The sequence below is a fragment of the Mesoplodon densirostris genome, chromosome 14 (assembly GCF_025265405.1).
Source record: "Mesoplodon densirostris isolate mMesDen1 chromosome 14, mMesDen1 primary haplotype, whole genome shotgun sequence".
NCBI lineage: Eukaryota > Metazoa > Chordata > Mammalia > Artiodactyla > Ziphiidae > Mesoplodon > Mesoplodon densirostris.
In genome coordinates, this window is record NC_082674.1 from 15,474,102 (window position 1) to 15,544,504 (window position 70,403).

The window sequence follows — 70,403 nt, forward strand, 5'->3', positions numbered from 1 at the left end:
AAACAGAGTCCAGAGGCCTAGGCTCTAAAAAGCTGACACCTAGTCACAGGCTATAGAACACTTTCCCATCCCCACACCTCACTACCACATCACTAAACACCTATTTACAGCAATACTTTTTGCCCAGTACATCATGCCTGGCTAGCAAGAAAAATTATAAAACATACTAAAGGGCAAAAATAACCACAATTGGATGAGCCAGAGCAAGAGCGTCAGAGCCAGACACTGATGGGATGTTGGAATTTTCAGAGCAGGCATTTAAAACAGCTATGATTAAAATGCTAAGGCTCTAATGGATAAAGTAGACAACATTCAAGAACAGATGGGCAATGTAAGCCGAGGAATGGAAATTCTAAGAAAGAACCCAAAGAAATATGCTAGAGATCAAAAACACTAACAGAAATGAAGAATGCCTTTGATGGGCTTATGAATAGACTGCACACGGCTGAGGGAAGATTGTCCGAGCTCGGGTTTATCTCTGGAAATTTGTGGGGTTGCAGAACAGTGTCCAAAAATATAAGGCTGGGCAAAGCAATTCTGACCTCAGCCTGCTTCCAGTACAGCCACCACACCCAGGGCAGCCAGCACCAGGAGCAGGTTCCTGTCCCTACAGCTGTCTGGCAGACTGGAGGCCTCTCCCAGCACCCAGCCTTGGGGTCTGGGGAAGGCCTTGCTTGTGGTCGTGTCCTGAGGCTTGCTGTGCAAGTACTGCTGTAGTGCTGTGTCAGCCGAGACCTCCTTCCCATATACACCTCATGGAGGAAAACCAGAAGTCCCTTCCTGCTCCTATGTGTGTGTGTTAGGGGAACCACTGACTGAAACTGCCCGCCCTGGCCAGGCATGATAGTCACTGCCTGCCTGAGTTATCTTACAGCAGGAGGTCCTGGTAAGGAACACAGAACTGACAAGATACCACCAACTGGAAGAATTCGAGAAAGGTCAAAAGGAGAGAGGAGGGTCTTCCCTGGTGATGCAGTGGTTAAGAATCCGCCTGCCAATGCAGGGGACACGGGTTCGAGCCCTGGTCCTGGAAGATCCTACATGCCGCGGAGCAACTAAGCCCGTGTGCCACAACTACTGAGCCTGCGCTCCAGAGGCCACAAGCCACAACTACTGAGCCCTTGAGCCACAACTACTGAAGCCCGCGTGCCTAGAGCCCGTGCTCCGCAACAAGAGAGGCCACCGCAATGAGAAACCCGCGCAACGCAACAAAGAGTAGGCCCCGCTCGCCGCAACTAGAGAAAGCCCGCGCGCAGCAACGAAGACCCAACGCAGCCAAAAATAAATAAAACTATTAAAAAAAGAAAAAAAGGAGGGAGGAGATGCCAGTCCCTATGTCCTACCAACCTCCTAGAATCCTTCTTGCTAGAATCAATCTTGACTGAGCAATGCACGTGCCACCAGGAAGGACCCTGAGCCAGAATGATTAGTCAGAGACAGCCCGGAAACTAACTCTATTACCATCAAACCCAAGACTGCGAGCCACGTGGCAGAGCCGTCCTCCTGGGGTCCCTTACCCTCTGCCCTCCACCCGGGCGCCCCCTCCCAATAAAGCCTCTTGCTTTGTCAGCACGTGTGTCTCCTCAGAGAATTCATTTCCGAGCGTTAGACAAGAGCCCACCCTCGAGCCCCGAATGAGTCGCCATTCCTGCAACAGGCAGACTCCAGCGGCCTGGAAGGAGGGAACCAGGACCCAGACTCCCCTCGTGGCAGCCCCAAGGCAGCCACGCAACAGAACAAGGGGCTTCCTAGGGGAGGTTCAAGTTCTGCATTTGACACGATGAGGGGTAGCACAGTGGGTCCCCACACTCCTTTCCTTCTGTTTACACCTGAGGGAGGAACAGGTGCAGGAGGGAGGGGGGTTGAAAAGTCCTTTGGGTGATGGGTGTAAATGACGCCCACCCATCCTTGGGGTAGAGAGAGCATGTGAGAGGAAGACACAGAGGCTTTATACGTGGAAAAGTGGGGTACACCCCCTGGCATTGACCGATGACTTTCAACAAGCCCCCCTCTGGCAGTGTTCCTCTGATCTGTACTTAGAGTTGGAGTGACATGGGACCCACATGTGCAGCATGGGGAAGGGAAGGGCCCACCTAAGCAGACGTGCTGGTCAGATTGACAAGGAGTTTCCCGGGTATCCTTTTAGGCAACTAGATTTACCCATGGGTTTTCTTTTGCCCTTTCATTTATTTTGGGGAGGGGGTGGTGATGAAAAAGAAAGGAAACCGCAGGTGCAAGAGACATTTGTCTAAAGAACGGGGGGAGCATATGTGACTGAGCAGGACGTATGGGGCCTTCTGGGGACAAAGCCCTCCCCCGTATCCTCTGCTGTAGCTCCTCTCTGAAGTACTCAGATAATAGTATCTCATGCATATTTTCTGAGTTTTTCAGATGCTAAAAACCACCACCAAATGGAAGAAATTAACTACCTGCTGATCGTGAGCCGTATCCCCCAGACCTACTGGTGTCTAAAGATTGATAACGTTACCACCCTGTTACCTCACCATTAACCAATCAGAAAGAATTGTGCACGAGCTGATCACACACCATGGGACGCCCCTCTCTCACCTGGCCTTTCAAAATCCCTCGCTGAACCCCTTCGAGGAGTTCGGGGTTCTTTGAGCATGAGCTACCCGTTCTCCTTGCCTGGCCCTGCAATAAGCCTTTCCCTGCTCTGAACGCTGACGTTTCAGTTAGTTTGGCCTCACTGGGTCGTGCACACAAACTTGTGTTCGATAACGCATAGGGCCATGGAGGGATGTGACCACATCCGGTCCCCTGCCACCCCTTGGGCTAGTTTTTGAGGCTATATGGAGAGAGGGGTTATAGACAAATACTGAAAATAATTTTGTTTCCTTTCATTTTCTTGAAATAAAGAGCTTTCTGAGAGCCTGGACATCAGCAGCTTACTACCTTAAGGCCCAGGTGACAAAACGTGACACAGTTTGGAAGGAGAGCAGACCTGGAGGTGTGGCCCATCCCAAGGGGGCCTGAAGGGACCGCTGCCCTGGGTTGGTGGCTCAAGCATTTGATGCTTTGGAACAAGGAGCAGCAAAAATGGAAGGAGCGGGCAACAAAGGTTTCAGCGACAAAAGGTTTTCATTTACCTGGGCATTCAGGTAAATGCCCCCAGGCCTGCTGGGAGAGAAAGCTGCAGCGCCCAGCAGGTGTGGCTCGTTCTTGAACAGACCTGAGCCGTAGTGCAGTGGGGTGACTCCGCACTGCCCTGCAGCCCTACAGTGGAAAGGGGAGCCATGCTCACGTGGCCTCCTTTGGGCCCACAGGATGGTGGGAGCTGAGAGGTTTCATCTCACTGGGGTCTTTGACAGAAGTTTAATAGAGGGATATACAGGGAGCAAGTGAAGTTGGGAAGATTGAGGTAGTAAAACGTCACATTCAGTTGGGAAAGTAACATTGAACTTGGCCTTGAAAGACATTGAACTTGGCCTTGAAGGACCAGAAGGGCTGAGACACACAGCGATAGAAGTCAGGTCATTCCAGGAGAAGGAAACACCTGATTTGGGGAAATGAAAATGCACCATTCTGAGTGTGGTCATGGTAAAGTTCCTACAGGAAGGGTACAGATCTCTGAAAGGAGGTTTTGTAGGGCTTCCCTGGGGTTGCTGTGGTGTCACTGTCAGGTTGAGGTGCTGGATTACTGTTGACCTTCTTCTGAGCACAGGAAATGCACCTAAACATTTCCTGGCTGACACGGACATCCTCCAAAGTGTGACTTTATTCTTGGTGTCAGAAATGGGGAAGCTTGTCCCTGGATCCAACGTAGCCCAGAGAGGTTCAAGCGGGCAGAAAGCGAGTCAACCTCAGCCTGGGCTGAGGGGCTATCAAAGGCCCATGGAAGAGAGGCCGGGGCTTGGGAGGGCATGCAGCCCTCTGAGGGAGAGAGTGGGTCCATGTCAGACCGGGTATGGCCTGGGCCATATTTCCTTAGTTTCTTATGCTATTCACAATGTCATAACTACAGACACGACACACATTTTACCTGCATTATTAACATTTTCTCCAGGGCTTTCTTACATCTAGAAAGCTCACCTGTGCATACCTGTGCACCTGTCCTCAACGTACTGTGTCCCTGGGGTTCTCCCTTGGGGCTCGGAGAGGGCCTGGGAGCCTCAGCCTGACACTGCTACTAAGAAGAGCCCGAGAGAAGCCTACCTCGACTTCCTCATGACACTAAAGGATTGGTGGAGCGCCAAGGCACTGCTGCCAGACAATCCCACATCTGCACCAGAACCGTAGCTCTGCCCGCCCTCTGCTTTCCAGATCTGTTGTGAGTGCATCTATATGGGGGAACCAGTTCACCCCCAGAACCCTAGCTGCAAGGGAATGTATAAATGTAGTTTGATCTTTCTCACCTCTAGTGAACGGGAAGGCACATTAGGAAGGGAAAATGGATGCCGACAGTCCATCAAGCTGTTGGCATATTTGACATGTTAAATTTCCATTTTACAGATGGTGACACTGGGGCTTAGAGAGGAGAAGCATTTTAATTAGTCACCCTGCTAGCAACTGGCAAAACCAGGACTTAAAGGACTTAAGCCAGTAGAGGGCTGGCAAAGTTTTGAAAACCAGTTCTCCACGTGTCATTCCAACAGGAATGTTGGTTGATATTTTTCTTTCTGGTAATGAATAAAACAGAAGTGAAACAACAAAGACGTATATTGAAGCTTCACTCTTTCATCACTGACACAAGTGCCTTCTTTGCTACATTGGATATTTCCTTAGTTTCTTATGCTATTCACAATGTAATAACTACAGACACGACACACATTTTACCGGCATTATTAACATTTTCTCCAGGGCTTTCTTACATCTAGACAACCAACTAAACAATAAATCAAGCCATGATTTATAGTTTTTGCCACTTTCCACACTGTAAATATTCTCACTGTGGCTGATTTCAAGCTACCAAAGTGACGTTATGGGAAAAGAGTTGGTAGGACATGTAAAGCGGGACGCTGGCTGTTATGTAGGATTTCCATCTGCAGACACAGTAGTTGTAAATGACCTCAGAGTGTAGACAATAGTAAAATAATTGGGGAGTGGTGAGTTTTGAGTGTTTGTTATCTTTGTTTTTCATATGATTTATTCAAGTTTAAGTTAATTAATAACAATGGCCACGTTTATTAACAGGCTTGCAAAATCTCCAAAAATTTCACAGTCATTCTCATGAAGTGTCCAAGCCGGGTACAGCACACACTGACTTAAACCCAGGACCTCTGACACAGAAGCCCAGGCTCTGAATCCTACTTGACACAGCTAAACATACCAGAGGTCCACAGGTAGTAAATAGTGGAGTTGAGATTTGAAACCAGTCTGGCTCCAAAGCCACGTTCTTAACCGCTACCACTGGGGTAATTGTCTCCAATATTTTTCTTTGGCTCTGGAAAGCTGTCCCATTAGCCACTGGTGGGCCAGATGGGGAAGAGAAGGAGAAACAAGGAAGGATGTCTAGCTGAACTGTACCTCTCTGGACCCCAGGCCACGGGAGAGCCATGGAACTCAGGCACCGTCAAGCCCTGTTCTGCCATGGTGGAGAAGCAGAGAAGCCCAGGGCACCACAAAGTCTTCAGTGAGTTAGGACCAGAACCCAGGTCTCCTCCATCATCCCCAGGCCGAGGCACGTCCACAGCCCCTGCGACCTGGGCCCAGTGGGGACTGGGCAACAGGAACCACCACTGCAGACAGGCGTGAACTGGGAAGAAGCTGCATGAGACACATGGAGGAGAGTCAGCCTGAGGCCTGCAGTGTGCCCAGGCCTGTGCCAGGCCCTCTGTGTAGACAGCACGTGGGAGGAAAGCGGTCATGGGCCAAAGGAGGGCCTGCTCACGGTGGCACCATCCAGTTCCACTGCCACTAGCCACGTTTCACAAGTTATATTTAAGTTAATTAAAATTAAGTAAAACTTAAAATTCAGTTCCTTAGGTCCAAGAGCCACATTTGGTCAGAGGTTATTGGATTGGATACTCAGGTATAGGACATATCCACTGTCACAGAAAATTCGGGGCTTCCCTGGTGGCACAGTGGTTAAGAATCCGCCTGCCAATGCAGGGGACATGGGTTCGATCCCTGGCCCAAGAAGATCCCACATGCTGCGGAGCAACTAAGCCCATGTGCCACAACCACTGAGTCTGTGCTCTAGAGCCTGTGAGCCACAACTACTGAAGCCCACGCGCCTAGAGCCCGTGCTCCGCAACAAGAGAAGCCACCGCAATGAGAAGCCCACGCACAGCGACGAAGAGTAGCCCCCGCTCGCCACAACTAGAGAAAGCCCGCGCGCAGCAACGAAGACCCAACGCAGCCAAAAATAAATAAATAAATAAATAAATAAATAAAAGACATTTATTTAAAAAAAAGAAAGAAAAGAAAATTCTACTGACAACACTAGCCCCAGGTGAAATAAAAGAACGCTGGAATTGAGCCAGATGCGGAGGTGTGTTTCTTGGAGGGAGAAGACCTTGAAGGACCAGCTAGCTGGGGAAGGGCCCCACCCAGGGCCCAGGCCTGAACCCCTTTCTTGGGCTGCCTAACCTGACCAGATGCCTGTCTGCTGCTGCCCACACCCACCCAGGGGCAAGGAATGCGGCTTGTGGGAACCTGCAGGCAGCTGACCAGGAGGCAGCTGTCATGGGAGCTGTTGAGCCTCCTGCGGCCTGCGAGGGCCGCCGCCCACCTGCCTGCATCCCAAGCTCTGGCGTCTGGAAACCCAGCACTGGGAAGAGAGCTGATTCTGTGTGCCTTTTGGAAGCCGCTCGCCTTGGTCCTAACGAGGGGCCTCAGGAGGGGGAGGGCACTGAGTGTTTGTTTTGCGGCGTCTTTGATGCTCCTCAGAGCGTTTGATGTCGGAGGATGTCCCTAGCCAAGCCAGCCATGTGCTGTTTGCTCTGGGGTTTTCCTCTTATTCGTTTATAAACTCATCTTGATTGGTTCTGTAAAGGGCAAAAGAAGGAACCCAGCGGAAAAGAAATGCTATATAATTTATAGGGGAAGGGGAGGTGGGAGGCCATTTGTGGTGGGCCGGGTGCAGCCGAAAGCAGGCTGTTCATCCAGCTCACACTTCAGGGCTTCAACGCTCGACACAGTGAAATCTCGTAGAATCTTTACCGAATCTGTGTAGACTTCTTGTGGATGAACCTAAAATCCTTATGAGATCTTAATGGAGTCCACGTAGAAGATTCATCGAATACTTTTAGAAGCCACATAAAATTCACATAGAATTCATCAGACTGTTTCTAGTAGCCTAAATCCCCACTGTCCACCCCCCACACACACACACACACTCCTGTCCTCGCCAAGGGAAAGAGCAAGTCACCTTGAACTGCGCTGTCTTTTCTCAGAGAGAGGCCACTTGACGGATCTATCTCTTATGTAAAGGTAGGGGCTGGAGTCCCCCAGTGTCCAGGGTAAGGGGGTAATGCGACCTTTTGTGGCCTGACCAGGGTAGGCCTCTCTTCAGGACCTTTGACCGGCAAACCTGGTCCCTCGGGAAGAGGGGAATCATTTGCATAAGAATCCCAGGGCTTCTAAAAAAAGAAGGGACCCCAACCCCTGTATGAACACTCATCATGGTGACCTGGTTGCAAATGGCCCCTGGAATAAGAGCCCCACAATGCAGGTTTGGTTTGTATTGCTTCAATGTGTTCCAGCACCTAGTCCTGTGCCTGGCACCTGGTAGGTCCTCAGTATTTGTTTCATGAATAAATGAATGAAGCTGTGCTGGCAGGAAAGGACTCTAAGGGCCCAGAAGGGTACCCACCAGGAAGACAGGGCAAACATGAGGCCAACTCAAGGCCTGGGCCAGGCACTGGGTACTAGAGTGGACTGGCTAGAGATCTGGACAAATGAGGCCTCCCTACTGGGCAGGTAGAGGGAGACCTGTCTAGGGCAGGGAAAGCCAAGGAACGGGGTTCTGCAAGCACCAGGGCAAGGCCTGTCTTGATGGCATCCTGGTGGTAGGAGGCCAGGACCTGAACAGGCCAGTCTCCAGCCTGTCCTGGGCATGTGGGGTGAGACAGATCTGAGGAGTATGGCCTTGTGGGATCTGGGACAATTTTCTGGTTATTTTTAAGTTTCAGCTCAGGCAGTATGGCTTGCTTTCATTCTTCAGAGTGTGGCTCAGCGAGAAGCCCCCCAGATCAGGAGGTTTGTAGAGACGTGCAGAGATAGAAGCTCCCCCAGCAAGCCTGGCTGTGTGGAGCTGGGATTGCCAGAGAGGAAAGAGATTCTGCCTTTTCCAGGCAGAGAGGGCAAGACTCCTTTCCTGGGAGCCCTGGGCTCTGAGGAGACCCTCCTGGGAAGCAGCAGTACTGACTCTGGACAAACTGAAGTCTGTGTATGTCTGTCTGTCCATCTGTGCGGGGGGGATGGCACCTCCACTGCTGGTAGCTCTGGCTACACGCCTCGGCCGAGCCCCAGCTCCGCACCCTTCCCCAGGCACGGCTGAGGACGGACGGGAGCCTGCGTTGGGGAGTAAGTTTTTCCAGTCCTGCAAAAGCAAAGTAGCTCCTGGATATGTGTTTGGAAAAAAAAAGAAAGGAGGGAAGAAAACAAAATTTTTTAATAAATAAGATAAAATTAAAAAATAAAATAAAATGGGAATTCCCTGGCAGTCCAGTGGTTAGGACTTGGTGCTTTCAGTGCCCAGGCCCAGGTTCCATCCCTGGTTGGGGAGCTAAGATCCTGCAAGCTGAGCAGCGTGGCCAAAAAATTAAAAAGAAAAGAGAGAAAGAAAGAAAGAAAAGAAAGAAAGAAAGGAGGAAAGAAAGAAAGAGAGAAAGAGAGAAAGAAAGAAAGAGAGAAAGAGAGAGAGAGAGAGAAAGAAAGAGAGAGAGAGAAAGAAAGAAAGAAAGAAAGAGAGAAAGAAAGAAAGAGAGGAGGGAGGAAAGGGACAAAACAACCTTCAGACCAGGCTGAGCCCTCACTAGCCCAGAGCATGTCTTTTACAGCAAACCCCAAACATCCTACTTCCGCCAGCAGTCAAATTCTTGTGCCTGGAAGGGAGAGCTAGAACTTAAGTGAATGAAGAAACCACGTCCAGGGTGCGCCCAGTGCCTCGCTGCGCACCCCCTGCCCCATGTGCCAGCATGGTCTTTGGGCAGCAGGAAGCAGGCGGATGGCCTCCTTGGGAGATTTGGTCACCAGATGTAACCTCAGCAGCGGCAGGAGAGGGACCATCAGAGGATAAGGCAGAAGCAAGTGGAACCACATCATGGGGCCTTGAGGGTCAGCTTGAGTCGGGATTTTGTGTTTTGGCACCGGGGAGGCTTTGGAGGTTTTTGAGCTGGGGAATGACCCTGAGGACATATGCATTAGGAGGTTTCTGTTTAGGGAAACCAAATGTGCCAGTGTGCCTGGCTCAGTCCTGGTTCTCCTGGACAGTCTTGACTTATGCCCGCCATCCCCGTCCACTCCCCGTGACACTCTCAAAAGTATCCTGGTTTTACTTACTGGATATTTTATGATATTAAGGAATTAGTTTTAATTTTTAAAGATAGGATAAGAGCCTTGTGGTTATGTTTAAAAAAAGAGTTCTTGTCTTTTAGAGATATATACCTCAATATTTATAGATGAATGTTGTCTGAGATTTGTTTCCAAAAAATCTGAGGGGGGCTTCCCTGGTGGCACAGAGGTTGCGCGTCCGCCTGCCGATGCAGGGGACACAGGTTCGTGTCCCGGTCCAGGAGGATCCCACATGCCGCGGAGCGGCTGGGCCCGTGAGCCATGGTCACTGAGCCTGCGCGTCCGGAGCCTGTGCTCCGCAACGGGAGAGGCCACAACAGTGAGACGCCCGCGTACCGCAAAAAAAAAAAAAAAAAAATCTGAGGGGCGGGCTGGTGGGAGGGACTGGGTAGGAGCGGAAACAAAACTGGCTGAGTTAAGCATTGCTGGGGTTTGGTGTGGACACATGGGTGTTCGTTAACTCGTCTCTATTTTTATATTTGTTTGAAATTTTCTGATATAAAAAGTTTTTTAAAAGTGTCCCAGATTGAACAGAAATATGGTCACTCTAGTTCACTCATCAGAAGGGATTTTGCCCCCAGGGGACAGTTGGCAGCGCCTGGAGACGTTTTGGGTCATTCTGTCGCAGCTGGGGTGGGGTGTGATTGTCATCTCGTGGTACAGGCCAGGGATGCTGCTAGGTGCTCAGGCAGCCCCACAGCAAAGCATTACTCGGCCCAAAGTATCAGTCACTCTGAGGCTGAGGAACCTAGGCATGTGGAATTGCCTGCAATTGACCTTAAAGCACTGCTGTATGAACAGGAGGAATGTGTATCCATGTGTGAGTTCACGGTAACTTATGCTCTAGGGATGATTAGTTAACACGGAAAGGAATTCACACTCTACAAGTGGCTAGCCAGGGCTTCCAATAGAGTCATCTAAATCTGCTCCCCAGAATTCATTAGTTAGCATAAGAGGTGTTCTAGGGAATTCCCTGGTGGTCCAGTGGTTAGGATTCTGCGCTTCCACTGCTGGGGCCCTGGTCGGGGAAATAAGATCCCGCAAGCCACACAGCACGGCCAAAACATAAACAAAAACAAAAATAGAAGGTGTTCTAGATAATTTGTTATTGAAGAAATAAGTGATGTTCAAGAAACATGTTTGGGGACTTCCCTGGCGGTCCAGTGGTTAAAACTCCGTGCTTCCAAGGCAGGGGGCATGGGTTCAATCCCTGGTCGAGGAACTAGGATCCCACATGCCACATGGCGCGGGCAGAAAGGAAAAAAAAAAGAAAAGAAATATGTTTGGCTGGAATGATTGTGCAAGCAACTTTGTCTTTGCGTAAAAGAGACAGAAGGGTCCAGCAAACCCGTTGCCTCACGCCCATGGACCAGTGCTCCGGGTCTATTCCCATGCGGTTCTGGGCTCTCCTCTGGGCCCAGCCATTCCCAGTTCTGACAGAGGTCTCTGTCTCCTGGTCCAGCTAGAAGGTGGGTTGGTCCTGATGACAGAATAGGCTTATTTTGGGGGCACTGAACTTTTCATGCAAGCGCTTGACAAAGAGAGGGGACGCCCCCAAGCTTAGTGAGGGGGTCAAATGACTGTTTCGGTGCTTACTTGCTATTAAAAATATGTCACTGTGGCAGAATCTGGTCTGATATGTGCTTTTATGTAACATATGCTCCTTTAAGGCATCGCCTAAAGACTCAGAGTCCCAGCCTAATCCTTGGGGACACCAGTGTTCACCTAAGCCCCTGATAGCCATTGAACAGCCAGATTGGCTGAGATCAGGAGGATAATGCTGGTGGTGTGTGGAGGGGATAGATTAGAGGGGAGATTAGACCCCTGTCACTTCCTTTCTTTCACGTACCTCCTTGGCACCAGCACCACGTATCACACCTCTTCCCACCCCGCCAGGGTCTCACCCATGCTCCCAACGCCTGCATCTGTGGCTTCAACCACGGCTGAGAAAGGTCTCTTTGTGCTCAAGGCCTCCGAGGCACGACAGTAAACGTGCAGAAGAGCTCTGTGGCCAGAATCTGGCCTCTGGGCCTGGGATTCGTTGTGGTGGCCAAGACTGGTTTTCGGCTTCCTTTCATCTGCTTCCAGCTGTAGCCAGGCAGGAGCAGCCTGCCTCACTGTCCTATGAAACCAGGGGCCTGGCTGCTCAGAGCCGCACTCCCTGGGCTCCCTGGTCACAGGTAGTAGCCATGCATTTAGAGGCAGGGCGACAGTCGTGGATGGCGGGAGGGACTGGGAGGGGCCCCTGAGGAAGGCTTATTCTCAGCCATCACCAGCTCAGGGGAAGAGAGTTTACCAGAGCATATTCTGAGGGCCTGCTTGGCTGGAGAGAGGGGCAGTGGGTTGAGGGCACTGAGTGTTTGAAGGTGGTGGGAGAGGGAGGAAAGGGGTGGGCATCCATGCCAACACGTGGACACAGGGAGGGTGGCAGGAGGATCCAGAGGGAGCTTTCTAGAGCTGCCATGAAATGAACTGCAGCATTCTGAGGAGGGGCACTGACGTCCTAGCCAGCTCTCAACACAGGCACGCACGCACACAAACACACACACACACACACACACACACCCCTACCTGAGGTCTCCGGGCTGCATTAGTTGCCCTCATGGCCCTTTCTTTCCCAAGGTCTCAGATCACATGTCGGACAGGGATTTTCCCAGCTGCTAATCCCACGGTGCGCTGGCTCCCATGGGGCCCTCAAATGCTCCCCCTGGCCCAGGGCCTGGCTACCCGAGTCCCAGGACTCTCCCTCGAGGTATGCCTCTGAAATAGCAGAGGAGCCCCTGCAGGGGGCAGAGTCCCTCCCTGGAGGCGTGTGCTCCTCTGCGGGGGTCATTCAGCTGGAATCTCTGGCACAATCCCGCTGCGACGACTGTCTTTGCCTCCTGCTGCACCGTGGGGAGGCTTGGGGTGGGCTGGAGAAGGGGTTCTAGGCCTCTCCCGGCGCCCCTTCCCCAAGCCGTGCCACGTCCACACAGGCTGCCGAGACGCCCCAGCGTGCCTCAGGGCCCTTGTCCCTCCCGCTACGGCCCAAGCCCTGCCTGCCTTGGGGTCCTGGGGCCCCCAGATCCCAGCCCACAGTGGCGCTGGCGTTCTGCAGGCCTGTGCACGGCTCTTCCTGTCTCCTCGTCTGTCTGGGGTTCTCTGAGCATACGAACTGGGCTGGGCCTTTTTCATCTCTGACTTTCTCACGGCAGAACCCAGCCCGGAACCCCTTGCCCCATTCCCACCCCCGCCCCCATGCTCCAAGGATGTCCGTGACTGTGGGCAGAATTTAAGCGCCTGACAACTTCAGAGGCACATCTTTGATCTGCAAACCTGGCCGCGCCAGCTAGCGGAGAGAACTCGGGATTCCGGCACAGACGCACCTGGGCTTGAATCCCGGCTTTGTCACTTACACCACGTGATCATGGGCAGTCACTTCCCTCTCAGAGCTGGGTGTCCTCATCAGGGAAATGGGGACAGTTGTACCTGACTCACAACGAACCACATGAAGGGTGATTACACAACGTGCACCAACAGCCCAGCCCAGCCCAGCACCTTGGCTTCCTCTTGGGAGTTAGCAGAGCCCAGTGATGAGTTGTTTTAGGCCTGGCTCTGGACACTGGGGTTTCTGTGTTGTTGACACAGTAAAAGCACTTTGTATATATATATCGTAATCCTCACAATGGTCCTTTGAGGAAAGTAGCAGCAGCAGCAGCAGCAGCTTTTTATAGCCCAGGAAACTGAAGCACAGAGAGACTATGCTTCTTGGCCAACGTCACACAGCTGGTAAGGGGCAGAGCTGTGGTTTGAACCAAAGCCTCTTGGCTTTGGGGCTGCCCTCCTCGCCCTGCCCCTGAACTGCTCTGAGTTCACCCTAAGAGAGGAAACCGACAAAAGGACGCTCTTTGATGGGATGGAAGATGTTTGCCGAGTTCCTACGAAAGAATTAGGAGGGGTGGTCCCAGCCCCACTGTAGGATGTGGGGTCCTGGGGAGTGGCTTGAGCTCTGCTGAGAGCTGGCCGGGGGTGGGGGGGCCCTGCCCTTCCTCCGCAGCCCGCTTGCCTGCCAGGGTGTTTGAACAATGATTAACTGCAGCAGGCAGGCCGGTGCAGGCCAGGGCGGGCACAGCGGGTGAGCTCACCCCTTGCACAACGGCTGCCGCACCCGCCTGCCCAGCTCGGGGGTGACCCAGGGGCAGGGCCGGGCAGGCTCCCAGAAGCTGGGGAAACGGCCCTGGGAAGGACAAGGGACACCCTGGCTGGACCTGCAGACGTGACCAGCACCGCATTCCGTCCCTCCCAAGCCCCCAAGCTCATGGAGCCTCTTCTGGGGGCTCCTGGGCACCACGGGAGCAGACTCCGGCCCCAGTGCTCATGGGGTCCGCCTTGATGAAGATGTTCCTCAAACAATGTCACCTGAAACGGCCCCCTTGGCTCCAGCGACAGAGCAGCACACGCCAGATTGGACCAGAGGAGGCAGGAGCTCACCCTGGGCCCTCCACCCCGGCTCCAGGCCCGAGACAGCGAGGAAGCCCCGCACACAGCTCCTTCGCACCTCCCTCCCTGCTCCTTGCTGGTCGAAGAACACAGGCGCACACGCGTCCCAGGCCTGGTGCACCCACACACGCGCCAGTCCCCGGGGCCCCTTCCCCAGGAGTACCTTGTTCCCAGAGTGCTGGTGGGCGTGCACTCACACTCAGACCAGGCCAAAATCCACCTGGAGACTCACTGCCACACCCGTACCCTCGCACCCCAGCCTCGCCTGAAGCTGGGCCTCCGTTTGTTTGTTGAACGAAGCACCGAAGTCCTTTGTCCTCAATAAAACTCTGTGCCCGTTTCAGGTCCAGCTTCGCCACTCCAGAGCCTGGAGAAGGTTGGGATGTGTGGGTAGGTGGGTGGGGAGTGGGCAGTGAGAGAGAATTTTCTCTGAAGGTGGGAGGGGGTGGAGGCCGCCTCGGACGAGGTTGCCCCTCTCCCAAGCCCCACCTGGGTTCCTCCATATTCCGGAAAGGCCCCTCAGCAGACCATCCCCTAGGCCCAATGGTGCCCAGGAGTCTGGGCCTGACTGGGCTGCCCGGCCCTTCCTCGCAACCAGGGACATTGTGACCTCGAGGATTTCCAAAAACTTTGCAGCAACACAGGGTGGGCTCCTGCTGACCGACAGGCTGGGCCCTGTTTTGCCCCCGAGTCACCTGCCCAGCCTCCGGGACCCCAAGTTCTGGGCTATGTACTCAGGGGTACCATACGCTGTTTATTCCCTCATAGGAGGACCCCCTCTCCAACCTGGACCGGGAAGACCTGGGTCTCACCTTCTCAGGGCCATGTGAGACCCTTGCCCTGACCTCTCCCACCTGCCTCCTTGCGGGAAAGCTGTGTGTTTACTGAACACCTGCTCTTGTGAAGAGACTAGAATATGCTGACTGCCCTCAGGGCATGTGAACAAATGGCAGAGAATGAGTGAGAAGTTCCATGACGGAGGCCAGTCCGGCTGCTGTGACGATTGATGAGCTGTGACTCCTAAGCAGCACCTTCTGGATACCAGGCCCTGCTCTAAACAGGTCACAGGTATTTACTTGTTTGCATCACATGAGCTTCACGGCAAGATATGAAGGAGATAAATTCATGACCCTCACTGCAGGATAAGGGAAAAACCAAGGTACAGAGAAGTCGAGTAACTTGCCCAAGGACATAAGTAGCAGGACCAGGATGCAAACCCGGGTGCCTGTGCTCTTAGCCACCATGCTACGCTGCCTACAAAGCAAGGTAAATAAGCAAGGGAGGGCCAGGGAAGCTCCCCAGACGGGATGGCGGCAGAGCTAGGCCTGGATTACAGGTGCAACATAAACACACACGCAAACACAATGAAGACAGTAGCACATCAAAAAGCGACACTCTGAGGCAGGAGATGGCAAACTTTTCCCGTAAAGCGCCAGATGGTAAATAGTTGAGGCTTTGCAGGTCATGCCTTTCCTGTCACAACTACTCAGCTCAGCCCATGGAGCCCCAGAGCAGTCCCAGATAGTATATGAACAAATGGGCCTGGCCATATGCCAATAATACTTTATTAACAGACATTGGATGTCACGTGATTCTCACATACCACAAAATATTTTTCTTGTACATGTCTCCATCGTTTAAAACGTAGAAAGTGTTTTTAGGTCTCAGGCTGTACAAAAGCAGGCCCGGAGGAGTGACTGGGCCACGGGCCACAGTTTGCTGACCCCCGTCCTACAGACTTGGGGAAGTGAGAGTGTATGGAGGCTTCAGAGAACTAGTTACGCAGATTGACCAGAGCCCAGGAGCCCCAGGAGGGAGGAGCGGGGCTGGCCAAGATGGGAGGGGGCCTTGAGGACCCAGGGAGGAGGCGTTATCACAGCAGGGTCAGCCCAGCCTCAGGCTCCAGTGTCCCCAGGCCCTGGCTGTGAGACCCAGGCGTTTGTTTCTCTGAGCTTCCGCTGTAAAATGGGAACCTGGCATGGACCTTGAAAGTCCTGTGAAAGGGGCCACCTAGGGTGAGAGGGTGACTGTTATTAATTCATGTGCTTCATAGGCAGGAACCTGCTCAGGTATAGGTTTTGCCCTGGGGGCTGCGTGGGGAACGGTTGGGCATCTGTGTGAACCCCTGCTTGCCCTCCAGGTCCCTCCTCCACCATCCTCCCCGCTGCCCTGTGCTGAGAAGACCAACCTGTGTGCACAGAGTCACGGGCTCCTCCGCTCTCCTACTGCTTGATGGGCTCCGGCAACGGGGAGCCCAGCCGGAAGCGGGAGAGAGAGGGGAGTGAGGCGAACTCCCCAACCCCTCCCTGCGGGCTGTCTGCAAGCTGGCTGCCTCCCTCAGGGAAAGCCACAGCCTGAGGCCTGACTGACCTCACCAGTGCTAGGGCTCTCACTTCGCTTGCCCACATCTTTGCCAACTCTTCTCAATTTATCCTGAGTGCAACTTGGCTGATTGATTCAAAGAGGGTGAGACTGGAGAGAGACACAAGTTAGGAGACCATCGCTGCGATTTTGATAAAGGAAGATGAAGCAGCAAAATGGGACAGTGGTGGTGAGGGTAAGGAAGACCTGGAACGGAGACATTTAGAAGCTAAACAGGCCGAAGGGGGAGCATGAGGGAACGGAAAGAAGCTCCAGGGTGAGTGGCATTGCTGGCGGGGGGTAGCTGGAGGTGCTGAGAGAGGATCCCCAGGGGGAGAGTCAGGGATTTGGGAAGGAAACAATGAGTTTGTGGTGGTGCCTGAAGGATATCCAGGTGGCTAAATGCACTGGTGTACCCCGCCTTCCTGCAGCCCTGATTCTCTTCCCGACCTTTAGCCATGACCTTCAGTTCTCCCACATGAGCCACCACACTGGGAATGACCTGGGAGCCTTGGAGAACAGTCCGTGAATAAATATTTGCTGGACTTTTCCTTCTCTTTCTGATGCAGGGAAAAGGCTCTCAGATGTGTGAACTTGGCTGGGAGGAGTGATGGGAAGATGCTGGGGTCTCCAGGAGAGGTCTACGGGCACTCCATCCCCAGAGGGGCTGAGGGTTAAATAAAGCCAGAGCAGCCAGCTGACAGGAGATGCTTTTGCCCACCAGCCAGGGATGCGGAACCCCATGAGGGACCTCCATTTGGGGGACATTTGGTTTAAATCTTCCCTTTAACCGCTCATCTTTTGTGGCTTGCGGGAGGCAGGAGGTCAGGTCCAGGCTTTCCTCCAGGGTGGGACCTCGTGCTAGGACAAAACTACATGGGGTGAAGGGGGCGTGGGGATAAGTCTGTCAGACCTCACCAGGGCTTCACCCCTTTCATAGCTGGGCTGCCTTCTGATTACATCGTCCTTCCAAAAACAAACACTTGATTGAATACTTCTCAGCTGAGTCACTGTTCAGTTTGCCTTCTCCCAGGAAATCAAACACACTCTGGTTTTGCTTCTCCCTCGTGCTGACCACACTCATGCTTTACCCTCTCCTGGGACTGCTTCCAGGCTCCTCTGCTGGCTCTCACCCACGGAACACACCAGGCACTTAGGGTCTTTATCTTACACTCAATGCCTCTGAGGGGGCGGTAGTTTGCACAAGGTTTCTCTCCCTTTGCCCGCGGTGAATTACCACATTGCCTTCTCCTGAGAGGCGCCCTCAAGCCCCCGCCACCACGGCTTCGAGCCCCAGTCCTTTAATGTCTAGTCAAGGCCTGATTCAGCCACACGGCTTCACAGGCAGCCCAGTGAGCAGAGAGCTGATGCTGTGGGCAGCCCAGGTCTGACTGACTGCTGGTCTACACAGCTCACAGGAACCGCTGGGTGTACTTCAGCCTTGGGAGGCTAAGACAGGGCCCACGGAGCAGCCCCTTGCCCTGACTCACCAGGGGATGCCTTGACACCTTGAACAACTTAGGAAGGGCTTTTTGTCCCAGAGAGCCTTCCCGGCTCTGCCATCAGGCCTGGGACCTCTCCTTAGTGTAGCCCAGCAATCGCTCCTGGTCAGTGCACGGTGTAGGGTGTGTTAGTCGGCTGAGCAATGCTATCTGGATCTTTCTTCTCTGACATCCCAGAGTCTGCTGAGGACTCGGGCTTTCCAAAGGACCCATTAGGTGATCAGCTAGTGAACCTACACCTTACTGGGCATGAAGGAATTAAACTGTAACTCTAGGGCTCCAGTTGTAAGGGTGGAGGATGGGATGTGATGACATCCTCTTCCTCCTGGGATTCCCCTGGTGAGTTTCTGAGCCTCAAGGCCTCTGTGGCAGCTCAGATGAGCCTGTGAGGATAGAGGAGCCTGGATTCCGCTGCCCAGGGCGGTCCCAGCCTGTAAGCGTCTCTGCTTAGAGAAGCGTGACTCTCGGGGCTCGTTCTAACTGTGCACGGGACACTTTCTGAGGTCAGGAGCCCCAGGGGTCATTTGAACAGGAAGTTCTCAGGTCACATCAGATGTTCCATGTCACAAACCCCCTCCATTTAACCCCTTTTCAGGAAGTCATCAGTCTCCCTGGCAGGGTGGAGGAGGGGCATGGTATTGTAACTGTCACGAGTCCAGCGTCCAGCCACCGTCAGGGCACCTGGCTGAAGCACGGGCTCTCTGCACCGGGCACCCAGGCTGGATTCCACAGCAATCCGCACAACAGCATAACACAGGGAGAAGGGCCTCTCTGGGGACGGGCACCATGGAACCATCCTAAAATCCCCAGGGGCTCCAGGGGAAAGCCGAGGAGGGGCTGCCTGGCAACAGAGACGCCAGGACGCTGATGTGAGAGTCAGGAACGCTCCTGTGTTCAGGATGTAGGGGCACCGAGGAGAGACAGCCTCACCCCCTCCCGTCTCTCTCTGGGTTCTAAATCCTTCTGTGTCCCCAGGCAGCCCCGGACCTGGAGACCCCACCAGACAGACAAAATTCTTTGTCCCGTACCCTGAGGACTCCTCAGTCTAGTCCTACCTTCTTCCCATTGCTCAACCCCCCGCTTCCACTTGTGCCGGAAGAGGATCTGCCGGTCAGAGTGAGGGTGGGGAATGGGGGGCCCAGCTGCTTCCCCTCACAGTCTTGGTCCTCCCCTGGAAGCTCCTAGAAACTCCCAGAAGTTTCTAAAGTCACAGACAGATGGTCCTTGGGCTCAAGGACCCAGCTGAGTGAACACTCCCTGGAAGTCCTCCCCGTGAGTGCGGATGGCCTTAGAATCAGAGCAGCTGCTGAGAAAGTAGTAAGGAGAAGAAGAGGCCAGGGGAGTACACTGGCTGGGGGTGGGGAGGAGGGAGGAGGGGGAGAAGAAGCCACCCAGTGCATCCTGGGCTCTTGCTCCCCGGGAGGCTGGCTCTGGGGGTTTGGGGACCCAGCTCCCGAAGACCCCTCCTCCAGGTGGCCGCCCATGGCACAAGGGGAGCTATGCGGAGAGGCAGCAGTGAGAGGGAAGCTCTCTGGACAGGACAAAGGGAGCGTCCAGGAGGCCCAAGAGACGCCCCTCCCCCCCACCCAGAGGAGGCGCTGGGCGGATGGGGGACACACTTATTAACTGTGCTGTCTGAGCTCCCCGCCTGGGGGCACCCACAGAGCTGACTAACCGGCACAGGAAGTGGTCCTCGAGCAGCGAGGGAGTGCTGGGAATCAGGGGTCAGGGGGTGGCCCCTGACTCACTGGAGCCCATGTCATCACAGTTCCACGAGACATCAGGCCCCTCGGGGGTGGCCTGCTCTGACCACTGCTGTGGCTGCTGCAGGGAGCTGCTCCCGGAGAGCCAGTGCCCTCACCAGCACCACCCAGAGAGGCTGCGGTCCAGGCCAACTTACTTCCCCAGCCTGCACTTTAGTTTCCGATTATTTCATATCTCTAGACTTTTCCCATGGGGAATTCCTACCCATCCTTGCAGGCCAGGCCGAGGACCCCTCCTTGACCACCTCCCTCCCCCCTCTCCCACCCTCAGCAGGCTTCTCCCTCCTTCCTGCACTTCTGCAGGACTTAGGGTCCAGCTCACAGTTTGCCAAGTCCCCTGATGTGTGTTTTCCCAGCAGGATCATGGGGTCCCTAAGGGCAGGGCACCTATCCCAGAGGGGAGCCCGGGCTGGGTCTCTGTGGGTGCTCAGTGGGGACTCTGATGATGGACTGATTCCCCAGGTCCAGCCCCTTCTGGTCTATACCCTCTCGCCACTCTCCGAGGCCAGCGCTGGCCCACCTGTAAGAGCCACCGGAATTCCTGCCTGCAGGCTCAGCCCTGCTCCAGGAATGCGGGCAGCAGCCCAGCTTCTTGCAGCCTGCACAAACCTGGGGCCCGGTCTTCGCAACTGACCGCCCGGGGGGCTCTCAACAACCTCGTTCCTCCGGTCACTGGCCTCTGCTCCCCTCCCTTCGAGGAACTAAGTGCCTCTGTGAGTCAGTAACTGGAGGCACAGGCAGAGGGTGGTCTCATGTGACAGCTACAGTCACAGAGGGGGGCGCATCGCTTCTGCTTCTCCCGGGGGGCGGCTCCTCCCGTTGAAAGGAGGCCCCCAGGCACAACATGGGCTCCATGTACCTGCAGCCTAACCAGCATGGGTTTCTAGAGCCCACCCGGAGCAGCACGAAGAGAACTGGGCTGGGAGCAAGGAGACCCAGGGAGTCTTGGTTCCCCCTCTGCCTGGCAAATCACTTCCCTTCTTTGAACCTCAATTTCAAGGGTGTGGCTGCAAGAACCCTAAGAATCTTCACAACTCTGTGACTTCCAGAAGTCCACATCTGAGAAGAAGCACTGAGGAGCGGGCCATGCCCTAAAGGAGCCGGTGAGGGGCATGTCCCAGCTGGTACCGTCCGCCCCGGCTGGCCGAGCGGCCCTGTGGTGACGCGAGGAAGCTTTGAAGCCAGCAGCTGGGCGTTCTGATCCCAGCTCTCTCACTTGCACATTATTTAACTTTCTGACCTTGTTTTACAGATGGGAGACCGGAGGGTCCCCCAACACAGACACGGAGGGAAGAGTGTGCCCACGATCTAGGGCCGGTCCCCGGGCCTGCCGGCTTGCAGCTCTGTGTCCTCCCCCTCTTTTCCCAGAGGATTTGCCCTAAAGGACGGACGGTCAGAAGAGGGCCCGCGTGCTGGGAAGGGTGTTCCACTTGCAAGGGCTGAGATGAAGGAGCCACCTCTCAGAGCCCAGCCGGCAAGACCAGTTCCTCTGCCCAGGAGGGTCTGTGGCTCCGCCCCTGACGCCGCCTGTCTGGAGGTGGGGTGGGGGCCAGATGGGACCACATGGCACCGGAGGGAAGCCCTGGAGGGGTGGCAGGGCTGCAGCTGGTCCTGTGCCTTTCATCTCCAGACGCCTGGGCCTCCCTCTCCACCTGGTGCTCAGAAGGAGCGCGGGCCTTCCTCTCCTGGAAGCGGCCGCGGTAGGACTGTCAGCAGGGGGTGGGTGGTCCGAGTGGGGTACAGAGTGGGTGACGCTTTCTGCATTCAAGGCACCCCTCCCCACCCTCCAGGTCCGTCCGATCCTTTGCAGGGCTGTTTATGACAAGGGCTGGGGTGGCCCATGGTTGGGGGCAGGGCAGGGCGGGCACGGCAGCCCTGGTGTGTGTGTGCACACGGAGCCTCTCCTCCAGCCGCTGGAGCGTGTGCTTGGGGCCACCGTGTGCCCGCTGGTCACCTCGGAAGGGCTGCGTCTGCTCGAAGAAAGTGTTCTCCTTCCTAGTTGCAATCAAGGCCATGTCTCCTCACCAAGCCATGTGCCCAGAGGGCTGGGTCTCCCCAGAGGGGATGCTGTTTCTAATGTACACAGAGTTGATCTGTGTGCCCCTGAGGCCCTGAGACGGTGCCTGGGAGTCACCCATCCCTGGGCAGAATATGGGGGGGGAGGGGGGCTCTGAAGGTGCATAACTCGTGGGAACTCAGTTCACAAGCTGGTGCCAGAACAGCCTTTTTACAATTCCTGACCCACCCGGTTGTTGACCACTGGCACTTCCAACTGGGAGCCTCAGCTCTGCCAGTGGGCACAGGGTCTGGGAGCCCCATGGATGCTTCTGCGCCAGTCCTGGACGGTCTCGAGAAGCCAAGAGAAATGCTGCCCAGTTGGAAGTGCCCTCCCACCCAAGGCAAGTCCTGCCCTGTCAGCACCTCCTTCAAGAGAAGGGTGGGTGGAGGACTGGGGCCAGGCTCCCCAGTGGCCGCCTTAGTTCTCCAGGCACCAAAGTCCATGGGGCAGTTCAGATATGAAGGCCAGGCTAGGCCAGGCCAAGCCCCAGTGGGCTTGGGGATGAGCCCATTCTCCCCTTTGGGGTCTCAGACGCTCGCTGCCCCGTGCATCCCGGGCAGTGGGGGACAGGGTGGTGGGGGAACGGGGGAGTGACGCTCAGCCTGCATCCTTCCTGCGTTCTGACCGATCAACCCCTTAGCCCCACAGAGGACTCTGTGGGGAAGTCGTGGGAGACCCAGGACCCTGCCTGTTGCGGCTCTGACACGCTGTGACCTTGACCAGAAGCTTCCATAGAATCAGCACCCCCACAATCAGCACCTTGTCTCAGATGATCCCCGGGGGCCCGTGTGCAGTCCCATCACGGTGACTTCTTTTGCCCCTCTTCCCCCAGCACCCCATTCTCCTCCCCCAGGCCCAGGCCCCGGGAGCTGATGAACCAGCAAGTGAATGCATGGAGTACAAGGTCCTTCTCCACCTCACTCCCAATCCCCTAATCCCCTCGGGTCCCAGCTCACAGCCTGCGCTGGGGCAGAGCCCAGGTGTTTCTCGTTAAGGGTTTTATTGCAGATTCTCAGGCTCCAGCTGAGGAAGGCTGCAGGGTTACCCAAGCCTCCTCCCCCACCCCCAGGCTGCGCCGACACAGCGGAGTCAGGTGACCCATGGGCCAGTCCTCTCCACTCCCTCGCTACCCCTTACCCTTGCCGGGAGGTCACCCAAGGCCAAGCTCCAGTCTCCAAGGGCGTTGCTTTCCACCCATCCTTCACACCAGACAGAGCATCCTTCTGAGCAACAACGTTAATCATCCTGTGCCCTGACCTTTCAATCCGCCAAAGTCTGCCCTTTTTTATTTTTAAACGACTGGCTCTGATTTGTAGCACTTGCCAATGCCCACCATGGCCAATTTCAAACCACCAGCGTGAGGGCACTGAACTCGAGCTCCCGCAAGCCAGGAGGAGCCGGCTCCGCACACCTCTTCCCTTTACCCCGGCCTAGGGTGCAAGCCCTCCCTACCGGCCCCTGTGGTCTCTCCTGCCTCATCTCCCACTGCTTTCTCGCCTGCCCCCCTACAGATACCGCCCACTAGATAGGACCTGCGGGTCCCTGAGTGCACCTAGCACGTGCCCCAAACACCCCTCTCCTGCTCGGCCTGGCCAGCTCCTTTAATAATACCCCGTTCAGATGTTTCCCCCTCCAGGCCGTTTCTCAGACTCCCCAGGCTGGACTTGGTGCCCTTCCTCTGTGTCCCTAGGATACTGCCTTGGACATCTATACTGTTCAATAATGCGGGTCTGTCCATAACACGAAACTGTGGGCTCTCCAGGAAAAGCCTCAGTGATTGTGTTGAGGGCGTGAGACGCATGAAGTTGCATGTTCAGGGCTCCAGGGGGAGAGCCGCCCCAGGGGCCCGAGTCGAGATCTTGGATGTTTCCCGGCAGATCCCAGAGCCACCTTCTTGGCTAGCTTCCTAGGAGAGCTACAGGACAGGGATTGGGGGAAGGGGGCCGTCCCTCAGCTCCTGGATCTGAGATATGCCAGGTGTCACCCCCAGCCCACCCCCAGGGGCACAGAGCTGGCAGGGGCTGGGGCAGAGGGAGCTGCTGTTTGTATCCTTGTGACCGTGGTGTCCTGCGGGGCAGGTTATCATTGTTGACTTTGGCACCAGCACCCAGGCATTTCGGGGGTGGGGGAGCATCTTATCCTGTGCCTGGGAATAGCCTCAGGGCTTGCTGGGGCAGCCCCAGCCTCGAAGAGCCTCCTGCACGTCCCGTCCAGGTGGTCCTGTGTGACCAAAATGGATGAAACAGGAAGCAGCAGTGTTCAAGGGAGTGCCATGTGCTTCCGAGTGAAAAAGACCTGGGTTTACATGTCAGCTTGCTCACTTAGCAGCTGTATGAAGTCATGGCTTGGGACCTCAGTTTCCTCATCTGTAAAATGGGGTAGTCATGCCTGCCTTTCAGGGTTCTCGTCAACATAAGAGTAACGGCCACTATTTATGGAGCGCTTACAAAGTGCCACAGCAAAATTCAGTTTTTGTGATGCAGTTTACTCACATTATCTTATTTAATCCCCGCACCGCCCTATGAGATAAGAGCTGTTGGCCCCATTTCACGGACGAGAAAACCGAGGTTCTAAGGGAGTCACACAGCAAGTAAAGTGGGGTCAAACTGCAGAGCCCCTGAATTTAGAGGGTACACGTGTGTCGGGCTATTATTAGTAATTATCGCAAATCCTGCTGGCTGGCATGTGTCAGGACATGGAGTTTTTAAGAAGTCTCTTCCAGGGAACTCCCTGGCGGTCCAGTGGTTAAGACTCCACACTTCCACTGCAGGGGGCCCGGGTTCAATCCCTGGCCAGGGACCTAAGATCCCGCAACCCTCGCGGTGTGGCCAAAAAAAAAAAGAACTCTACCAAAGTCTCTGAACCTGAACCTAAAGGTAGGCACCAGCTTTCCTAGCTTTCAAACGAGGAAAATGAGGCCTAAGGAGGTTCAGGTTTTGGCCCCACATATAGTCCTGGCAGACTCTGCCTGAGCACTGGGTCCAGGCTCCCAGGCTGCCCTCTGCGGGGTGAGCAGCTGCTCCTGGCTCATTGGAGAAACCTGCTCTGTCTGTGGGTGTAGTGAGGAAGGGGGCTGGAAAGACGGAGAAGGGCTGACCGTTGGGTCTGGACCAGGCGTGTCTGGGCAGAGAGACCCTCCGCTCCCCACCAGCCCCCTCCTCTGCCCCCCACCGTGGGCCACGGAACTGAGTCGGGGGAGGGCTGACCTTCAGCAAATCTTTCTCCTCTCCAGACCTCTGTTTCCTCATCTGTAGAATGGGAACAATACCAATACCTGAACCACTGTGAGGCCCCAGGAGTTTGTGAGAACGTGAGGAGCTGATGATCGATAACACCCCGTAAACCTTGTAGCGAGGGAAGGAGCCCTGTCTGGGGAGGGGTGTCCTATGAGCCTTGGGTAGCCAACCTCGCACTGAACTGTAGCTGAAAAGCACATCTCAGGGACAGCTAAGCTCACCTTGGGAACAGTGATTATGTGGGCACTTAGGTGCACAGAGCATAACGAGGTCCCTGTGATGGAAGGAAGGAGGCTTTGCTTCTTGTCTGCATTCTCAGGCCTGAAAGCTGCTTGTCTGTCACACCAGGAAAGACTTCTTTCATAGTTTCGAGTGGTAGCACATCTGATATGGCAAAACGTCTTAAGAAGAGAAAACAGATACATATTTTATGTGGCCTTGAGAACCTGGTGGTATAGGGAAAAGTGGTTGGTAAAATTCTTCCTCCTTCTGTGGACTATGGCTAGGCAGCCATCAGCCGGAACTTGGACGAGCCCACGCAGGTTCTGTCGTGGCTCAGAGCCACCAGGCTGGACCCACTGGGGAGGCTCAGGCCGCTTCTGCAGTGAGGACACCTGGAGCCCTGTGTGGACCCTCAGGCTGCAGGAGTGCCTCCCAGAAGGCTGGGTGCTGGGATGGCATCACTGAAGCCCCTGGACCTGGTCCTCACGGGGTCTGGTCAGCCTGCTCTGGCAGAATCCTGAAAGGTGGGAGGGGTCATCTCACCTACAGCCACATGCCACCAGGGAACAGGGCAGAGGGAGAGAACGCTAGCAAGAGAATGTCCACCTGGGGCTCCTGACATCTTGTCAGCAGGTGCTGCTGTCAGTGGTTTAACCCCAAAGTCTGCCATTTGCTGAGAGCAAGCAATGATCAAATGCTGTCTGTATGATACCTAGTAGTCCTCAGGACACCCCGTGAGGGCGGTCACGTGATTGGCAGAGGATGCAACCAGGATCTGAGCACAGGCCACTGGCTCTGGGCTTTTTCTTAACCACCATGCTAGCCTGCCTTCCCCACGAGCTCTGAAGAGGTGACCACACCTCCTGCTCTCACACACCACCTTCACTTTGGGAGCTAACGTGGGGGCCAAGAGCCCCCATCGGGGGAAGCCCTTAGATCTGGGGCTGCTGGAACAGGTGTGCCAAGGGGAGGTCAGTGTTGGTCCTGACAGGTTAGGCTCCTGACAGGTCAAGATGCTCCCCTGGCAAGGTCTCTGGGACCCCGACTGCCCACTGGGACCCTGAGGCAACGCAGGGAACACCACACAGGCCAGCTCTGAGGCTCACACAGGGTCTCATGCTTGCTTGCCTCCTGGGTCTGCAGTCTCAGCACTTTGCAGGCTTTGAGGGTGGGAGGTCCCAATCTGGGCTGCCTGTGGGCTTTGTCTGGGTCAAGGAGCAAGTTGGGGCTGAAATCCTGTTGTCCTGCTGTGAGGCTCACCGGCCTAGAGGGAACGGTGCCTTTCTCTTAACGGATAAAGGTACCATCCACCAAAGGAGCTGGGCCCCAAATGGGGAACATTTTCCGATTCACCAGACACGCTGTGCAGGCTGGGGGTGGGCCTGCCCCTAAGGAGGTAGGGCAGTCAGTCCCACAGTCCTGGAGCAGGTGTCCCGTCCTCTGGCCCTGGTCCCCCGCTTCGCAAGGGGCCTGTTAACCTCTGCAGGGTCTCGAAATTAACTACTCATCCTCAGGCAATAGGCACCATGCTTTCTGCATCCTAAATCAGGATTTGTACTTGGACAAAGGAAGTGTTCTGACTTATGAATCTAGAAATAAGGAAATTCTTATAGTTGAAGAGCAGTTGGGTTTTTCTAGTTTGGAGCGATTACAAATAAAGTCGCCATATCGGTACCATGGAACACTACTCAGTGACACAAAGGAGCAGATCCTGATACAAGAGCTCGGAGGAAGCTCAGACGGAGTCTTCTAAATGAAAAAAGCCAGACTCAGAAGGCTCCATGCTATATGATTCCATTTATAGGACATCTGGAAAAGGCAATACTACCGGGACAGAAACAGATCCATGGTTGTTGGGTCTGGGGAGTGGCATATGGGAGGTTCGACTACAAAGGGACGGGAGGGAGTTTTAGGGGAGCTGACAGTGTTGTATATCATAATTGTGGTGAGTTACACAACTGTATGTGTTTGTAGAAGAAGTGCACAACAGTAAGAACGAATTACTGATTGTAAACCAACTATACTTCAATTTAAAAAACAAAAAGTACTGGATTTTGATTTTTTAACTTAAAAAAAGAATGAATTACTGTACATAAAACAGAACTTAATTTTTTTAAAACAGAAAAAAACTACATTTCCTTTTCGGTCCCTTTCCCATTCATTTTGACCTTAACCTAAATTTGAATATTAGCGAATTGCACTTAGTGGATATTTCTGAAGTGCCTCCTGTGTGCCAGGCCCTCTGCTCTGCACGGAGGTGGCAGTGGGACTCCCGGCCCTCCTCAGCTGTGTTGTCAGCCCGTACCTCCCCCTACACCTCCCAACACATGGGCTCAGGCCCAGTGCACCCCTATTTCCCTTCTGGGGGACTCTGGATCACTTCTGCCTAATGTGGGTCAATTGGTATCTGTGTGCTGAAACACTGGAATTTCTGAGACATTTCCATGGTTTATGGGACCACAATGTTTGAGTGGGAACCTGGGAACCGTCCTCGACACCTCCGTCTTCCTTGTCACCTTACCCCTCTGGTGCCCCACACAGTCGGGGAAGATGAGCAGGGTGTGGCATAAACTACCAGGCAGGGGCTCTGGCCCAACTGTGTCTTATCAATACGAATCCAGTGTTACTACACTTGGGGAGGGCAGCTGGCAATGTTTTTTTTCACTGACCCAAGAGTGCCTGGACTATTGGGCAAAAAATCAATCCCCTGGCTAGTCCTGTGTCGTCAGCCCCCGTCCCCAAGGCCCCCGCTTGCTCCAGGCCCGCTTGCTCTCACAGGGACCCCTGCACAGGCCTCCCAGCAGACCAGTCCCCCATTCCCCTCACATCGCAGCCAGAGGGATATTTTCAAGACCAAAGCTTGACAGGCTGCTCTCACTCAAAATCATTAGTGTGCAAGAAACCCATGCCAATCGATGAGGAAAAGACAAGGGGCCCGTTAGAAAAACGGGCCAAATAATATGAAGAAGCAGTTTGCCTGTGGAAAAAAAAATGCAAATGGCAAAAACATATGAAGAGATTCCTAACTTCATTTATAGTTAAATGAAAATCAAAACCACCATGGGGGGCTTCCCTGGTGGTGCAGTGGTTCAGAGTCCGCCTGCCGATGCAGGGGACACGGGTTCGTGCCCCGGTCCGGGAAGATGTCACATGCCGCGGAGTGGCTGGGCCCGTGAGCCATGGCCGCTGAGCCTGCGCGTCCGGAGCCTGTGCTCCGCAACGGGAGAGGCCACAACAGTGAGAGGCCTGCGTACCGCAAAAAAACAAGAAAAACCAACCATGGGATACCACCTCCATCCCCCATCCCAGTGGAGAAAAGAAAATGGAAACATTTGATGATATGTGTGGTGACATGGGAGGGGGTGGTCTCAGGGCCTTTCCCACAGAGGCTGGGTGTGGTGACAGGTGTGGCAAACGGGTGGAAATTTTGGAGGATGATCATAAAGAACGGCCCCTTCCATCCAGAACCCACTGCAAGAGAGGTGCCCATGGTATAGCCTCCCAGCAGTTGCCTGTGTCTGGACCACGTGATACTCTGACTGCTGTCAGGGAAGGTTTCCTCCAGCAAGGTTTATAACAGCCAACGCCTGGAAATAAGATGCCCACCCAGTGGGAAGAGTCGGTAGTGTTCATCTGCTGCATCTGTACAACCAAATGCTCCGCAGATGTTAAGAACCATAGGGTAGAGACTTCCCTGGCGGTGCAGGGGTTAGGACTCCATGCTCCCAATGCAGGGAGCATGGGTTTGATCCCTGGTCGGGGAACTAAGATCCCGCAGGCCGAGCCATGAGGCTCAGCACCCACCCCCCCCAAAAAAAAGAGAACAACGGGGTAGGACCAAATGCACGTGCTGAAATGAAACCAGGTCAGAAAAGGGAGCTGCAGTCTCGGCATATAGCACCATCCCTTTGGTGTAGCTCTGCGAAAGTGTAGACTTATCCTAACAAGTATATGCATGGAAAATATTTCTGGAAGCACACACCAAAAATCTGTTAAGTGAAATTGCCGTTGGAGAGAGAGACAGGTGGGGAGAAGGAAGCTTTAACTTTTCATGGTGTACTTTTCTGTTCTGCTTGGATTTCGAATCGTGTGCACAGAGTATTTTTATGTTTAAAATGTCATCAGGAAAGATCTGGGCGGTGGGGGATTTGAGGCCAATTTTGGTTTCTTCTTTATACTTTGCTATATCAAAAAGAATCGAAATCAATGTGTTTAAATGTTGCAAAACAAAAACTTTCACTGCCCTGGGATAAAGTCCACTCTCCTGAACTCATGCTGGGAGGTCCCACGGCACCAGGGGCAACTTCCGCCTTCGGTCTCCTGACTCCTGGGTCTCAGCCACGGCCGACCCCACCCCCCGTCCACACCCCGAAGCCCCTTGCTCTCTCTCGCCTCTGGGCATCTGACCATGCTGCCCCGTCTGATGGCCCCTAACCTTTGCTTCCTCACCCCTCAGCCTGACGCCAGGTGCCCGCCCATCCTCCCCCGACTGCCAGCCTTGCCTGCCTACCCTGGCCCCAACTCCGTCACTCCACAGCTCCCCCTAGGCTGTCACGGCCTCCCCACCGGTCAGCCTGCCTCGCTAGCTCACAAGAGCCTTGAGGTAAGGGCAGGGCCTTGTTCACCGACAGCGTCCAGGGCCCTGCACTGTGCCAGGCACATAGTAGGTTTCATAACCATCTGCTGACTAGACTGACAGATGACTGCCTGATCGGAATGAGGAATGCAGGAGCAGCTGGTACCCCAGGCCCATCCCTGAAGCAGGCCCATCTGTGGAGCGGGATTCCTGGGCTTAGCCCCGGACGGCGGGCCTGAGAGCCTGCGAGGCAACCTGGAGGGGCAGACAAAGCAACCGCAGCAGCGCAGCCTGCTCGACTCCAAGGTGGCTTTTATTTCCTCCTCTACGGGTGCCAAGTCCCTGAACAAATATTTTCCTGGAGTGGAGGAGAGGCTGAGCTCCCAGCCTTAAGTGCTGGAAACACCGCTGGGTCGGGCAGGTTCCAGGAACCAGAGGAAGAGCGGGGTCTGGCTGCAGCTGGGAGAGGAGGGGGTCATCAGGGCTGCCCTCTGGGCAGTGCCCGCCCTCCTGGTGGGGAAGCAGCCTCTAAATCAGCAGCAGCCCTGGAAGGCTTTTGCCCTGGGCCTCTCTGCCCATAAATTAGAAGCCTCTGGGATCCTGAAGAAAACGTGGGTCATGCGGGCCTCCCTCATTTTTGCTGAAAAAGCTACAGTGGGTTTAAAGGAACTAATTAGAATCTCAGAAGCCCTTTTATAAGCTGATTTTCGCCTCCCTTTAACTTTCTTATTGCAGAATAAAACAGAGTACGCACATCTTAAGTGTATAGTTTGATGATTTATTTACAGATACATACACCCTTGTAATCGCCACCTACAACAAGCCAGGGAACCTTCCAGAGAAGGGTCCTTCATGCCCCCGCCTTGTCAATACCACACCCCCAGCAGAAGTACCACAGGCTTCTATCACCAATTAGTTTTGCCTGTTCCTGAACTTTATATAAATGGAATCACGCAGTCTGGGCTCTTTTGTGTCTGGTTTCTCGTGCTTAATATATAGCCTGTGATGTCATCCATGTTGGATGCGTAGCAGTCGTTGGTTCTTTTCCATCACTGAGTAGTACTCCATTGTAGGGCCGCAGCACAATTTATTTATCTGTTCTCCTGTTGGTGGGCACTTGGGTTGTTTCCACGTCTGGGCTGTGATGCGTGAGGCTTCTGTGGACCTTTTCACGCACACCTTTCCGCAGACACGTGCTCTCCTTCTGCCTGGAGCATAGCGTAGGCATAGGTTTGGCTTCAGTTTCCCAAGTGCTTGTACAATTGGCTCATTTTCCAGCAGCACAGGAGCTTCCCAGTGGCTCCACGTGCCCTTCAACAATCGTCCAATTTTAACGTCAGCCTTTCTGCGGGGGGTGGGGGGTGGTAGTGTCTTGCACCGTTAATAAGCTTCTAACAACCACCTGACTTGCAGAACAGGACAGCAGCACCAGGCGTCCCCAAGGAACACCCAAAGGCAGAGGCTCCCATATCTGCAGCGAGCTCCCCCATGCCACGCCTCACGCTGGGCTCATAATAAAGCATCTACCCTCCAGAAGCACCCGAGGTAACAGGAAGCCAGCGTGGAAACGGACACCTGCGGTGATGGGGCGAGAGGTGCAGAGAGCAGTGACCCAGAAGTTATGGGGGCACAGGGGATGCAGGGCCTCTCCCTGGAGGAGCTTTGAGCTGAGCCTTGAAGTCGAGCAGGCACTGGGGTAGCACAGCCGAGGGCCTGATTTGGGGGCGCCCTCACACTCTCACACCTGTACACCATGAGTGGGCGCAAAGCTCGCATGGCTCAAGGATCGGTACCGGGGGTGAGGGGGTGCGGCTGTTAGGGCGGGGAGAGGGAGGCAGAAATCGAGGCGAGGGCTGTGCCCGCGGCCCCGCGGCCCGGCAGAGCTGGCAGGATCCCAAGCCCCTCTAGGCTCCCTAGGCTGGGGCCTCCCCAGGCCCTGTAGCTCCAGGAACCAGGAGCTCCCCTCCTCCCAAAGTCAACTCAGCCTGACTTTCTCTTCTGCCAGGTTCCAGGGACAGGGGGTGGGTGGGGTTGATGGGGAGAGAGGTGGGAGCGTGGCCCGGGGCGCCTCTCTGTGCAGGAGTTCCCTGCACCTGTTCAAAACTGCCTTCTCTCCCAGATGCTATTTGGAGGTCTGCCTACCAGCAGTGTCTAACCTAGGAGGGGTGAGACCAGCCTCCTCGAGGCCCAGCTCTGGGACTACTGTCCCTTCTGCCCCTGTTAGACCCCACCCTAGACTGCCAGCTCCGAGGACAACCTCATCACAGGTGCCTTTTCCCTCGGGCTCCGTGTGAAAGTGGAAGAGCAAGGTGACGCCCGGCAAGGTGGAGACACGCCTGGCAGGTCCTGCCAGTTTTACTTCTTACCAAGCTCTCCAGTCCAGCCCCTCCTCCCCAGCCCTCCCCACCTCAGCCCTCCTCTGTCCCCGGACTTCCGTCGCCACCCAACCCCCATCCCTCCGCAATTCCTAATCTTTCCTGCATCCGCTCTGCAGCCCTCGGAGAGGTCACTGCCACCTTCTCACCACATTCCAGCCCCCTCTCTTCTCACACCTGCTTTCAATCCACATCCAGCAAGAAGCCTCTGGAGTCCTTATTTTTGCTGAAGCTGTGCCTTCTGCCTGGAATGCCTTCTCCCCCTTGTCTGAGAGGCTGATTTGAATATGTCCTTCAAGACTCAGATCAAGTGCCACCTCTGGGAACCGAGGTGCCCTGACTCCCCCTCCAGCCTGCACCGAGCTCTACCACTGAAACCACTCTCTTGGCGTCCGCCTCCCCCTGGACCCCAACCTCCCTGAGAGCAGGGCTGCGCATCTTTGTTCTATAAGTGAAAACACAGTGCTTGCTCTCCAGGGCAAAACCCAAAGAGGCAAGCAAGGCAGAAAATGCAATTTCAAGCAGAAACTGGCTGCAAATTAAGAAGGCAACACAATCAATCTAAGAGAAGATGGCTCATTAGTTTAGAAAATAACTTGAGGGCTTCCCTGGTGGCGCAGTGGTTGAGAGTCCGCCTGCCGATGCAGGGGACACGGGTTCGTGCCCCGGTCCGGGAAGATCCCACATGCCACGGAGCGGCTGGGCTCGTGAGCCATGGCTGCTGAGCCTGCGCATCCGGAGCCTGTGCTCCGCAATGGGACAGGCCATAACAGTGAGAGGCCCGCGTACCGCAAAAAAAAAAAAAAAAAAAAAAAAAAAAAAAAGAAAAGAACTTGAAAGAACTCAGTGGAAATGCAGCAAGTCCCCCATCCCCATACAATGTACAAACTGGCATACGCAGACATGGACACACACACACAGGCCACATGGGCGTGATCTAAAGGTGAGGGGAAAAGTGAAATAGTGCTCAAATGCTCCGTTCTCAGGCATGGCGGGGGTGGGGTGGGCGGGAGGGCAGGATCTTGGGAAAGCAGAAAAGAGAGCAGGAGAAGGGGGTCAAGGTCATGGGAAGTAAGGCAGCAAGCTGACCTCTGAGGAGAGATGGGCAGAGAGACACTGCTTGAGGCCAGGACACTAGAGGAACTCTTCACATTGTCATTTCTTCACTGTTCGTCTCAAACACTCAGGAAAGCCTGTTTTACGGCACCACCCTGTGCTGGCGGTGCCCTGGGATGGGGGTGATCCGGGGCAAGCACAGAGCAGTAGGGTTATCAGCAGAGTGAGAGGAGAGTGGTAGGCGGGGCGCGGTTTAGTCCATTTGAATACGAGGAAAGCAAGTGGCCCAGGACGCTGGGGTCTTGGGACTGTGCAGGTTCCACATTGCGGGGACGTCCTCCCCAGTCCTACTGTCACCCAGGGTCACCACTGTGGGCTCCACTGCTCACTGGCATGCAATCATGGACAGGGTACTTACCCTCCATACTGCAGGATTTGCCTGCAAAGCGAGGATAAGTCACAGAAGTGTGTCTCCAACACGGTTTTTCCTAGTGAATGAAATCACCCAGGTGCTATGTCTAGCAGTGTCCAGCCCACAGTGAAAGTATTAATATTCAGGTGGCCAGCTCTGCAACTGTGCCCTCACTGTCCAGTCCAGGGACAGGCAGAAAATAGACACAAGTGTTTGTTGAATGAATGATCTGAGGACTTCGTCTCTGCCTCTGAACCCTTCAAGCACAATGTGTCAGGGAGAACAGAACTCACTCTGCAAAGCCGCCCTGAACCCGCAGTGCCCAACCCACCAGCAGGTGCAGGGCCCTGGGAGCAACAGTCCCTCCCGCTCTGTGTTCCCAGGACACACTCGGGCTCTGGTGTCAGGGGCTGGCCTGCACCCAGGACCAGAGAGCAGGTCTGGTGCCAAGGGCCCCAGGTGGGGAGACCTGCCATGGAGGGGCACCTGAGGGGCTGGGAGGGGGTCAGCAGCCTGGACGAGACTTAAGGGGAGGGTGGCTAGATGCCCTTAGAACACTAGGGTTCCTGCAGTGCACTGCGTTTTCTCAACCCCCCAAATTTTCATTATAGTTTTCCCGTAACGTGCAGACTTTTTTAGACCTTTGGCCCTGAGACCATTTGCTCGTGAGTTTCCAGGAGTTGTACGACAATGAGCAAACAGAATAGGTAGCAAACTTTGAGTCAGCAGGGAGCCTTGTGTCCTCGGGGAAGGGAATGATCTAGAAGGAGAGGCTGGGCAGAACAGAGTAAGGCAGAGAGTAAGACCTAGGAAGAGGTGAGATGAAGGTCTGACACAGGGCTTGGGGGAGGGGGGCAGAGGTGGACACGGATTCCCTTACGGCAAACGGGACTGGCACCCATCCTGCCACAGCACAGAGCCAGGCTCCCCACAAGAAGGTGACAGGCAAGGACATCACCAGGCCAAGAGGAGATTCAACCACCACCACAGCCCGAATGACAAGTACCGTTTATTAGCTACATGAATGGGCCCAGCCATAGGTTGAGCGCCGTCCCATGGACCAGCAGAGATGAGCACAGTCACAGCCCTTTCTCCACCCGGGAGTCGTGTCCAGTCATACACTCCGGCCGAAAGTCTCTGTATGGAACACACCACACAAGTTCCCTTCGTTGGGCAGGGCGTCTCTCCGAATCACAGACGGTCCCCTCTCGGAGCGGCCAACAGAGCAGCTGGAACGCTGTCAAATTAAATAAGCAACCACAGGAGTTCCCAGGAGCCAGGGCTGGGGGTCTCTGGTCCCAGCAAAGGTGTCTGAGAGGCAGGCCTTGGCTCCAGGCCTCCATGGGGCACATGGCCTCGGATCAAACTGGACTGGGGCTGACACAGCTTCATCACCATTTAGGAGACTGTCCTTTGAACTTGGCAACACGGAAATTTACATCAGGCCTTGTATAACCTTGAATGAACCTACCAATCTCCAGAATAATTTCAGCAAGACAAAAAACAAAAAAACAAACAAACCAGAGGGACTCTGGCCCCAGAATCCCTCCCCAAGAGAAAGATGAAGGCACAGAGCTTTTAGCCAAGTTTCCCAATATCGTTGGCGTTTAGCGAAAAGGCTGGTCACGGCCACAAGACCAGCACAGAAAGAAGCAAAGGCAGTAGAGTTCACGTGGCTACTTTATATTAAAGTTTATTACATTTGGAAAATCTACTGTACAGGGAAAAACCCATTGGATTAAGCAGAGTTTTGCCAAAAGCAAAAGACTATCAACTCTTTGGAACATTCCTGATTCCAGCCCAGAGTCGGGCCACAGGAGCTAATCAAAGTGAACCTGGTCCTTCGTGGGGCAGCTCAGTGGCAGGTAGGGCCAAGACCCCTCTCGTCACCTTCCAGGAGAAAGTGTGCCCCAGAGATGGCATCCAAGGAAGGGCTTGGTCCTCTCTCCTCGATCCCCAAGCCTGAGGCTCCAGGATTCAATTCTCACACAGGCTCCCCAGCATCCCAGCCACTTGGGCCATGGCCCTGGCCCCGAGTTCATGGACACAGGCATGACTGCTCAAAGAGGTGACCACCCACGGCAGCCGGGATGGGCCAGCCCACCATCAGGGCCACCCAACAGACATTCCATACCCTGTTGCACACGTGAGCGACAAACTCAAGAGAAAACACAGAACTAAGCCTATGTGTTGGCTTCTGGATTTGGTTCTCCTAGTCCCAAAAAAAAAAAAAAAAAAAGTCTTCTTAACCCTGATGCTGTCTCCTGATCATAGATTAGGGAAGCAGGATGGGGGTAACCAAATCAATTTACTTAACTTACCTCTGAAGTAACAAAGTCTACTGGGCTATAAACAAAGAAACTAGAGGAAACATGTGCAAAAACAAATTGACATCTAACTTAGACCTCTCCACAAAACAAAGTGAATTCCGACAGAGCCCTGACCTCCGGTCCCCACCACTCAGCGGGACACACCCCCAGCCAGGCCCGCTGGTCTCTACCAGTAAGTGCTACAGACGTGTCAGCCCTCAGCCACAGCATCTTCCAGCCATCCGGGTCCCAAGCAGCGGGGTCCCCTTCTCTCCAGAGTTGGGCCTGGGGACGGGCTGCTCCGGTTTGGAGAAACTGAATCAGCGTGGTGGGCTGCCAGGTGCCGGCTGTGATGGAAAGGTCGGTCATATGCGAGAAAGCCCTTGTGCCCAAGTCTCCAGGCAGAAGTCAGAGAAGCGGAGACAAGCCCTCTCCCGGGCACGCCCAGGACTCGGCGGGGAGGGAGCCGCCGGCGGGGCTGGGTGCGCCAGGAAGGAGGCATGGTGGAGGAGCGCAGGGTCTGCAGTTCTTCACAGAAAAGGCAAGTGGGGGCCTAGCGAGTGGCAGGGGGAGGGGAGGGGCACCCCCCCATCAGGCGTAGAACTCCTCCTGTTTGCTGGGCTTCTGGTAGGCCCCGCCGTTGGCTTGTTTCGGCTCCTCCAAGGAGTAGCTCCCCTCGTCTTTCTTCTTCATCCGGTACAGCATGAAACCCACCAGGCACACAGCAAAGATGAGTCCCACGAGGCCTCCGGCAATGACCCCTGGGCGGGCGGGAAGGACAGAGGCCAGGTGAGCTCAGCTGCGCCTTGGGCTGAGTGGCGGCCCCGCCAGGGCTGAAGACAGCCCCCCGCCCCCAGAGCAGCAGTCTGTCCCCCATCCTACGCATCGGAGAGAAAACTCACCTCCCAGTACCTCCTTCCTGTCCAGGAAGCCCTGCGAGGCCCCCGTGTCCCCGGGATCCCCTGGGGGCCCATTCCGCTGGTCAGGTTCCACCGTGGCCCCGGCTGAGTTCTCCACGGACACGTCAAAGGTGAAGTCCTAGGGGAGGGCAGGTGTGGGGTCAGGTTTGGGCGACCACAGCGAAGGCTGCGTCCAGGTCCGCTCCCAGCTTCCCTGGTCACCTCTGCCATCGGCTCAGACACACCCCAACCCAGGCCCCTCTCGCCACATCGCACTGGGCCCTGCTGGACTGTGGCCAAGGTACCCCAACAAGTGATAGAAAGCCCACGTTTTTATGTGAAAATAAATAGGCTCATTTTAGTGTAAAGTGTAACGTGACCACGATGCTATAAGATGAAAAGTAAGACCTGGTAGAACTTTTACACTCGCCGCAGAGGCGTGCGTTTTAGGACGCCCTCTCTTCGGGGATCCTGAAGGGCTCTTTTGCACTGGTCTCCTACTTAGTCTATCCCGCCCTGGGCTCAGCCCTGGGGGCGGGGTGGAGGATGGGACCTCGGGACCCTGCCTTCACTGTGGGGATTACGACGTGCTCACAGGGCGTAGGGGGTTGGCTGTGCCGGGTGTCCAGGCCAGTGTCCCCCACCCAATGCACTGTGCCCCACCAGGCACTAAGGGCCACCCTACCCACTGGCCACCCGGCGTCCCAGGAAATGCAGAGGACGACAGCGGGCCGACACCCACCTGCTCGCCAGAGCCCTCTCCTTCTGGGAGCTGGGTGGGGGCTTCATCCTCAGCAGCCTTCTCGGTGGCAGCAGAACCTCCATCCTCCACGCTGGGAGCCTGAGGCTCGAGCTGACCGTGACCTGTGGGAGCGGAGGTCTCATGGTGGTCAGGCTGCATGTCCCTGTGGGGATGGGAGGTGGCCGGCCCCTGGGCCGTGGTGGCTCTGGCTGTTGACGCCCGCTGGGTGGTTGGGTGCAGCGTGGTCCCACTGGGTGGGTGGGTGGCCTCCTTCTCCTGGGTGGTGAGGCTAGGTTCCAGCTCTGCTAGGAGCACCAGCCCTCCCTCCTCAGGCTGCTCTGCAGTCGGCAGGATGGAGGTGGAGGTGACGGTGGTATCCGGGCGGCTGGGCTTTGGAGCCGTGGGCGTGGCCGTCAGGAGCCCCTTGTCCTTCCAGGTGGAGGGGGTCTGCTGTGACAAGGTGATATCTGGCAGAGCGCCTGCAGGGCCAGAAGCACAGCGTGTGGGGTGAGGGAGGCCCCTGAACATCAAGACCCGCCAAGCTCAGGCCATGAGGAAGGCCTGGCTGAGGACCCGAGGCTTTGATTTCCAGGCCAGCACAGCAAACCCTTTCTTCCGTGAGAAGCTCTGTTTCCTGGGGCAGAGCTAGCTAAGGCGAAACTCAACTTTGGAAAATGAACCAGCAAAGCTGCCCTTTTCTGCTGCACGTGCCTGGGGACAGCTTGGTCTCTGGAGCCATCTGGGAAGGGATCTTTCCTGCGGCCGCTGAAGCCCGCTTCCTGGGTGGGGGCATCCTTAGGGGCCTGAACGCCATATCCCCGTACACACACCTCTCTGGCCCCCTCCCTGATCCACCTGCCCTCTCCCCAGCCTCCCAAGTACAGAGGTCTGTGTCTTACGTCCTAGCTCCTGGGCCCCTGCCTAGGCCACTTTCCCCAGGGATGACCGTAGCCCTCCCTCTTCTGAGGTCTAGTTCAAGAGCACCTCCTCAGAGAGCCTCCCTGACCACCTCTAAGCTCAAGGATTTCATTCCCCCAGGGAAAGGGGAAATAGGGAAGATAAAGGAACATTTATACTCCAGTAGGCTCTGCGCAGCCTAATAGCTCCCAACAGCCTTATGAAGTCAAGATGTTATTCCCATTGTACAGATGAGGAAATAGAGGCTCGGAGAAGTCAAATCACCTTCCAAAGATTGCCCAGTGAGTTAAAAATAAGAACACGAGCCCAAGTCTGTCTGCAGCAGGCAGCCCCCAGGACCTCATGGAATCCACATCCTTCCCACCTCAACCCACACGTTTTCTCCTTGCAGCACGGTCCCCATTCTCTTCCCTAGCATCACCCTTCTGGCCCAGCTAGGAGGGCTGTCTGACCACCACCCCCAGCCCACGGCCTGCTGCCGTCTTGGGGTGGAGCCCTCATGCCCACTTACCTGCGCCCGAGCCAGAGAAGTTGTCAGAGTCATCTCCAGAGCCATCCTGATCTTCGGGGGGCACATTTATAGCCACAGTTTGCTGGAAAATAATCAGAAAAGGATATGAGTGGAGGTTTGGCTGGGGCCCTGCTATTCTGGGGTCCCCATCCTAGGTAGCTGGGTAAATCATGCACCCCCCTGCTCCCAAAACACACACACCACTACACACAGCACAGGAAGGAAGCCCTCGTGTGTGGCTCTGGAACCCTCGGTTCCCCGCCAACACACACACACCCCCTAGAAGCTCAGTCTGCTCAGGGCGTCCCAGGCCTCTCAGAGGAGCAGACAGACAACACCATTGGTGGGAACAGAGACTGTGGCCCCCCTGGGACCAAAGCCCACCCTACACTGAGAATCAGGTCCCGGGGGCCACTGACCAGGGAGCTTCAGGGTCCAAGAGTGGGGCTTTCAAGGGCCCCCTGGAACAACATCACAACCACCTGGCTCCAGGGAGGCCGCCTCCAGGCATGCTGAGCACCAGGGTGCGGACACCGAGGGCCCCATGGCAGGGAGGGGCAGGGATGAGCGCAGGGTGAGTTGTCTGTGCCGAGGCGGGCCTGGCCACAGTGCTCCTTCCCACACTCAGCCTGTTTTCTCATCCACTGGAAAAACTGGGTCCAGACCCACTTGGGGAAGGAAGGACAGGACATCCATCAGCCTGGGGATAGATGAGGCTGATCTAGAAGGGACCCTGCACTAAGGAGGCAAATGGTCTGTGAGCCTGGGATGGGCCCTGTGTGCCAGGAGCCGCCCCAGGAATGCTGCCTGCCTGGCCGAGCCTAAGAGGCTGCAGGTGCCGGAGTGCAAACATATACCCAGGCCCTGAAGCAGGGGCTGTGCCAGCAGGGCCAGGGAGTGGGACCAGGCGGAGGCAGGACACACCACACACAGCCAAGCTGGTCTGCGCGGAAACCCGGTGGCCGGGGGAACCACCCCCACCCCTGACACTGGCTCCAGGACAGCAGATGGGGAAGGGAGGACCCAGCAGCCAGGTGGCAGGAAGAGTAGCCGTAGGTATCCTGCTCAGCAACAAGACTTTGACCCAAATGACCGTGTGCTGCAGTCCCAATGTCAAGGGCCAGAACAAAGAACGAATGAAGAAGCAGAACAGCCTAGTTCAGAGTACATGGGCTCTGCAAGCCCCCCTGACCTCTTCCACTTCCTAGCTGAATGGCCCTGAGGACATCATGAAACCTCCTACGACCTCAGTCTTCCCATCTGTAAAATGGGGACGGCAGTAATATCTACATCCCAGGACTGTTGCAGAAGTTTAATGAGGTTATTATGCATGAAAAGAACCTAACAGAGCCTGGTTCACAGTAAGGGTCCTACCAACAGTGGTGGCTGCTCTAAGTTGGGGAAGCAAGAGCCACTCAGCCTGGGGAACAGGATTCTGGGGCCTGTCTAGGAAGAGGGGGGGTGGAGGTTGGTAGGGTTTCAGGAGAAGAGGGGCAGAAGGGAGCCAGTTCACGGGCAGCTCTGTGCAGGCTTGTCACAGGGCAGGCCCTGCCCAAGGCTGGGCTCCAGGGAATGGGCCTCCTCAGCCCAAGAGGCCTCGCCAGGTCCTAGCCACGGGCCACGGGGCCTCCCTCTTGAGTGGGGCAGGGAGGGAGAGGCAAGACCTTTGGCCTCCCGAGGCAGAGCTGGATCAGGGGGAGGCTCCATCCCAGGGCCCAGGTCAGGGGGAAGCTTCAGAAACGTGTAGAAACCGTGAGGCTCGAAATACCACTGAGCTTCCTTTGAAAGTACAAAACCCACACTGTACCTCCTCCCCTCTCCGCCGGCCCCCCGCCCGCCAAGAGAAACGTTTTGGCCGCAGCAGGGCCTGTATGAGCTGCCACGGCCCATCCACAATGCACAGTCACAGTCCCTGGCCTCCACCTGCACCTCAGGCCACATCCTGTCTGTACTGTCCCCAGGTGGCACTTCAAACACCTGTCCTGCCTCCACGGAGCTTCGGTCGAGGCTGACCCTCGCCTCCCCAAAGCTCACCCCCTCCAGTAACAAAGAACACTGTCCCCCGGGGAAGGCGCAGAGTGGGTACCCACACCCTAACATACCCGCGCCCCAGGCCCACGGCAGATGCTCCCAACAGGGCAGCTTGAGGGGGACAAACATTCAGGGGACACGCCCCACCCACACACACCAAGACCCCCTTTCACTTCGCCCAATACCCTTGCAGCTCTGGAGGAGAACCTAGGCGGCAGTGCTCCAATTCCCAGCCTTGGGCAGAAAGCTGGACCTGGAGCAGGGGGCCAGGGCCGCAGCCATACCAGCCTCGGGCGTACACTGTGAAGCAGAAGCCAGGGTCCCCGGGCCCAGGCCCTGTTTCACAGGTGGGGGCACTGAGGCCTGCAGAGAACACAATGCACCAGGACCCCATCCACCTTGGAGGCACCGTCCAAGATGCAGGCAAAACCGGGGAGGCCCGGCCTCTCACCTACACAGAGAGGCCCCAAAAGGTTAGCAGTTTCCCAGGAGAAGGGCTTCTCTCAGAACTAGGTAAGACTTTGGATATGCCCAGTCCCTAAAACAATTTGTCCCCTCATCTTATCGAGATCTTGTTTATACAACAAGCTCTTAAGCAAACACTTTCTCCCCTGAAACCAGCTCCCAGGCCTCAGGGCAGCCTCTCCCCTTTGGGGCTGGGTCTCCACCAAGGGGATAGGCTGTAGTGATCTCCCAGACCTCCAGCTTGAACCTCCAGTGACAGCCTCAGCTCTCTGGGGAGGAAGTTAGCAGAAACTGCTGAGGCTGAACTCGGATCACCAGGTGCCAGCTGACTCTGGAGTTTGGGGTGAGACTTCCGGTTTCACCAGCAGGCCTGCTGTGCTAAGAGCCTGTGGTCAGCTGCCTCCAAGGCCCCACATGGGGCTCTCCTCGGCACGGCTTCTGACACTGTTCTGAGACCACATTGGCCACAACTCGGGGATGCCAGGGGTGGGTTGGCCCAGTTTGGAACCCACTTCAAACAGCCTGGGAAGACAAAGGCGAGCCAGCTGTACCTTTAATGGGGCCCTTTAACCTCTGTAAGGCCCAGGAAAATCAGTTTTTTGTACAACAAATCAAAAGCCATATGAGGAGGTCTAGATGTCCACACCTTGGGTCTGCTCAGGGCAAAGGCCAATTTGGTCCTTCCTACACACAGCAGAGACCCTGGAAGCCCAGGGCCTGAAAGGCCAAAGCCAAATTGTCCCAAATTGTTTTAGGGACTGGGCATATCCAAAGTCTTACCTAGTCCCGAGAGAAGCCCTTCTCCTGGGAAACTGCTAACCTGTTGGGGCCTCTCTGTGTAGGCGAGAGCCTGGGCCTCCCCGGTTTTGCTGGCATCTTTCGCTCAGGTTGGGGGGCAGACGCGTGGAGGCTGGGGGACAAGGAACACGAGAGGAACGGCCAGCCCATCTCATCTCAGCCACACTGGTCTCCGGGCCACACCTGAGGTGGCGTGAGGAGGACACCCCGAGAGAGGACCTGGGCTCAGGGGTCTGGCGGAGCAGGAAAGGGAGTGTGAGCAGAGGGAGGCCTTCTCTGACACTGGAAGCATTTTCCATCCCTTTCCTACCATTATCCTTTTATTTGAGGCAGGCAGGGCTGAGATCAGCATCTCCCAGAGATAAGGGTGAGGGTCTTGCCAAGGGTCACCGGGCAGTGAAGTATCTGCAGACTTGCAGGCAGTGTTTGCTCCCTTCACCTGCCATTTCTCTCCCTCCCCTGCCCCGAAGGACCACCTTCCCTGATGGTCCAGCTGTTTTAAGGGAAACTTGCCTAAATCTCCTCAATGCACCGCAGGCCCCAGGAGCCATGGGATGAGCATGTCATCCTCACCAAGTAAGAGTTCCTGGACTTCCCTGGTGGCGCAGTGGTTAAGAACCCGCCTGCCGATGCAGGGGACACGGGTTCGAGCCCTGGTCCGGGAAGATCCCATATGCCGTGGAGCAACTAAGCCCGTGCGCCACAACTACTGAGTCTGTGCTCTAGAGCCCACGAGCCACAACTACCGAAGCCCGTGCGCCTAGAGCCCGTGCTCTACAACGAGAAGCCACCCACGCACCACAACGAAGGGTAGCCCCCACTCAGCACAACTCGAGAAAGGCCCACACACGGCAACGAAGACCCAATGAAGCCCAAAATAAATAAATAAAATAAATAAATTTTTTTAAAAGGCAAGCCATTAAAAAAAAAAAAGTTCCTGACCCCTGCCAGCAGCTGAGACCAAGATGCCAGCCCAGCTTCAGAGGTGGAGACAGGAGGGCATGGACAAGCACGGTCAGGGCTACCAGGGGGCTAAGGGTCTCCATCACCAGGTTGTCAGCCATTCCCAAGAGCATGTCAGTAGTCTGCGGGCAGAGGGCTGGCAGAGGAAGCTTCAAGAAGGCAGCCTCAAGCCCACTCCTGCCATCTCTCACCCCACACTGGCCATAGGAGGGCCACCTCCATCTGAGCAGACCTCTGTCCAGGCTGGCCCAGGGGGCCTGGGGCTGTGTTGCAGCATCCCTCCAAGACACCTTGGGCATGAGCATGAAAGTTCCTTGGGAGGGTCACAAGTCAGGATACCAAGTGGGCATCTCAGAGATGTTCAGGTGAGGGGCTTCTAACTCCAGGCTGACTGAAGAGGTTGCCTGTCTGACCCCTGACCCCAGCACCCCATCAACCCGCAGCCATCAGATCCAAAGACCTGTGGTTTCCAACCCACACCCTGAATCACTGATGTGTTACCAGCTGCTTGATCTAAGTGATGGATAAACACAAATCCTTTCAAAAGCATTACTGAAGGGACTTCCCTGGTGGCGAAGTGGTTAACAGTCCGCGCTTCCAATGCAGGGGGCCTGGGTTCGATCTCTGGTCAGGGAACTAGATCCCACATGCATGTTGCAACTAACAGTTCACATGCCACAACTAAGGAGACCACCTGACACAACTAAGAAGACCTGGCACAACGAAATAAATAAATTTTTTAAAAAAAGCATTACTGAGGTCACATGCCGAAAGTACAATATCATGCAAGGTCCTTTGATAGTAAAGAGGGTCTTCAACTTCAAAACTCAGGGGACCATCATCCAGGGGTTTTGGGGAGAAGAGAGGGTAAGAAATGGTCTCGTCTTGGCCTTGGTGAGCTCCCAGGTATAGCCCCCACTCCAGGACGCTTCTGGAAGGGGGAGCTGCACAGGATGGGGAGCTGCACAGAGGGCCACCCCACTGGGGACGCTAGGGCCGGCAGATGAAGCCTCCAGCCAGACCCCGGAGAGGTTAGAACAACGTTCGGCCCTGAATCACAGCTTCGGCAACGCTGGGGCCTCACTGGTGTGGCGGCCTCCGCAGCAAAGTGGGAAAGGGAGGTTTAGGTATCTGTTGGTTGGAAGGCTTGGGTGTGGCGATAGAAGCCCTGGCTGCCGTGGTGGGAGCTCAGTCACTGAACCCACAAGGATAAACAGCTGCCCCTTGTCACAGTGCCCAGGTCAAAGCCTTTCCCAAGCAGCCAGCCTTGGTGCCCGTGCTGGGGCTGAAGACAGCAGGTGGAGGGTAGGGGCCCAACTTGTTCCATGAGCCCAAAGGCAGGCGGGCCACACAATCACACCAGGATAAACACCCCTCGTTCCCATCCCACCAAAATCCCACCCAACAGCAGGCATCCTCGAGAGGCTGAAATGAGATTCATGGTTTTTTGAAATCTTTTTTACCCGCCTCGGTTTCCTGGCCAGATCTACGGATCTAAGGGAAAAGAGCTGATTCCCCCAACCCCACACAACTCTTGGGGGCTGAGGTGTCTGGGCTACAGGACTTCAGCCTTTGCCCCTGACCTGTGTATCAAGATGCCAAACTGGCCAGGGTGACATTCACACCATCACCTGCCTCCAGGCCAGGGGCACGCTTCTTTGGGGTCCCTAAGCATCACCAGAAGACTGCTGGAGATGAAGTCTTCCAAGCTCCATCCCTGAGGCTGATTCAGTGGATTTGGGGCAAAGGCCTTGGACACTGCACATTGCAAGCTCCAGCTCCTGTAGGTGGCCTGCAGACTGCACGTGAAGAACGACAGTCTGGACAGGGGACCGCCTCACCCAGAGTGGCCTGGGGGCTGGGGGAGGCAAGACCCCCTCCCCAGCCCCATTCAGGTCCAGTGTTCAAAGAAGAGGTACCAAGTAGCCCCGAAAACAAGTCCTAGGGACAAAGTGATCCGAGAAAGTTCTAGAACATTCTCTCTACATTTCTGATACATCCATTCTCTATAGTCAGTACACTGTGGTGCCTGCCCAGTCTGAGGAAGAGGCCTCGCCGCAGAGCTGGGAGAACCCCTCAATTCCCAGTAGTGCTAGAAACAGGAAACAAAGAAAAGCAACACTCGACTGTCCTGAAGCTGAGCTGAGCCTCCATCCTGCCTGCCCGGGACTGAGCAGGACCTCCTCGATTCTCCGGGCAACTCTCAGCCCGTCAGCTGGCCTGATGCAGTGACCAGGCTGAAACCAACAGGAGCCGCGCAGAGCCGCTGATGCCCTCTCTGGGGTGGGGGTGAGGCCAAGGAGCAGAGAGGGGATGGGGAGCTGCAGAGCCTCGGGGCCGTCGGCCCGGGGTACCTGCCTGCCTAGGGGTGGCGGGGGAAGAGAATGTTACAAATACCCAGCCCCCTCCCGTGGCCCACCAAACGCCCTGGTGCCCGGCAGCAGTGGGGTTTGTGACTCTTGCTTACCCTCATCGGGGGGATCATTTGTACTCCCTCCCTCAGGCCTTGCTAACATGGCCTAAGCACGGACCTGAGGGGCCAAGCGGGCCAAAGCATCTTGGATCAAGGGTCTCCGGGAGGAGGGTGGGAGGGAGGGAGACGCAAGAGGGAAGGGATGTGGGAACAGATGTATATGTATGACTGACTCACTTTGTTATAAAGCAGAAACTAATAATTAAAAAAAAAAAAAAAAAAGGGTCTCCAGGAAAGAACCAGAGCTAAGGATGCCGGGGGAAGAGAGCCCTGACCAGGGGTGGCCACCCCAGGCGGAGGTCCTGCTCTACTGTTCCCTTGCTGGGGGACCTGCTTCCCGCCTGGACAATACAAGGGGCTTGGCTGAAGAGCCCTGAACCCTCTCAGGGTTCTGACAGGCTAGGCTGGGCCCTGCGGCCCCAATTCCTTACCAGTGAGGCCAGAGTGGCGTGGTGGGGGGTGATACACCGGCCACGGACGGCCATGGCGGGGTGGGAGGGAGGGCAGGACCGCAGCCCAGGGCCCAGGAAGACGCTGGGCTCCCCCCGGCCCAGGAGGTCACGGTGGTGACGGAGAAATCACCTCCTCTCTGAATGCTGCTTTCCTCACTTGGGAGCTGCCAGGGAGGCCTGCCGAGGCCACCGAGGAGGCCCGGATCTCCCGGCTTTGGCCTCAAGACCCTGAAATCTTCCCCCAACCCCGCTCTACTTCCAGGAGGGAGGGGCCCCACCGGTGCCTCGGGGCATCATCAGCATTTCCTGGCCTGACAGGCATGGTGATTTATCAGCTCACCAAGAACTAAGTCAGGCTGGGACCTGCAGAGGGGTGATGGGTACAGCTCAAGGCGGGAGGGGCCCGGGAGCAGACAGGCAGGGGAGAGGGGGCTTCTGGCCTCACCCTGAGAACGAGCATCGGTGAGGGCACCCGCAGGGCCCCCTGAGGAGGAAGACCTTTCAGGGGACCTCCTGGGCATGCACCTTTCCCCCCCATACACACACACCACCCCACCTCAGCTGTTCCCACCCGGCCCCTAGGAGACAGACTTCACCGCTCTGGGGGATTCCGGGACAGGGCCGGGGTGCAGGGCGCCATCCACACTTGGCTTAAAGACCCTTTGCAGTAGCATTTCCCAGGGCACTGCACGTCAGGGCTTTCACAAGGGAAACCCAAGGTCAAGGTCCTAGAGCCTTTCTTCCTTGGAGTAGCCCAGGGGTCAGGCTTGTGTTGAAGGAGGGGGGATCCTGGCAGCCAGCTCCAGCCCTGATGCCCAAGCCAGGTCAGAGCTGCTACCAGCACCCCCGGACCCACCCCTCCGGAGAGCTGGCGCCTGCCTCACTGCCCGCGGGCCGAGGCTCGTCTTAGAACAGGCCCAGCTGAGGGCTGGGTGTGAGGCCAGGAGCTGGAAGACCAGTTCCTCTGCTTTTCCCCACCTGCCAGAACCTGGGCCGGGCAGGGTAGGATTCCACTTGGGCGTTCAGCAAGGCCGCCTGGCCCGGCCCAGCCAGCCTCTGTGCCCAGCACTGTCCTGGGAGCCAGACAAGGGCTGGCCAGGTTAGAGTGACTAGACCTGGTACTGGAAAACCTGGGCTCTATTTCCAACTTACTGGATGACCTTGAAGAGACCTTGCCTCAGGCTGCCTTTCTGCATGACAGGGGCTTGGCCAAGAGGTTGCAATGGGGGTCCAAGTCCCAAGTCTGTGGGTGGCGACTCAAGGCCCGCCCTGGAGGGGCAGCCAACCACCAACATGGCACTCAGCAGGGGGAGGACCCGCAATGGCAGGTGGGGGGAGGGGTACTTGATCACAGTGACTCGGAGTCACCGCTCTCTGCTTCCCAAGGGCATGATGGCCTAGGCAGGATGCTGGAGATGCTGGAGATGTCCCACATCAGTAACTCTGGAGATGGCAACTGTCAACCCACGGGGACAGAACGAGCGGCCAAAGCCCCCCGAGCCTCTCCCCCCTCCCCCAGCCCTGGCTGTCCCAACGAGACAGCTAAGGCCAGAAGCTCATGGCAGGACCCCCCAGTCGGACCCCATGAGGGCCCCTGGAGCTGCTCTCTAGCTGATTAATCCCCAAACTCCGCCTGGCTTGGGGGCCTGACACCCAAGGGGGCATATGGGCTTCTAGAGACATCCTCCCCCTGATCTGGCTAAATAAAGTGTCTTCAAGTTTCAAGGAGGCAGAAACTTGCAGCTTTTGACACACCTGCAGTCGCTGGTCAGGGCACCAGCTGTGTGTGTGTGGTGGAGGGGGGGAGAACTTTATCCTCCAAATCTCCCCAGCAGTGTCCGTGCAGTTAGAGTATCCCTTTTAAGATGAAAATGCCTCTGGGAGGGCTAAGGGGAGCTAGTCACTCACACTAGAGCAGAAACTAGCTCTATGGGGGAAGGGTAGTTTTGGAACTGGGGCACTGGGGATGGGTAGGGGCTTTGGAAGATGGGAAAGGATTGCAAAAAGGAGGCTGAAAGATGCCAAGAGCAAGTTTTTTAACCTGTGTCAGAATGTGGCTGCCAGCCAACCCCATACCCAAGAACGAACGACGAAATTCCCTTTGCTCCTGCTTAAGCCACAGGTGTACACGGCTTCTCCTCCCACGTCCAGAAGAATAATAGGCTAGTCTGGGAACCTGCCTCTGGGATAAAGTACGATTCAGACCAAGTAGGCACTGAGGCTGCTGGAGCCCAGACAAAGAAAAAAGTCAGAGTGTCCTTGAAGGGGTCCAGTGGCCGAGCAGAGCTGGTACTTTCCGGCCTGAGTGATGGGAGGCAGGATTTCCTGTGAAGGCCAGATCTCAATAGGCTGGGCCTGTTCCCCAGATTACTGGTGGGACCCCCGCCAATAAGAAGCAAAGCAGCCTGGGCCCCTTCACTGTCAGGCTGCCCTCCTCTAGTGGCTTCCTGGAGGCTAGAAGGTTCGCATAGCTTCAAATGCCCGGCACTGAGTTCCCAGGCCCTGGCAGCCTCTGCACACAGTAGGTGCTAAGGCAGTTAAAAGGAGGACTGTGGATGCAGCCCCAGTCTTATGAACTCAGAGAAACCCCAGAAAGGGGAGGAAGCCCTAACACCTGCCCAGGACTCAGGACAGTCATGGGGCGGAAGGAAGAACCCAAGGATCTGACCTGGGCTTGGGGGTGGGGGTGGGGGGTCACCTGAAAAATAGAAATATCGGAATTAGGTCTTGGGGGGAAAAATAGTAATCACGGCTAGTATGTCTTGAGTACTACGTGCTAGGCGCTAATCTAGGCACTTTACCTGAATGAATTCATTTACACCTCATGATAACCTTAGATTCTAGTACCAAACCCATCTTACAGATGAGAAAATTGAGGCAAAGGAGACGAGTCATCTGTCCCAGGGCACACAGCCACTGAAGTGCTTAGAGAGGGGGTCTGGGGCCAGGCAGTCTTGCTCCAGGCGTGCAGTCAGCCACCCCATCACACGGAGGACTGCGGGCTCTCTGACCCTCAGGGAGAAAACAGCCATCATTTCCACTGGAGGCGGCACAGGAGAAAGCGCAGAAGGAAGGAGGACCCAGGGGTGGGGCCCTCCCCCTCCCCCCTGCAGCCTAGCCCCGCTCCCAATCCAGGGCACCCCTCAGTCTGCAGTTCTGGGCACAGGCCATGGGTCCCCCACAGCCAGGGGGGTCTGCTCAGCTGGCCTGAGACCCCCACCAGGTACCCAGGCATCTGGCTTCACCGGGCCTCTTCCCACTGCTTACCAACCTAGCCCACACCTCCTCGGGGCAGGAGCCGGCCCCTGGCAAAGGCTCAGGCAGAGGCGAGCAAAGTCTGGCCTGACAGGGAAGGCTCATATTTCTGAGAAGGGGCAAAAGCCGTGTTTGTAGGTCCTGCTACATCAGCACCCTGGGGTAAGACCAGCTGGCCATTTACACTGAGTGCCGACTACACAGGTCAGGCCGGACTGTGCCCCTCCCCCCAGTCACAGCCACAGGGGGCTCTCCCCAGGGGACTCCCTAAGCAGTGTCAGCCCCAAAGCTCCCCCAGACTTGCTCCTCTGAGCCCAGACAAGGAAGAGGCTCCCAATCACACCACACAGGTTATTTCACAGGATCTTTTCAAAAGCCCTCCGAAGCAGGACTTAAAAAATCCCATTCTACGTGTAAAGAAACTGAAGCTTCGAGGCAGGTGACGAAACCTGCCCAGGATGCTCCGGGGAGGAAGCGGTGGAGCCTGGTAATGATGTGGGCTGGCCAGACTCCACGTCCTGTGCTCTTCCGGCCTCTGCACAGCACCTCTCTCTGCGCCAGCCCCAGGTGGGACTAACCAAGGCAGACTGACCAGCCAGTTCTGGGTCCCACCTCGCCTGCCCAGGCCCAAGGTTTCAGGACCCCAGACGGGGCCCCAAATCCACTCCACAGGCAGGCAGACTCAGACATTCAGGCTCAGGCTGCCGCCACTACCCTGGGAGGAGAGCTGGACCAGGGCGTCCACTGGACGCCCAGCCCCTAGATGAGGCTCTGGAAGGATGATCTTGTTCCACAGAGGGGTGGAAGGGAGAGGGGGTCAGGCTGGGGGCTTTCTGCTATTCACACAATTCCCAGAACCCAGGTGGCCTCAGCCACTCCTTCAGAGTTACCATGAAGACCTCAGGGCCGACTTCCTGGCCTGAGCCCTCCCGGGACTTCACAACAACCAGGCCTGCCCCAGGGAAACTCTGCACCTATGCTCACCCTCCGACCCCTGTCCCCTGCTCCCCAGTGCCTGTGGGGGGCAGGGAGGAGAGGCAGGGGCAGCACCTGAGGATCTCAGCTCAGCCCCAGCAGGCCTGTTCTCCCAGCCCGGCAGGCCCTGGCCAGCCTGGAGGTCGTGCTGCCCAGGCCCTCGGCATCCTGGAGGAGTGTGGTCACCAGCGACAGCAGTATGGCCCCCAGCAGTTTTCTCCGGGAGAAGCTGGAGTGACCGCAGCCTTTACTATAGTCTCAGAGGTTCCTGAAACACCCTGCGAGCCCAAACCTGACCCCATGTCCATCCGGGACACTCCCCAGAGATGGGACTCCAAGGCCCCAGACAGTGTTGTGGGCAGCAGGGGTGTTGAGAAGCTACTGGAAAGAAGAGCCGATGCACTCTGTGCCCCTGCCACGGGACTGACACAGTCAAGTCCCCAAACAGGTCAGACGCGGCCAGGGCATCAGCCGTGACATGGGAACAGCAGTGCGGGTCCTCAGGTCCTCCTGAGGCCTCCCGGGGCCCAGCACGTGCTAGGAGCTGGGGTGGACAAGCCACCTCGGCCCTCCAGAAGTTCCCCCCCACCTCCCCACGCCCCACCCACCCTGGGCCAGGCCCCAGAACCCCGTCTCCTAAGCCTGCTGGAGGCAGAAGGCACCCAACAAGGGCCAGCGTGGCCACAGGAAGCGTCAGGTAGCCCAAGCGGGAAAGGTTGTGAATTCAACGTCCCGTGGTGGGACAAGTCTCTGCACTGCTCCAGAGACGAAGGGAGCCCAAGAGGGGTCCCAGAGCAGGACTGGCAGTCTCCGCCACTCCCGCTGCCTCCATCGGGGGGCCCCCTGTCCTAACACAGAAAATGCCCTGCCTTATGGCCTGAGCTCCTGATGTGAGGGGCTCGGGGATGAACCCTTTCTCAGGCTGAAAGACCTTTGGTTGTCACTGCCCCCCTGGCCTGTCTGCACAGACCGACTCTGCTGTCTGGTCTGGTCCCAGTAATGGCCACCCTCTCTTACATGCAACCCCGGGCCAGGCGTGGACCCTTCCCCACCTGCTCAGGGCTGTGCGCACGGCAGGCAGCCAGGCTCTGGGCTTTAGATCTGGTCAAGCCAGGTAGGCTTCCCAACAACCCACGCTTGCAGCAGAACTCTCCTGAGGCAGCAGGAGCAGAGGCAGGCCCCACCCAGACGCCACCAGCCCTGTGACACAGCCACAAGACGTCACCAACATCCAAATGCGTGACCTCACCTCCGCCTCTCAGCTGCACTCCCATTTCACACGTGGACTCACTGAGCCCAAGAGAGGCCCGTGCCCAGAGTCACTCAGCGGCAAAAAGGGTGGGGCTGGAAGCCAGGCCCCCGAGCCCTAGTCTTGCCTCACACACGGTGGGCTCAGGGACAAGCTGGTTGGATGAGTCTCAGGGGAGGATCTGTGGGCCTGGCACCATGATTCAGCCGATGAGTGGAGCAATAAGCACGCCTGCCTGCCCCACTGCCACAACCTGCCCGCCGCGGCTTCCGTTCCTGCGGATGAGCGGACCTGGGGCGGGTGCCAGGAGGCCTGGGCGTGTGCAGAGAACATCACCCGGCCCTCACCCCCAGCCTGACCTTGCCCAGGGGCCTCCATCCACCTCTGGTTCCCACACTGAGCCCTAAGTCCACCTCTTCCAAGAGCAGCCTGCCGTGACTTCCACCCCACAGGTGAGCCCTCAGGCAGGCAGTGCCCCCTCGAGTCCCCAGAGGAATAATGTTGGGGGATTCTGAGCCCCCGCTAGGTCCCCCCAGTGCCACCTTCACCCTCCCCAGGACAAGGTCTCTTTGCAGCCACATGGCTGTTAGAGCTGAAGCAGGTAAGAGGGGCCCCCTGAGTGCACAGGGGAACTGAGATGCAGAGGGGCGCGGACCTGCCCAAGTCATACCATGGAGGATTAAACTGAGACTAGGCAGGACAGGGGTCCTGGCCACCCTTGTCAGTAGGAGTAACTTCCGCAGACTTTTCTAAAGCCTGGGATAGAGGAAGAGCTGCAGTTAAAAAGGGAGGGAGGGGGGCCTCCCTGGTGGCACAGTGGTTGAGAGTCCGCCTGCCGATGCAGGGGACGCGGGTTCGTGCCCCGGTCCGGGAGGATACCACGTGCCGCGGGGCGGCTAGGCCCTTGAGCCATGGCCGCTGAGCCTGCGCGTCCGGAGCCTGTGCTCCGCAACGGGAGAGGCCACAACAGTGAGAGGCCCGCGTACCAGGGAAAAAAAAAAAAAAAAAAAGGGAGGGAGAGAGGAAGACAGCTTCCTGGTTTCTGAGGAGGAAGTGGCAGACAGGTGGTGACCAGGTTTCCCAAAATCTCAGACTGCAGCCTAACCTGTGGGGAAGCCCAGTGGGGAAATCGACGGGCCAAGCAAAGCCCAGCCATAGCTGCAACCCATGCAGCGTGCGCACGCACACACGGCCTCTCGTGGGGATGCAACCCTCACGTGAGTCACTGGGCAGAGGAGTTTCTTCCCAGGGCTGAAGGCCAGAGGAAGAGCAGCCTCTCCATATAATTAGGCAGCACCACAGAGCCATAAACGTGGGAGAGAGCCCCTCAAGCCTACCCCCTCCTGACCCGACAGCCCCGAGCCCCACGACTGCCCAGTGCCTCCACAGCCTTGAGGCCCTGCCAGACCCCCTGGCTCCCCAAACCCACAACGGCATGACAGGCAGCAGGACCCTTTCCAGAAAAAGCTTAGACCACCCTGGCCCGTGCCACCCCTCCTCTGCACCGCTCCCCCGCAGGGTACCAAGCCCCAGGGAGCGGACCAGGTGCCCCTGCCTTGGACCTGGAAATGCAGGGGACTTTCTAGTGCTTGACTCCCCACCCAATGTCAGCATCTCAAGGACAGGCAGAGGTGGTAACACCACACAGACAAAGCTAGCCCTTCTGGGGGGCAGTGGAGGGGGCTCCGCACATCCACCTGGAGCTGGAAGTTGCACAGTTGCTGAAGTGACCCCGAGCGCAGGGTCGTGCCTCCGTGGGTGAGGGGATGCCCACACGCCTGCCCTCTCTCCACACCGCCAGGGCGCTCATGGCCACTCAGAGGTTCCAGAACGCACGCCCAACCTCTGCCGGAACAGCTGAGAGGGAAATGACACCGCACTGAATCTGTTCCAGGGTGCAGGATCCTGGCGCCAAAAGCCCTCTTTCCACAGACTCCGTTAATCCCCTTCCCTCTCTCTAGACACACTTACGCAGGCCCTCAAGGGGCGGCATTCAACCCAAGACTCCAAAATTCGTTGTTGAAAAGAAGGAGGAAATCAGGAAATCGTTTGTTCTGTAAAAATCCCAGGGTTCCAGCACTAGAAATCATTTAATGACAATTCCTCATGTGGCCACTCTAGCAGCGGCGGCGGGACCTGGCACTGAAGGGCCGGGAGGTGAGCCCAGCACAGGAGCCACGAGTCCTGGGTTCTGGTCGCCCCACAGGGGCCACGGTGCCCGGCTTCGGGGCTTAAAAAAAGATCTACTAATTCCACAAGTGTCTCCCCAGGGGCCATGAGGAAAGTCAGTGCAGGCTGGTTGTTGCCCTGGGGACAAGCACAAGGGCAAACCTTGCTGGTTTCAGCCAGTCTCCTGTGTTGGGCTTGTGGGGGAGACTTGCCAGTTCTTCAATTTCTTCACGCCATACACATATGCACACACATATGTACAAATCCTGGTTCTCCCACGTCGGCCCTTTGTAGGGGCTCACCTCTGCAGGCCTCATCCACAAAATGGGGACAGTGACATACATGGTAAAGGTTTGGGGTAGATATGAAATAGGGCTGCAGGAGAAGCATCGAGCACCCAATAGCAGGCACTCAATTAAAGGTGATCCTAATTCTATCGACAGCTAACTTTCCTCTGGCGTTTTCATTACCAAACACTTTCACACCTTCATTATGAAATGAATACGCAAATGCCAGAACGAGGACAAGAACAGGTATGATGCTCTCATTACACAGGACATCAAGACTTGGCTGTGTGGGCTTCCCTGGTGGCGCAGTGGTTGAGAGTCTGCCTGCCGATGCAGGGGACACGGGTTCGTGCCCCGGTCCAGGAAGATCCCACATGCCGCGGAGCAGCTGGGCCCGTGAGCCATGGCCGCTGAGCCTGCGTGTCCGGAGCCTGTGCTCCGCAACGGGAGAGGCCACAACAGTGAGAGGCCCGCGTACCACAAAAAAAAAAAAAAAAAGACTTGGCTGTGAAGTGACTCACCTGAGACTACGTGGTAAATGAGTGGCAGAGCAGAGACCCAGTACCGGGGGTCTACCTCATCCAAAGCTGTTTCTGGCCAGCCAAACAGTACGGGTGCACTGCCACCCGAATAAAACACAGTGTGAAAAATAGAGACAGGGCCCAAGCTAAGAAAGAGGGCCCTTCGCAGTGGTTGAGAATCCGCCTGCCAATGCAGGGGACACGGGTTCGAGCCCTGGTCCGGGAAGATCCCACACGCCGCGGAGCAACTAAGCCCGTGTGCCACAACTACTGAGCCTGCGTTCTAAAGCCCATGAGCCACAACTACTGAGCCCACATGCCACAACTACTGAAGCCTGCGTGCCTAGAGCCCGTGTTCCGCAACAAGACAAGCCACTGCAATGAGAAGCCCGCGCACCGCAACGAAGAGTAGCCCCCGCTCGCCGCAACTAGAGAAAGCCTGCACGCAGCAATGAAGACCCAACGCAGCCAAAAATAAATTAATTAAATAAATAAATTTTTAAAAAAAAGGAATGAGGGCCCTTGCCGACCAAGATTTAGACGGAGTTAGCCTTACTGGGTCCAGGCTACCCATGACTGGCAAGTCATTTACAACTTCAGCCAGGTGGAAGAACTTGGAATATGGGGTCATCATCAGGTGCTTACTCTAGAGATCACTGACATCTGTTCCCCCAGGGAGCCCATAAGCACCTCCCTTGACAGCTTCTTTGTTATTCTAGGTACTATCAGGACACCACAGAGGTCATTGCTCACAGGTGAGACCCTTACTCAGCGCTGAAAACAAGTCTTAGAAATAATTCTAACAAATCTGACTAGTTTCTTAGTATTGCTGGAGAAAAGTGCCAGTTAGAACTGAACTGAAAAGCCGCTTGCTATACTTAGGCCCACAAATGTCACTTTTGGCTGCTATCAGACAGGGATGGAAGAGGAAAAAGAGCAAACCAGAATTCCAAGTGCACCAACAGAAAGGCACCAGGCCCAGGGGCAAAGTGCTCTTCAGAGCTCAATAAACCCGGGAGACAAACGCCATAACCTAACATGGTGACAGCTATGAGGACCCTGGCATCCAGAGATTAAACTATGCTTAGTACTCTTTTGTTAATAAAGGAAGGGAAATAAATATTTCAGAGTCCCGCCCAAAGTAAGAATATTTTTGAGGGTAATAAGGATTCTTAGCTTCCTGAAAAAATCTGGACACCAAGGATACCTCATTTTCAAGTGACTTCAGAATCCAAAATTCTGCGGCAATAAAAAAGATTCCTCTATAAACTACTCCAAAATTCAAGCTTTTCATTAATTCTTTCCAGGCTCCTCTCCCTCCCTTTCTTATCCCTCTCCCCACGAATCTGGGTTAATGAGGTTTTATTGAAACCCACTATGAGCCACAGGTAGAGACTTAAACCAGCCCCACCCTCCCTGTGGAGCTCAAGCCAGGAGTGACATCACCTCCAGAAGGCTCTGAGCCCAGGCGGAGGAAGTTAATGCCTCCCCCAGCCCCACCCACTCCGCCAGGCCGTCGGGAAATGTCTCTACTAGCCCCCATAATTAAGGCAAAAAGGGATTTTCTGCCTTTCAAGAAAGAGAAGAGAGAAAGAGAGGAAACAGCAAATAACTTTCCAGAACAAGCAATTTTTCTTGCATGGCAGAAACAAAAGACCATGGGAATCTCACACACACACAACCACGCGGAAACCTTTTTAGACAAACCTGTTCTCGTCTCTTGGGAGTGGTTTTGAGCAACCTCCTGCCCTAGCAGCCTTCCCTTGTCCAAAGTAAGGCGCCCAGGATCATACCCTACCTCACTGATCCCCAGGGGATTCTGACCTGCTTCCCACTGGGGCCAAAGTGAACCCTGGGAGAAGCCAGATCTCTGCAACCAGTGGACACCTTCTCCTATTTCAGCAAATCTCACTGCCTTATTTCTTTTAGTAAGAGGGTAGAAGAGGGCTCTGGGAAGGTACTTTGTGCCCCCACTTTGAACCAAATATGGACAGCCACTATAAAAGGGAGAGGACAGGGCTGGGAAAGAGAAAACAAACTAAACTTAATAAACAAACAATCAAACAAACAAAAACCTAAGTTCTGAGCCGGTGTCTGACCCCAAAGCTTAGTGCTTTCAGGCTCAGCTCAAACACCCCCTCCAGGAAGCCCTCCCACCACTGCAGCTCTAATGAGCCTCCCTCCCTTCCTCGTTTCCCCCTTGAAACTCAACTGCCCTGCCTTTCCATAATGTATCACATTTTCTAGGGTGGAAAAAAAAAATGCAGCATCTGCTCCTTCCCAGCACACAGAAAAAGTCCGGGAAACGTGGCCCACAGAGAATTTCTAATCCCATCTGCCTCCCCGTGTTAAAAGGTGCTCTGGGATCCCCACTCAGGAATGCCAGCTTCACCTAAGGCAAGCAAAGGAACCACCACCAGCACTCCTGATTCTGGCTGGAAATAGGTGGAGTACTGCTGAGGCCCCATCTTGTGCCTGGAGAGAGGGGGGCAGCCAGGAAAGGCCAGGTGGGCCAGGGAGGTAAGCCAAGCACCTACACCCTCTTCTCCAGAGTATTAACTGTTGGTTCAAGGTGCAGTCTGAATCCCACAGAAGCCATGCTCTTCAAGAGTGAAGGAGAAGCCAGATGCCAACTTCTTGGACCTAAAAGCCAGGCGTGCTATGGAGACCCAGCTCAGAAATCCTGTCCCTCCCCCTGGCTCCCCCAGATAGGGCACCCCACATGAACACTCCAACTCATCAGCAATTCAAGCGGCATTAGGGACCCTTTCCTGGACTCCAAACTGTTTCCAAACATAAGAGTCACCTGGGAAGCAAGGAGGGCACTTCACAGATCAGCCTGAAAAGCACCTCACCTGAGCCAGACCCTGCAAAATACCGCAAGGCTCTCAATAACTGGGAGTTACTATTAATTATGGAGGGACCCGCTTTCAGAGGGTTGGCGTTGCTGAGGGACTTGTCCAGATAATACATTGTAAGTGGAGGACCGGAGTACCCACTCCCGGCAGCCGCTCCTTCCTCTCCCACGTGCCTCCTTTTGCCAGAGCTAGGGAAGTCGAGCCGTCCAGATGTGGTGGCCAGAGACAGCCACTTCCGGCACGGGAAGAGCCCCTCGGTCCGCACCTCCCCTCTCCATCCTGGGGGATGGCCGACCCGGCCCGCGGGGAGGACCCCGGGACTCTAGCAATGGGTGTGGGGACTGGGGTCGGGGGGTGGACATGACCACCCGGCGGCCAGGGCTGACACCTGGCGGCAGCCCAGGTCCCAGCCCATATTAGGGACGGCGCTGCGGGGCGGTTCCCAGGAAAGGGTTACAGGGGCCGAGAACAAAGCGCCCCCTTTGGGGAAGGCGGGCCAGCGGACTGCGGCTGAGGCGGGAGATCACTTTCTGGGAACCCTCGGGATGCTCTTTGTCGGCCAGGTCCCTCTTCAGAGGGGACTCACCCCTCGCCAAAGGTGGATGCTGGAGTCCTACCCAAAGGCCGCCCCCCCAGCCTCGGGCTCCACATTTGTCCCCCTTTTCCTCCAGCTCCACTGGGCGGGCCAAGGGACCCGCCTTCCCTCGGCGCGGCTCCAGCACAAAGCCAGGCCGGGGGAGGGGAAGAGCCATTCGCGGGTCCACTCTTGGGGAAGCAGCCCGCGCGCCGCGGCTGTGCCCAGCGCCGGCTCGCGTCCCTCCCCGGGCAGCACAACTTCAGCAGCCCAGAAGTTGGGTTCTTGCGGGTCTCTAGCATTCCGGGACCAACTTCCCGGAACCTCCCTCTACCAGCTCGGCCCGGCTCCTCTCGGGCAGCCAACGGACAGCCGAAGACCCCGCCTCCGCCCGCCCGCCCCAGTCCCCCTCGCAGCCCTGGCTGGGGCTCCTTAGCGAACACGCCCGCCTGCTCCCGCGCCGACACCGCTGCGCCCAAACTTGCCTCCGCCCGAGAGGCCAGGAGCCGGGGCTCGGCGAGTCTGGTTTGAATTAGGGTCCGCGGACGGGGCGTAGTTGCCGCGATCACCGCATCCTCCCGGGTCACAGGCGGGGGAGCCGGTGCCGCGGCGCCCGGGGTGACCGGGTGGGAGCCGGCGACCCCAGGCGCTGCCGCAGGCTGGAGGGCTCCTTCGCCCGTGGAACCGTTTTACCTAATTGAGCGCGGAGCCCCGGCGCAGGTTCCGCTCCGCTGGGCGCCGCGGGCCCCGGGTCCCCGCCCCGAACGGCGGAACTCGTGCGGCGCCCCCCGACGGCGGAGGTAATTGGGGCAGGAGCCCTGATTTCGGGGCTCCGGGTACCGGGGCCCGCCGGGCTAGCGCGGGAAGAAGGGAAGTCCCCGCTTCCCCTCCCCCTCCACGTGCAGCCGCCGACATCGGCGGCTCTGCCAACCCCGGCTTCCCGCCGCCTCACAGCCCGGCCCCGGGCCACACTTACCGGGAGGGCCGGCTGCAGGCGCAGCGCCAGCGCGCAGAGCCAGAGCCAGAGCGCCGGGCGCCTCATGCTGCCCGGACCGGCGGCTGGAGCGCGGCGAGCTGCGCGGGTCAGGGCTGCGCTGCGCTACCCGGACTGCACGGGGCTCCGGGTCGGCTCCGCGGGTTGCGCTGCGCGCAGCTCCTTCGAGCGATGTCCAGCCCGCGGCTGGCTGTCCTAGGCGAGGGCTGCGGGGTCCGCCGGCTGCAATCCGCTTTCTACGGCTGGATTCCTCCCCGCTCAGCTCGGCTCCCGCCTGCACCTCTCCCGCCGAGCTCCGCCTTATAATAAAGCCGCAGGCCCGTAGCCGTTGCAAAAACTAGCCCCCCACCCCCAGCTCTCCAGGTCCTGGGGCCAGCCCCAGTCCCCACCCCCTAGGACCCCGCCCCCTGAGTGGCCCGGCCCCTCAGGGTCGCCCCGCCCCCGGCCCGCGGTGCGTGGGCAGAGCCTCGCCTACCTCCGGAGCCACCTTCCCAGCTGGCCGTGGTTCCGGCGTTGCATCTCAGCTGGGTGGTGGGGGCCGAGCGCACTCCTTTGCGCCCCGGCCCAGGGTATTGAGGCTCTGCCCGGGAGCGTGGCGGGAGGGGCGGCAGTTGGTTGTCGACTGTGGGCGACGGTCTGCAGCGCCCTCTGGGAGTGGACACCGAGCGCCCTCCAGGTGCGTGGGACCCCCAGATCCGGGCAGGAACACTTCGAGGCTGTGCGGGGCCCCGAGGTGATGGGGCCTTAAACGGATGGACCCTTCCCTGGCTGCGGATGGGGCTGTCAGCGCCCCCCCTCCGTCCCCCCAGCACAGGTTCCCACATGCGCTCGCCTTCTGCCAGTATTGGGAACGCGGGGCCTTACTTTAAACAGCTGGACACGCTCAGGAGGGGCTGTTAAAAAATAAAAAAATTTAAGAATCTCCGGTCACCTCCGCCTGCTGAGGCGGGGTGGGGAATTAAGAAAGGACTTTCCAGTGTCTCTGTAGAAAACAGTGCCCTCTCCCTTCATTCTCCGAGCTAAAAGGAAAAATAAACGGCTTTGTGTCCAGGTGGTCTCCGGCCTGCAGGTCTGAGAAGCACCACTGAGGTTTCTGCTCCTTCGTGGTTCCCGGAGAGGCCCCAGACCTCAGTCTTCCCATCACCAATCTGGAACCTCGGTGCAAAAAGACTATGGAAGACCTGCGGGTGTAGTGCAAAAGGCCCCGAAAGAAAAGGGGGGGAGAATTCCCTGGCGGTCCAGTGGTTAAGACTCCATGCTTCCACTGCAGGGAAAGAAAAGGGGAAGAACCAGCGGAGCCCTGCCGGGAATCTGGTAGGCGGGAGAGAAGGTGCCAAACGACCTTGGACCTGGAGACCAAAGATGGCGTCTTCCCCAGCCGCCCTCCCCAGGCAGAGGACAAGGCCCGCCCGGTTGGCCGGAACTAGGAACCAAAAAGCCTCCTGAGGCGTCTTGGCCTCTTGGGCAGTGTCCCGTGTTTGTCTTTAAACGGATTAAACGTTCCTGGGTCCTGGGTTTTGCAAGTAGGGACAGTTGGCTCTGGGCCCCTGGATTCTTCTCCACCCACCCTGCAGGTTTGCGGTGAGCTAAGCCACCTCCTGCGTCCCCATCTTAGCCGCTCCTCCATCAGGCCACTAAACAGTGATGCCCCACCCCCACCCCCACCCAGCACTCAGCCCTGGTTTTGCCTCTGCTCCTGTATACTTGTTTGACCTCAGGCAGCTCTCCCTTCCGGGGTCTCAGTGTCCCCGGATCTGTCTATGAGGGACGACAAATCCTCATCCGGGTTCTTGAGGCCTGATGCAGGGTCTCTTAGTGCCTCGGTTTCAAGGATCGTCCAACGGCATGGCACCAAGCAGGGCTCCTCCAAGGAGCTCAGGGGGTCCTGGTGGGGTGAAATGCCCTTTTGGTAGAAGACCATGAGTGTGTCTGCCAAGGGGTGGCTCATGGTCTGAAGTCAGCTCTCTAGCCCTTTCAACCCAATATGGAGGAAAAAAGTAGGTACGTTTGAAATCTTGCCTTTCTCTAATGCACAAAATTTTTAAAAATTGAGGTCAGGGAGCATTTGATGGAGTCTTTTTATATTATAAAAACGACCATTCATTGTTTCTTTCAAACTGAGTAAATTGGCCCCAGATCAATGTATATTTCTTTGGGCAGATTAGGAAGAGGAGGGGACTCAAGGAGGACACTTAAACAGAGAAAGGAAGTGGAGGGTCAGGGCTTGCCTTGACCCAGCTGATTCCTGGCCTCTTTGCTTCTCCTCCCAACCCAAATTCTGCAAGAAAATCTTCCTCCCAGAAGCTCTCTCAGAGTCCCATAGTACCCAGGACATGTGCCTCCTCAGATCCCCTACGACCCCTTGGAATGCCACAGGGACGTCAGCCCATATGCACTGCTGTGGCCACCCTGTCTGCACTCTCATCAGCCCCTTCCTTGGGATTCCCCCAGACGTTCATAGATCTGACAACTAAAGGGTTAATGTCTGGCTGAGCAGAGGGCCTCTAGGCAAGGCCTCCTCCTGGTTTGTGTTCCTAATAGGGGATATTAAATATTTTTAATATCATCCCTGTTGAGTCACTAACTGCCTTCAGTGTTGCTTCCTTCTCCCATGAGAGAAAAGAAGTTCCTGGAAGGCAGGGCCAGTGTCCCCTCCCCTCGTTTCTGTCGTTCTTCCCACGTACACACAGGGCTTCTGGGAGAAAGGCTTGCTGTTGCCACTGGGGTGGCAGCCGGGAGGAGAGAGGGTAGGAAGAGGCCGGCAGCTGTGTGTGTGGGCGGGGGGAGGGTGAACCTTGGGCACGGGGGCTGCCCCTTTGATGCATTAGTCACCTACATTGGCACAAGGATTCTCTGGGCAAAATGACATCTATCAAATCTTAAAATGCATTTATCCATTAACTCAGGAATTCTGCTTCAGTGAATTCACTCTTCATAAGTATTTTCACCAGTGCCCAAAGAGGCATGTCTAAATGTTCACTGATAAAGGAACAGTGAAATAAATGTGGATATTCCCACACCATGGAATACTGTACAACACTTTTTTAAATTAAGAAAATGGTATGGAACATTTTTCAAAACCTATTTTTAGGTAAAAAAAGTGATGTAAACAATGATCTATATGTAGTATAGCCAACATTTTCTTAAAACAAAAACGTGTGTTTTAAAGACACAGACCTACTAGAGAATGGACTTGAGGATATGGGGAGGGGGAAGGGTAAGCTGTGACAAAGCGAAAGAGCGGCATGGACATATATACACTACCAAACATAAGGTAGGTAGCTAGTGGGAAGCAGCCGCATAGCACAGGGAGATCAGCTCGGTGCTTTGTGACCGCCTGGAGGGGTGGGATAGGGATGATGGGAGGGAGAGGCAAAAGGGAGGGGATATGGGAACATATGTATATGTATAACTGATTAAATTTGTTATAAGGCAGAAACTAAAAAAAAAAAGAAAAAAAAGTGTGTAAACATAGACTGCATATGTATATAGTAAAAAAGGTCTAGGGAAGGAAAATGGGATGGGGAAAGTGAAGGAGAACTTTAAAATTTTCTCAGTATTATTAAGTGTTTATAATTAGAATATATATATTACTTATCTAATTTTTTAAATTAGAGGTTATTTACTCAATCAGTGAAGATGCTTTCAACCTCAACTAATAGCTTCCACTCAAGTCTCTTGAACAATAGGACATTTATTGCACGTACCTATACCTGTATTACCCACTCAACAGCCAAAAACTCCACAACACTGGAACTTAAGCCCCTCCTACCCTTCAGCTCTGCCTTCTCCTCTGTGGCTCCACCTTCAAGATGGTGGCAGAATGGCAGCGTTACAGCCACGCCCAGAACCGAGGCCACCTTCTCCTAGTGTCTTTCTTAGGAGTAAGGAAATAGTTCCTGAAGTTCACTCCCCACCACACACACACTTCTTTTCCCATCTCACTGACCTGAAGTGTGTCCCATGCCTTCATGAAGCCAGCACTATCCAGGGGAGCTTGAATACCAGTGTGGGTGTAGCTTAACCTTCTAGGGGCTTTGATTTGGCGGAGCCAATGCCACATCCACTAAATATTTCGAGTTCTTAAAGAGTATTAGACGCATGTATGGGCATTCTTCCAGACGATGCGTTTTCAGAGTAACTTCTTCCCATTATGAAGCATTTTAAAATACCGTTTATCGTTTTACTGTGAACCATTTCAAACATATAATAAAAAATAAGGTTCCCTTATATGTAGAATCTAAAAAAATGGTACAAATGAACTTATTTACAAAACAGAAATAGAGTCACAGATGCAGAAAACAAACTTATGGTTACCAAAGGGGGAGAGGGGTGAGGAGGGATAAACTGGGAGATTGTGATTGACATATACACACTACTATATATGGAATAGATAACTAATAGGGACCTACTGTATAGCACAGGGAACTCTACTCAATACTCTGTAATGGCCTATATGGGAAAAGTATCTAAAAAAGAGTGGATATGTGTATATGTACAACTGATTCACTTTGCTGTACAGCAGAAACTAACACAACATTGTAAATCAACTATACTGCAATAAAAATTAAAAAAAAGAAAAATAATAATGTTCCTCAGAAAATTAAAAATAGAATTACCATATGATCTAGAAATTCCACTTCCGGATATATACCCAAAAGAATTAAAAGCAGGGACTAGACCAGATATTTGTACACCCATGTTCATGGCAGCATTATTCCCAACAGCCAAAAGGTGGAAGCAACCCAAGTGCCCACTGACAGATGTATGGATAAATAAAAGGTGGTATATAAATACAATGGAATATTATTTAGCCCTAAAAGGGAAGGAAAATCTGGTACATGCCCTAACACTGATGAACCTGGAAGATTTTCTGCTCAGTTAAATAAGCCAGTCACAAAAGGAGAAATACTGTATGATGCCACTTACATGAGGTTCCTAGGGTAGTCAGACTCACAGAGACAGAGAATAGAGTAGTGGTTGCCAGGGGCTGGAGAGACGGGAGAATGAGGCATTATTGTTGTTGTATTTTTTTATTTTTTCTTGGCCGTACCATGCGGCATGTGGGATCTTAGTTCCCTGAACAGGGATCAAACCCATGCCTTCTGTGGTGGAAGCACAGAGTCTTAACCACTGGACGGCCACAGAAGTCCCCATTTTAACCATTTTAAGTGTACAGTTCAGTGGCATTAAGCACATTCACATTGTTGTGCAACCATCACCATGTATCTACAGTATAGATCTTCTTTCATCTTCCCAAAATGAAACTCCATATCTATTAAACAATAATGCCTTGGACTGCCCTGGCGGTCCAGTGGTTAAGACTCTGAGCTTCCCTGGGACGAAGTGAGAGGGTGGCATGGACATATACACACTACCAAATGTAAAATAGATAGCTAGTGGGAAGCAGCCACATAGCACAGGAAGATCAGCTCGGTGCTTTGTGGCCACCTAGAGGGGTGGGATAGGGAGGGTGGGAGGGAGATGCAAGAGGGAGGAGATATGGGAGTATATGTATACGTACAGCTGATTCACTTTGTTATACAGCAGAAACTAACACACCATTGTAAAGCAATTATACTCCAATAAAGATGTTTAAAAAAAAAAAGACTCCACGTTTCCACTGCAGGGGGCACGGGGTTTCATCCCTTGTAGGGAACTGAAATCCCGCGCCGCCAAAAAAAAAAAAAAAAAAAAAAAAAAAGTTGTAAATTTTGTTATGTATATTTTACAGTAAAAAAGAATACAAAAAAAGAACCTTCAACTGCAATCCTGAAAAAAAAATACTATAATGAACACCTGTACAGTAATAATATGATGATGAACACCCAGTTGGTCAAATCTTCACATGATGTCTTTTCTTTTTCTTTTTTTATGAAATGAAACATCATAGATTCGACTGAGTCTTCTCAATTTATATTTTGAAATGTATCCATGTTGATACATGTGGTGCTGGGTCATTTATCTTAATTGCTGTATTATAATTCTTTACATGCATATGCCACAATTTATTCATCCATGGACATGTGGTTGTTTCCAGTTTTTCAAAATTACACACAGTGCTGCAGTCAATTCTTTTTTTTTTACATCTTTATTGGAGTATAATTGCTTTACAATGGTGTGTTAGTTTCTGCTGTATAACAAAGTGAATCAGCTATACATATACATATATCCCCATATCTCTTCCCTCTTGCGTCTCCCTCCCTCCCACTCTCCCTATCCCACCCCTCTAGGTGGTCACAAAGCACCCATCTGATCTCCCTGTGCTATGTGGCTGCTTCCCACTAGCTATTTTACACTTGGTACTGTATATATGTCCATACCACTCTCTCACTTCGTCCCAGCTTACCCTTCCCCCTCCCCGTGTCCTCAAGTCCATTCTCTACGTCTGCATCTTTATTCCTGTCTGCAGTCAATTCTTTTACCTTTCTCCTTGAGTGCATGTGAGGTTTTCTCTAGAAGTAGATAGAGCTCCTGGGCTATAGGTATAAATATCTTTGGTTTTCTTAGGAATTGCTCTAAGCAATTTCTCTAAACAAATCTCTAAAGCTCTCCAAAGGGCTTACAGCAATTTACACTCCCAGCAGCAATTATGAGAGTTCCCATTTTTCTACATTCTACATCACCTGACACTTATTGGACCTTTTGTACTGTGCCAATCTGATGCATGTAAAATGATATCTCATCTCCATTTTGATTTTGAATGGCTCTCTTGTTATGAAACATTTTGCTGAGGCCTTTTGTTGCTGACTGGACAGATGCTACTGGTTGCTTCCCACATCTGTTTTACTCCGCATTTTCAGTAAAAGAACCCCTAAATTTCAGCTGGGCTCATGGCCCCTTGTGATAAAAACTACCTTTCCCAGCATCTCTTACAACTAGGTGTAGCCACGTGATCAGTGTTTTGCTGATTAGACGTGAACAGAAGTGGCGCACCTTCAGGGAAGCGTCAAAGGGAGGAGGCATGACCTTCTCCTTCCCTTTTCCCTTTCCTTTTGGCTGGCATGCAGATATGATGGCTGCAGCTGGAGCAGTTATCTTGGACCACGAAGTGAACTTGGGAACCAAAGCATGCATGGCAGAAGAACAGGTTAGAAGGAGCATGGGTCCCTGACCCATGAAGCACCACGCCAACCCTGGACTGCCCACCCAAACATCCTCATGATGGAGAAATAGACTTCTGCTTTGCTTCAGACACTGTTATCCTGTATTTTCTATCCCTCACCAGCTAATCCAATCTAACCATATACTGATCAATTCAGTCTTCTACACAGGACTGAAGGGAGTGTGGGAGGACAGTTGTCCCTGGGGAGGACAGAGAGAGGAATGGCTCTGAGGATGCCACCAATACGTCCCTATAGGAGGAAACCCAGCCAGTTTCCTGGTCCTGGACTGTGAGTTAGATTCTGGATTTGACTTGAGTCACCTAACAACATCTGTCCCCAAAAGAAGTATAGACAAGAAATATCTTGTTGGAGTGAGGGGGTTCTTTCAGAGTCTGAAGGGTGTGCAGCCCCTTTGCTCCTCTTGGGGACTGCTCTGACAGGGTGGCAGGCAGGCATGGGGCACAGGGGCAAGTTCCTTAAGTATTCTGAACTCCAGCTGTTGTGAAGTTGAATGAGAAAATGCACATAACAACCATTAGCACCTTACCCGGTTCCAGGCCAGGTAAATAGAAATAATTTTTAGAGAAGTTAAGCATTCTAAAGCCCCCCAGGGGAGACCCCGAGGTGGGCTCTGAAGAGATTCCTGAACTCACAGCAGTTGGGCTGTAGAAAACATGGTGTTATGTGGGTGCAGGTACCTGTGTGTACACACGTGTGCGCATCTGCACACACACGTGAGCCTCACGTCCAGCCCCAGGATACATACGCAGATTCACTCCACAGACTGTGACTTTGAATTCCACCTGTTGACTGAAAAAAAGTGCACAACCCAAGAGTTGTGAGTTATGTTTCATTCGGCAGACTCACTGAGGACTTAAGCTCAGGATACACCTCTCAGATGGCTCCGAGAGACAGTTCCAAGGGGGTAAGGGAGGAGCCAGGATATATAAGAGTTTCTGCTGAAGAAAACAAACAAACAAACAAACATGTTGTTGGACTTCAAAAGATTACTGCCATTCATAAAAAACCAGACATCTCAAGTTAAAGCTTTTAGTGCTTTTCCAGGTATGAGAAGATGCAAGAGTCTGGGCTCATTGAAATTGTCCCTTTGATCTGCATCTTAACTACCTAGGGTTAGCATCCTGTTTCTCTGAATTCCCTTCAGGGTACACCATGGGGAGGGTGGGGGAATGGCTCCCGTGGCTGATGGCTTGGTGGCCGTAATATCCTTTGTTTACTGAAATGGCAGGTGACATTCTTTGTCCACACTTTACAGAAACTGTATTAGGCAGAGGTTGCAAACTGATAGCTTCTAAGGCTGCATTTGGCCTGTAAAAGTGTTTTGCCCTCACAGTGTTTTACTTTTTGGCGGGGGAGAGGTGGCACATCACACGGCTTTCAGGATCTTAGTTCCCTGATCAGGGATTGAACCCGGGCCCCTGCAGTGAAAGCGCCGAGTCCTAACCACTGGATCGCCAGGGAATTCCCACCCTCACAGTATTTTAAAAGAGATTTCCATAAGTGATTACACATAAGAATCCAGATTTCTGCTTTCCTAGAAGAATGAGAAGAGCTAGTAACAACGGACCCACATCCCTTCATGGCAAGGACCAGCCGAAGCCTCGAATCGTGAAGTATGTGTATTTCCAGCTCATCCACCAGCTCCTGGGCCTTGCGGGGGTCTGAGTTCCAGACTCTGCCATCAGATTGGATTTGAACTCTGGCCCTGCCTCCCTGGACAAATCATACAACCTCTCTAAGCCTCAGTTTCTTCATCTGTAGAATGGGTATAATAATTGTATCTTTGTCATGTATTGTGATGAAAGTGAAATGAGATATTATATGTAAAGCACTTAGCACCTGGCCCTTAGGAAGCATGCTATACTTTCCACCTATTGCTGTTATTATTGCTTCTGGTACCAGCCCATGATTTTGGGATCAAAGCTGATCTTTATGAAGACTGGGAGGAAATTTCCTTAATTTGGTTAGCTTGTTTTCCCTGGTCTCACCCCTGCCGGTTGATAATCCCTGGGGACCGCACTGTAGGAACCAGAACTCTCTCCCCAGACCTGATGTTTCCACATGTGTATGTGTTGACCACCCAATATTGTCCCCCCACATTGCCCAGACTTTTTAGGCCTAATCAGGAAAGACACTTATTGTTGACACAGAACCCCTGTGAGTTCTCATGGGGTACCATATTTGTTTATCTCCCTATCCTCCTTTTGGAATCCCGTGGTATGGAATGTTGGTGACACTGAAAAGTAATTCCTTTAAGTGAATATCAGGACTAAGCTGTGGGGTCAGTGGAGGAGGAGATAGATGGACATGCAGGCAGACGGACACTTATTCAGGATACTCGGCCCAATAGGAGCCAGGCAGTGAGGCCAGGCGAGTTCAGAGGAGGCCCCTGAGATGGTGGGAGCTTCTAATGACAAGTAGGCCTTGTCTCTGCAGAGCAGAAAGGGAAGGGCCCTCCAGGCAGAGGACACAGAGTGAGCAAAGTGGGAAGGGCTGGAAAGTGCCTTGTTTTACTGGAAACCAGATCACTGGGCTTATGCTGGGAAGGTGCAGTGGGCTGGGGTCGTGGAGGGCTGTGAATGCCAACGCTGGGTGGTGGTCCTGCACCCGCAGGTGGTGGAGAGCCCTCTGATGAGAAGGCAATTTTCCCACACTTCTCCTGGCCTGAGGGGGAGGGTCTGGGCCACCCTCCAGTCCTCTAGATGAGCCCTCTTTGGGGAGGAGACAGGCTAGGAGTGAGAGCCTGAACTTCCTGCCAAAGGGTCTCTTAATTTACCCATCTTGTTGATCCATTCAATCGCTCAGTTATTGATTCATCAAACCCTTCCTTAGAAAATGGGCTTTATTGTTATTTTAAAGTTTGCTGGTCATAATAAATTCAAACAGTGTCAAAGCAAACAACAAAACTTGAAAAGTTCCTTTAGCCCACTCCTCAAGGTAACCACTGTTAAAAGTTTGTTATGGATCCTTCCAGGTTTTTTCCTATGTATACACAGTTGCATGTGTGTGTTAATATTTAGGTTAACAATATATATTGGGCCTATTTCCAAGTCAACATATATAGATCCATCCAATTTTTTAAAAATACAAGTAACCCAAGTATATATTCAGGCTATCAAAAATTCAAACAAATTCAAACGCTACGAGAAGGGTGGGGTTTATTCCGACCTTTTCCTCTGCATTTACACACATAAATGGTACTTACACAAACATCTGCAACTCGCCTTTTTGACTTAACATGTCTTAGAAATGTCAGTATCTATAACCAGACTCAGTCTTGTGGCGATTCCCTGGTTTGGCTCTATGTTGATCTTTAACCATCTCCCTTCTGATGGGTGGTGGTGTTAAGACTTTGCTATCAAAAAATGCTGCTGAAAGGCTTCCCTGGTGGCTCAGTGGTTGAGAGTCCGCCTGCCGATGCAGGGGACACAGGTTCGTGCCCCGGTCTGGGAAGATCCCACATGCTGCGGAGCAGCTAGGCCCGTGAGCCATGGCCGCTGAGCCTGCGCGTCCAGAGCCTGTGCTCTGCAACGGGAGAGGCCGTGACGGTGAGAGGCCCGCGTACCGCAAAACAAACAAACAAACAAACAAAAAAAACGCTGCCGAATATCCTCACATGAGCTTCTTCATGCAGGGAATAAACCTTCCTAGGATGGCAGTGGATGGGCTGCATGGAAGGAGATTCTGAGAACTCTGCTGAATTGGTCCTTCTGCAGGCTGGGCTTCCACATCCCTTCCCAGGGCTGTTAAAATGGCATTGAACACCTGTCCTGACCCAGGTCCTGGCACAGCTCTTGGCAGGGATACAGTCTTAGGGTCCTATGATGGGGTGATTCAGGAGCCATGGGGGCCCAGAACTGAACAGGGAAGGCTTCCCAAGAGTAGAGTTTTGCTGGGCAGAGCAGCAAGCGGGAAGGTCTGTTCCAGGTGGACGAGGGCTTGCCTGCCAGGCCTGGAAGAGCCAGGGCCATCCGTGCCCTGGTGAGTATCGCTGTCCCCTTAGTGTTCAGGGCCACGGAGGAGGGGAGGGGCAGAGGTGGAGCCAAGCTAGGGAGTGTGACTGTCACCGAGGATGGTCACAGAGGGGCGTAAGCAGAGACGCTTCAGCCCCCTTTCTCCCCCACCCACGCCTGTCGCGCCCAAGCCAAGGCCGACCCAGGAGAGTGGGAAGGGAAAGAGGCGGGGCACTCCCGTTTGCTAAGAGCCCACAGCGAACCAGGCCCTGTGCCAAGAGGGGCTTTCTTTAGCCCCCCCCCCCCGGCTCCTTCCTTGCTTTTGTCTAATTAATAGACTTTTTTTTTTTTTTTTTTTTTTT

The 70,403-nt window shown here is 54.8% G+C and overlaps 1 protein-coding gene across 1 annotated transcript; it reads right to left on the minus strand.

The window, feature by feature from the left end:
* Window positions 1-34,514: 34,514 nt before the first annotated feature.
* Window positions 34,515-59,307, minus strand: SDC1 (syndecan 1). Its single transcript, XM_060117667.1, has 5 exons — window positions 58,944-59,307; window positions 38,898-38,979; window positions 37,469-37,947; window positions 36,730-36,865; window positions 34,515-36,588 (listed from the first exon to the last, which is right to left on the minus strand). Exons 1-5 carry the CDS (start codon window positions 59,007-59,009, stop codon window positions 36,419-36,421), a joined length of 933 nt encoding a protein of 310 aa, XP_059973650.1. The 5' UTR covers window positions 59,010-59,307; the 3' UTR covers window positions 34,515-36,418.
* Between the last annotated feature and the right edge of the window lie 11,096 nt (window positions 59,308-70,403).

Excerpts from the sequence above, each read along its gene's own strand:
- SDC1 (XM_060117667.1), bottom strand. The coding sequence starts at position 59,009 with ATGAGGCGCCCGGCGCTCTGGCTCTGGCTCTGCGCGCTGGCGCTGCGC. Across the intron at positions 37,948-38,897 it reads CTTCTCTGGCTCGGGCGCAG|GCGCTCTGCCAGATATCACC; the intron begins GTAAGTGGGCAT and ends CTGGCCCTGCAG. Across the intron at positions 36,866-37,468 it reads GAGAGGGCTCTGGCGAGCAG|GACTTCACCTTTGACGTGTC; the intron begins GTGGGTGTCGGC and ends GCCCTCCCCTAG.